Source organism: Impatiens glandulifera, chromosome 9, assembly GCF_907164915.1.
Source record: "Impatiens glandulifera chromosome 9, dImpGla2.1, whole genome shotgun sequence".
In the NCBI taxonomy this organism is placed as follows: Eukaryota; Viridiplantae; Streptophyta; class Magnoliopsida; order Ericales; family Balsaminaceae; genus Impatiens; species Impatiens glandulifera.
The window spans coordinates 22,671,985-22,727,680 of record NC_061870.1 but is presented as its reverse complement, the minus strand read 5'-3'; the positions used below and the strand labels follow the sequence as shown (position 1 = coordinate 22,727,680).

The 55,696-nt window shown below is 30.7% G+C and overlaps 4 non-coding genes and 3 pseudogenes across 4 annotated transcripts; all 7 read right to left on the bottom strand.

Annotated features, from left to right (window-relative positions):
* Positions 1-3,031: 3,031 nt before the first annotated feature.
* Positions 3,032-3,129, bottom strand: LOC124916849. Its single transcript, XR_007096937.1, has one exon. It is a non-coding gene; the product is annotated as a small nucleolar RNA snR60/Z15/Z230/Z193/J17 (small nucleolar RNA).
* A 474-nt stretch (positions 3,130-3,603) lies between these two features.
* LOC124916863 lies at positions 3,604-3,694 on the bottom strand. The gene has a single exon (XR_007096949.1). It is a non-coding gene; the product is annotated as a small nucleolar RNA Z43 (small nucleolar RNA).
* A 265-nt stretch (positions 3,695-3,959) lies between these two features.
* Positions 3,960-4,042, bottom strand: LOC124916876 (annotated as a pseudogene).
* A 36,749-nt stretch (positions 4,043-40,791) lies between these two features.
* LOC124916874 lies at positions 40,792-40,875 on the bottom strand (annotated as a pseudogene).
* A 250-nt stretch (positions 40,876-41,125) lies between these two features.
* On the bottom strand, positions 41,126-41,223 carry LOC124916848. The gene has a single exon (XR_007096936.1). It is a non-coding gene; the product is annotated as a small nucleolar RNA snR60/Z15/Z230/Z193/J17 (small nucleolar RNA).
* Positions 41,224-41,709: 486 nt separating this feature from the next.
* Positions 41,710-41,800, bottom strand: LOC124916861. Its single transcript, XR_007096948.1, has one exon. It is a non-coding gene; the product is annotated as a small nucleolar RNA Z43 (small nucleolar RNA).
* Positions 41,801-42,065: 265 nt separating this feature from the next.
* LOC124916877 lies at positions 42,066-42,148 on the bottom strand (annotated as a pseudogene).
* Between the last annotated feature and the right edge of the window lie 13,548 nt (positions 42,149-55,696).

Sequence of the window (55,696 nt, the reverse complement as noted above, 5' to 3'; positions counted from 1 at the left end):
TACTATTAACCAAATACAGACAAGATCAAAGAATATTTCATTCAATATACTAATCTGAACCTCAACCAATCAAGATCAAGATGAGATGTCATATGAAGCAAATATAGATGTTAAGTTGCTAATATGTTCGTTGACATATGCCTATTTAAGAGGACAGAACTCAACCTGTTTCAATACCTTACAACCTTTCAACCATTTTTTGACAACCTTTCGCAACCAACTTGAAGCTATTAATCATATCAAGCGTTAATTAGGCTTTCACGTGTGTTAGAGCTCCAAATTTATATTATAATACTAATTATTCTGAGTGAGTGGTGAGCATTATAAGTTAACAGAATTCGTTTCTGCTCAATAGAGTGAGTGTATTAGAAATCGAAAACAGGCAGTAATTAAGCCATGCTTGTTCGACTGTGGTTGCATACGTGTTGAAAACAGATTGAATATTCTAGTGAATATCATTCTCAAAGGTTTGAGAAGAAGGGATGACGTAGGAGTTTATACTCCGAACATCTATAAATTTTGTGTCTTGTGTTGTGTGTTTCTACTTATCTTATCATTTCTATTGATTATCTGTTGCTTTAAGCTTAAACAAACAGTTCCGCACTTGACTTTGTCAAGAGTTTATGACGGCTTGTGTAGAATAGAAACGAGATAATCAACCTCTAACCGGGTTATTATCGAACGGTGTGTGTGTAAGCGTTCAACGTTGCGAGACCCCTGTCTCCTTCCGCGATCTCAATCCTAACACCCTCACTCTTGGATTTTATGAAGAAATATGGGTTGTTCGAATCTTGAAATTATTTTAAGCTATAGATAGCGAGTCAATTAAGTTTTATTATAATAATCTTGCAGATATCACTATCGTAAAAAATCCAGTACATCATCAGTATAGAACTAAACACATCGAGGTAATTAGACACTTTTTATATGAGAAAATCAACATGAGATATTAGTTTTCACATTTTTTCAAAACATCAAATTGTGAGATATACAACCTAAAGTGTTACCAAAGATAATCGTTAAGTTTCATGAGAAGCAAATTAGAGATGTGCAACATATATATCCGTACTTGAAGGCAGTGAATATTATATAAATTACCATTTGTATTAATAGAGGCATTTAACTTTCAATTACTTTATTTATTAATTTAGTTAGTCCTAATAGAGGCATGTAACTCTCAATTATTTGTTTAATAATTTAGTTAGTGCTAGTAGAAGGATGTGACTGTCTATTATTTTATTTATTTATTTATTATATATAATGTAGATAAAAGATAATATTATTTTTTCTAATTATTCTCAAAATTACAGTTTTCTAATAACATTTTTTAATTAAAATGTTTTAATAAAATATTTTTAATGAAAATTCTGAGATATTGGGTTTGTAAAATTAGATTTTCATTGTCTCTTGAACTATATTCATTAATTTTTGTTTAATTTAAAACGATTTGATATTTTGTTAAGAATAGATACTATATTGAGACAATCATTATGTATAATCAAGGATTGAATTATGAGTATAATTTCATGTCAAGTGAAAAAAAGTTAAAAATTCTACATTTCAAAATTTAACAAATAAGAACTCCTCATATTAAGTAAATTTACTTGAATGATCTTAATGACTTCCAACAAAGAAAATAATAACTAATAAAATATAATTACTAAGAAAATGTAAAAAAAATATTTATATGAAAATTGAAATTAACAAAATTGTTAAAAGTGATGCATTTGAATATATATATATTGAAAAAATATGTAAAGTAAAATTACATATACTTACAAATGTTTCAATCTTGTTTTTAATAGTCATCTTCCATGGACACTCATCTCCATCGATTCAAAACCGGTGGTTACAAAACCATTAAAGCTTTATATCCTAAGTTAAGGACACTCATTACTTGAGTGAAGAAAAGTTCAAAAAACTTTTTTAATCAGTTGTGACTAGTGTAGTCACAACTGAACCAGACAAGCTCTAAATTATGTTACAAACATTTTTAAATCTATAAAGATATAAAAAAATCTTTAAATTCATTTCCCGCACATTGTCGTCAAATCATCTCCTTCTTTCATTTCTCTCTAATGAAAATCATCTCCGAACTCAAAAACCTAAATTTATTCAATCGATGAACTCAAATCTCTAAAAACTTTTTCAACAATAGTTAAACATAAAACCTTTTTATGGATAACAAACATTTTAAGATAATACAAAAACCTTAAAAGGTTCATTATCAATAAAAATGAATCTTAGGCATAACTATTGCTAAAAAAACTACGAAAGACTTGGAGTTCACACAATGAATATACAAGGTTTTGAAAGTATGGGTGATTTTCGTTGAAGAAAGATGAATGGAGGAGATAATTTGACAACAAAAGGCCGAAAATAAATTTAGAGATAATTGTGACAACTAGATTTGTGAATTTGTGACCTTGATCTTTTTTCCAAATCGTCCTATCATTTCTCTTAATATAATTGGTTCAAATATATATCAAAAGAATAAAAAAAAATATAAACTATGTGTAATAATGCAGAAAACAACCCAGGAGATACATAAAAGCAGAAAATAACCCAGATAGTCAGAAGAGTATTGTAGTAATCATGAAGTTCATACTAAAAATACTATTTTCATTCATCATAGGCAACAAAAACATAAACAGATCCTAAATGTCAATTAAAAGATTTAACCATTGACCAAATTGTAGAAAACAAAGAAGTCAAGATGAAAAACAAAGATTTATCATTTAGAGAGGATTTGAAAGGGGACTAAGTTTAGGCGAAGAAATTACAACAAACTAGACCAATTTAATCATCAGTCCCAACTTCATAAAATATCTACAAGCTTTCAAAGGATTAAGGATTAAGGATTTGAAAATGACCTTACTTATTCATCATGTGGATAGTGTGATAAGGTTTATCATGATTCCAAGATCATGGTTTTCCAGTTCTCTTCTCTAGAATTTGTGTTCTTGGGTAGTTGAAGTTCAATAGAAGAAAAAATGTTAAAAGAGACAAAGAACCAACTTTAAACAGAAGAATGGGTCATCAGATAGGAGCGAAAGACTATTTGAGATTAAATTAATCATAAAGATTTTTTCATCTGAACTATGCATTTACAATCATCATTTGACCCATCAACATAAATCTCTTTGAAACAGTAAAAAAATCAAATTTAAAATATAGAAATGTAATCCAGTTACATTGGAGCAGATCTCTATTGCTATATCAAGAGATTACTCAAGCAGAATGGAATCTTGCTATACGCACAAATAAAATCTTAAAAATCATTTTCCTGAGAATATCTTCAAGAAGAACTATGTGCAAAATCATCATCCAATCCCCAAGTAAAAATCCAAATGAAAACCAATAACAAAATTACAGAAAGCAGAAAACAACCAAGAGACTCAGAAGGAAGGCAGTATTGTAGTAATCATGAAGATCATACTGTAAATACTATTTTCATTCATCATAGGCAACAAAAACATAGATTTTACAGTTAAACCATAACAGGTAGCCTTTTTAATAAGATTGATCATTGCCCATACAGTAGAAAACAAAGAGAAATTAAGATAAAAACAAAGATTTGCCATTTAGAGACGATTCGAAATGGGACTCAGTTTATGGGTGGTGATATATCAGAATTGTCGTCAAGGCAAAGCCATTACGACGAACGAGACCAATTATGTAATCGTCATAGTCCCAACTTCATAAAAAATCTACAACCTTTCAAAGGATTAAAGGTAACAGCTTTAATTTAAAACAAATGGGGGAGATACCCTAATTAAAGATCAAAATTTATTGAATCAAGAAAAAAGATCGAAGAAATTATAAAATTGGCCTCATAGAGAAGATTAATGTATCAACAAATGTAAATTCAGACATATGCTTGTCAATTAAATAAATTTAATCATTGGCCATAGAATGAAAATGAATAAGGGACAAGAAATGGGAGAAGATGTGAGAAAGGACTCAGTAAACAGTAGATTTTCGTCAAGGAATATTAACCATTACGACGAACGAGACCTATTGTGATTAATCATCACAGTCCAATCTTCACGAGCATAAATAATACTTAGGCGAGAAGTGAGAAGATGATCTCTCTACTATTATCGATCGTGTATTTAGACATCAGGTATAGCGTGTTTATATAGGGAGTTCAAGATTAGGGTTTTCACCTTCTTTTTGCTAGGGTTTGTTTTCTTGGCTACTTGGGAATTTCCGGGTTTAACGGGCAAATAGATATGGCAAATTTTCGGGTTTAAAATTTCAACCGGATCCGAAATTGCCCAAAAAATCTGAAAAAGATGGGTACTTAATTTATCCGATTATTTTTACTCATTTAATTATTTTAATATATTTTTGAACATGTATTTTTTTAAGATGTTTTTATTAGTCGAACATAATTTAATCAATTTAATAAAATTTTAACTTTTTAACTTAATTTTAAAATATTTAATAATACATAAAAACACATCAATTTATATTAAATTTTAAAAATTATTTAATAAAATATTTAAATTATTATATTTATTAAAATAAAACAAACCGCCCTAAATTATAACCTATAAAAATAAATAATATTTATAAGAAAAACAAATATTAATATTAAAAATTAATATTTATAAAAAAAATAATGTTAATAATAAAAATTAATTCTCTGCTAATGGCTAATTATCTTTCTTTTACCTCTTCTTTTATTCCCTCTCATATCTCCATTTTTATTCAGTCATTTGATGGCATAGTTGAAGATAAAAAAAATTTAAAAATGTTGTATTACAAAAAAAATAATAATAAATGAAACTGAATCAAATGAAATCAATAATAAAAAAAAATAGAGACATTTAAAAAAAACGAATTGATTTTTTGGGTACCCGAAATCGAACCGTAACCAATCGGTTTCGACCCGAAATTACCCAAAACCGAAAAGCTAACAAATTACCCGAACCAATCGATTCGGTTCCTTCGAGTCCCCGACCCGTCGGGACTAAAATGACATGCTTATTCGCAAACCGCATAAATAGTCAAAGGAGAAATCTTCGTTATATCCACTTAATTTATTTATTTTATAATTAATATTTAAAAATCATTATAAATACTGAGATAAATACAAAATATAACTTCTTCATTCTTTTGTGCTTGTGCCGCAGTAAAACAAAAAATAAAAAGACGTCGTTTCAGCTACAAGAGAAGGACCTACAACGGTAGAGAATACATTTGGCTCTTGGAATTCAATCTATTAGTGGTTGGAACAACTTGAAAATTCAACCACTTCACCTACTTCACCTACTTCATTGTCCCAACCTTTTCTCGTATGTTTCATATTCTTTTATTGATTGGTTAATATGCCTAACAAGAAATAAGACTATAGTCTCATCTCTTAATTGTTAGATATCTTGTCTTGAAAAATAACAGAAATATATATATAAATTATGTTACAAATAGATGAAATAAATAAAATATATGAAAAACAATATCACCGAATAAATTATTGATTCGAGGCATGTGCTTAGCACATTTCCCTTAAAACAGTTCCACCGTCTCCCCATGTGCTAGAGCTTATCACAGATGGCTGTCTCCCAGGGTACAACGAATCTAGTAGTGATTCAGCACCGAAATCACTACACAACGAGCTTGATAAAGTACCTGAACTATCACCGGGTTTCAACGGAAAAATCGAACACAGAACTCGAAGAACACTCACAAAACAGGAAGAAGACTTTTGGAATTCTAGAGTGAGAAAGAATGAAAAATGAAGAGGTTGTTTTTGATTAGAGATGAGAGGTCTTATATTGTTGAAAGTTAAACCATTAAATAAAATCATCATTTGATCCAACGGTTGGCATTGTCTGCCTCTTCAATACCTTAACGTTTTTCTCTTCATTATAGAGTAATTGTTTGCCAAAACAATTAAGGCATTTACAATTCAATACTAACATTACATGGTTTTCCAATTTGTTAATAATAATATAAATTATCATAACAAATAATAATAATAATAACTAACTCATGTAAGTTACACTACAAATTAACAACATTTTGTTAATTGGTCATCAAGGCATTTTAGATCAATTAATTTAAATTAATTGATTTAAATTATACATTTGGATCAAATTTCACCCTTTAATTCACGTTTGAATTTCATGTGAATTTGATTTGATTTTATTATCCATATTCTAATTTCCATTCATTAATGGAATTTATAGAACTAGTTTAAAAATTCCAACAATCCCCCACATTAATGGAAATTGAAAGATTAACCCGGTGAAAAGTTCAACAGTTGAATTCTACATAGGATAGGTAGGTGTAACCCTTTGAACCTTCCCTTATGAAAGTATATAACTTTACTAGCCGATTAGTAGACTCGATGTCCTTGAACTATTCTGCCATTTGTGTAAACGATTACACACTTTCACATAAAATTCTCCCTGATACATGTCAAGCTCTCATGGTTGTGTCCATTTTGGCCATGGAACACGTGCCTGGTTCTGTGAGAGGGTCTAGAATTGAGCCGTGCAATTCTTTCGAAGCGGCCCCACTTCTCCCTCACATAGGTGATCTCTTTTCTCACAAAGAATCATTAAAAGCGATATGCTTATCCTCGTCAAAATATATATTGTTTCGTTATAGGATTAATCCTCAACAATAACTTTCCAAGTTAGTACAATTAGGTTGTCCCATTGAACCTAGTTCTTGGGATCTCCAGTCTGCATAGGTAGGGTTTTCCTTCATACCAACTTATAGTAGGCTGATGTCTCATAAGACTTCAAACTATCTCTCTATTCAATAATTTGATTAGTGGATCCACAGTGTTATCTTTGACTTACATAGTCAAATTTGATAACTCCATTAGAGAGTATAGTCTAATGACATTATGTCTAAGACGTGTATGTCTAGACTTGTCATTGACTCTAAGTTTATCTAATTTCAAATTATTATTACAATAATTAGAAATTTTTGATAATCTTGGAATCTTCTAATAAGAAGCATAGTCATTCGTACATGCTTACCATTTAAACATTTTTTTTTTATGAAAATATTGTTTACTTGGCTAACTAGTAGACAAAATGTCTTTGAACTATTCTGCCTTCGTGTAAACGATTATATATTTTACATAAAAATATTTTATTTTTCGACATAAGTCAAAAATATAGATTATAACGTTTAATCTATACATCATAAGTTTATTAGAAGATTTCCATACGTAGATTGCACTTCTAAGTGTAAACATATTCACTTTAAGACGTAAAGTCTTTCATTTAATAATATCAATATATCATTTGATAACAATATGATATTTCGTTTAGTGCAATTCATATCCTTTATGGATTTAACCATTTTTATCGTAATTTTTCAACGATAAAAATATCGTACAAAAGACACGTAATGAAATAATTTTCATTGTCTTCATGATATATATAATTGTCACATTCACTTTTTAATAAAAGTATGATCAAATTTTCATATCATTATTATAAAATTTGTTATAAGTCATATCAAGACTTTATAAACTTTCTTTTTCATTTATTTCATAAAATTCTTTTGAAGACATTGGTTCTTCAAAATTTTATGAAAATAATGTCAAAATATGACACGTTTCTTGATTTCAAAATCTAAAATATCGATTTGAACACCAACTCAGCAAATATAAACAAGACATTTTCTTGTTATTTTCTTTCTTTTTGTAAAGTTGCGCAACTTTATCTTTTATAGAGAACATATTTCTCTAACAATAAATTATCTTTTTATTTATCATAATATACACAATTATTTTTGTGTTATAATCAATAAAAATATTTGCCCCCACATTCGTGTTGGTACCCTTGTTTAAATCACACACTTATATGATTTAAATCAATGATTTTCTAATCAAGAAATTGTCACACAATTCTTTTACAAATTTCTTTTGTTATACTTATCATACAATGAATAAGATAACTATATCATAAATATTTAATTGAATAAAATATAATTTCTATACAAGAGATTAGAATATTTATTCATATATAAATCATTCTTCACATAATCTCTCCATAAGAAATTAAAATATTTAATCAATTAAAATATTTATTTCAACACTTAATTTCTATAAAAGAAATTAGAATATTTAATCAAATAAATATTCACCATATCACATAATTTCTACAAAAGAAATCAGAATATTTCAAGCATCTTTGACCGAAGTCGCTCAAATATTTATTTTCGGTTGCACGTTTGCATCCCATAATATCGGCACGTTTGCCACATTATTCTCAAATGAAACAAGACTTTCCTTGTAATTATTTGATTTCAAAATTATCAAATTAAATTAAGTAAGTCTTAATGATGCGTTGAACAATGTATATCAAATATATTATATTAAACCAAAATTAATATATCCATATATATGATATTGTATATTATTGCTTCATGAATTTTTGTCACCACAACAAAACAACTATAATATATATAGTCAATAACATAGAACGTAATCAAATAAATAATATGTCATATATTATTAAACAAATATATATACAATTTCATTTATCATTAAAAATACGTTTAAAAAATACATGATAATTAATTAGAATATTAATTATTACACTTAATTAGAATGTTGATCATTTATAATCGAATATAAAACTAACTAATTATAAAAATAAATATTCATGTCATCAATTATTCGTTTCTTAATTAATTAGATGACCTTTAACATTCTATAACAATTCTTTGTCAATCAAAGAACACAATTTGTGACAAATTTCAAAATTATCTATTAAAATAAAATAGATATACAATAATATTTATTCACGTGTGTATATAAATAACAAGTTAATCATACATATTATGAATTAACACAAATTATCATATTATTAACTAATATGCATGATATATATACAATTAATCACTTAGTAACGTAATCAAATAAAATATAATTATAAATATATTTCATATCTTAATTGAAGCACTTACATTGCCATATTTTGAACAATAATCGACGTGAAACGACTATGCATGCTCAAAAATAACTTTGGGTAAATTGTTCTCACCGAGACAATTTCGACTAACATAGTCGTGTCTTTTTAAATGCATGATTATAATAAGTTCCAACACAAATAACTTATTTAATCTCAAGAAATTTAAATGCCTCAAAATATAAATGACAAAGTCATTTTAGCAAATTAAATTTCTATATGAGAAATCGTTAAGTGCCCCATTTTATTTCATAATTTCTCCACAAGAAATTAGAATCATTCTAACATCCATGGTTAAAATCTTTTTGACAGATCAAATTTTATATAAGACATTGTTATGGGCACTCATTTATCTCATAATTTCTGCCTAAGAAATTGGAATATTTCAATTTCAACGACTATAGTCATTTTAACGAGTCTGATAAAGAAATCATTTCCTATAGTCATTTTAACAATTATTGACTATCTCATTATCTCATAATTTCTACAGAAGAAATTGGAATGGTTTCAACATCAATGACTAAAGTCATTTTAACTAGTCAGATTTCTACAAAGAAATCATTGATCATTCCATTCATCTCATAATTTCTATACAAGAAATTGGAATGGTTTCAACGTTAATGACTAATGTCATTTTATCAACGTCCGATTTCTACAAAAGAAATCAACGTAAATGACTACTGTCATTTTATCACGTCTGATTTCTACAAAAGAAATCATTTCATCAGCTAGATTTGAACAAGGGACCTCCTTTCCAACACACATCATTGTGTCTAAACTTTGAACCACTACACCAATGTGCCCTTTCATTATTGCATCACTTTTATGACTTTTTGTATCCTTTAATTAAAAGAATATATTTATTTCTTTGACTTAACTCTGTCAAAAAAAACAAATATTTACACACATTTTAAAATGATATCTTAATACCATAATAAAATATAGTACATAAAATAATGTATAAATAAATAGATTATCTCTCCTTATTTAATAATCATCATACCACATTCTTATTAATTATCAACTCTTAATTAATTTAAGAATCCATATATTATAATTAATTATTTTAAAACTGAAACAATATATTTCAATTATAATTAATTTTAATTACTATTATTAATTTATTTCTAGAAATTAAAAGCTAACTCTTTAGTTACTTTTATTTTCCATTTATTATTAATAATAATTTTAATAACCAACAAACATACATTCAAGTAAAAATAAAATAAATTATTGTTTTCTAATTTATTTTCTAGAAAATATTTATACAATGAATATACATCATTTTTATTTTTATTTTAGAATATATATCTACATCAACATATATTAGCTTATAAAAGTAATCTTTCATACAAATAATATTATATGTATACAATAAAGACTTATCTTTATTTGTAGATCCATCTTATTCCTTTACATTAACAACTTTCATATTGTCGAAATAAGTCATCATCTGTTTTATAACATCATAACTCGTATTCCTGAAACATCAAAGACAAAATTTCGATGGCACAAGCTACTAAATAACTTATCACACGAAACTGTTTTAAGATTGTTGATTCCTTAAGATGAATCTTTTTCATTTTTTCGAAATGAACATCATCTCTTCCGCAATACCGCGACTCGTATTTCGAATAAATTGTTAGATATCTTGTCTTGAAAAATAACAGAAATATATATATAAATTATGTTACAAATAGATGAAATAAATAAAATATATGAAAAATAATATCACCGAATAAATTGTTGATTCGAGGCATGTGCTTAGCACATTTCCCTTAAAACAGTTCCACCGTCTCCCCATGTGCTAGAGCTTATCACAGATGGCTGTCTCCCAGGGTACAACGAATCTAGTAGTGATTCAGCACCGAAATCACTACACAACGAGCTTGATAAAGTACCTGAACTATCACCGGGTTTCAACGGAAAAATCGAACACAGAACTCGAAGAACACTCACAAAACAGGAAGAAGACTTTTGGAATTCTAGAGTGAGAAAGAATGAAAAATGAAGAGGTTGTTTTTGATTAGAGATGAGAGGTCTTATATTGTTGAAAGTTAAACCATTAAATAAAATCATCATTTGATCCAACGGTTGGCATTGTCTGCCTCTTCAATACCTTAACGTTTTTCTCTTCATTATAGAGTAATTGTTTGCCAAAACAATTAAGGCATTTACAATTCAATACTAACATTACATGGTTTTCCAATTTGTTAATAATAATATAAATTATCATAACAAATAATAATAATAATAACTAACTCATGTAAGTTACACTACAAATTAACAACATTTTGTTAATTGGTCATCAAGGCATTTTAGATCAATTAATTTAAATTAATTGATTTAAATTATACATTTGGATCAAATTTCACCCTTTAATTCACGTTTGAATTTCATGTGAATTTGATTTGATTTTATTATCCATATTCTAATTTCCATTCATTAATGGAATTTATAGAACTAGTTTAAAAATTCCAACATTAATTACTTGATCAAGACGATGCAATCAATTGAAGACCAGACACTTAATGTCTTCTAGATTTAGATCGAGATTAAGCTCCAAGCCATGACGTCTGAAATAAGATCATCTGAATGCGACATCAAGGTCTTGTATGTAAATTTCTTAGCCAGACTTCATACATCTCTTCTCTTTAGGTTTCGAGTTGTTTTTGAACTTTTTAAGTTTAAAATTACTAAGCTAGTCAATCAACTATATAGCTGCTTTACTTTAAAACTGAGTTTTCTATCGGTTTTGCTAATGTGTCACTCCATGCAATGATTTTTTAACGTTATGGAAGTTCTTGGATTGTGTAAAATAAGAGTAGTACCAAAAGTAGCACTTAAAACTTTAATAATAAAAAATGGAAAATTGGTTATGGAGATTCTGCGTAGTGTGAAATTAATACAGTCACTAGATTCCTAATAGTAAGTTAAATCTTTGATCCTTCTCTCTAACTAATGCCATTCCAGAGATAGAACCGATCTTGGACTTAATATTATGTGGTATGCGGCCCTATTAGAAACAGAGTTAGCAGGACAAGAGAATGTAGGTTTGCTCAGATGTTTACTTCGCTATCCAAGCGGGATAAAACTTTGCTTTAGTTTCTAGATGAGCATCCATGACTATATATAGTATTAGTTTTTCGTTTCTTGTGGCGCAACGCCATTAAATGTTACAAACTACGCTGGTAGAGAAAATATAATACGAACATATGAAATGAAATGTCTTCGGGAAGAATCAGATCGGAAAGACAAAAGAATTAATGATTTAGAGTCTCATTTTTGTTTGTGTGAGTTCTAGCTACGCAAAGGATTGACATGTCAACTGGTAAAAAAGTATATGGTACCGAAGCGGGAGGCTCGTAGACGCTACTATTCCAATGATTAGTCTAATCTCTTTTATTTCTTCCTAAATAAATTAATGATTATGGGACTTCCGAAAGTGACTGTTCTAAGTCTTTCTTTTTACTTAAGACCTTATTTTTTATAGCCTATCTAAGGAAATATAGTGGATATGAATGTTTTGATTTTGGGCATTCGATAAGACTGAAATAAGGTTTGTGTCATTTTCCATATAGGTGGAACCCGCTATAAATTAACAATAACGAGTGACAAATAAGCAATTAAGCGTCAGCCTACTTCTTATTCTGTATTATAATAAGTATAGGCTTACAACCTAAGGTTATTCAATTGAATCTCTTTGCCAACAGACGTTCAACAAGCAGTCTCACGATGGGGCACTCATGCCCGGAAGTTATCACTATATACCAGAGCACGTCGGAAGGTGGCGGGGGAAGTAGGGAAACACTAGGTGAAATCTATTAGAAAAGAATTCCCATACAAATAAAGGCGCCTATAAAAAAGATACTCCGAAGGCTTCAGGATCGAGGTATCATTAGCCGAATCAGACCTTGACCAATTCATGGGGCATACTTGACGAAAGTCAGCGACGAAGACATCATAAATTGGTATGTGGGCGTAAGAAAGCTTTGCTTTTTCATATTCACTTGGGGCGGGTCACTCTCTTATATAAGTAGCTTGGTCATCATCTGACACAAGGCTTGTCTAAGCTCTTTTTATCAAAAAGTCAAGTGTATCGAGATTTTCATTTCATGAGTGAGATGATTTCGTTGCCTCAAGCCAGATCTACTCATTTATTCGAATGCTCACAAGTGGGAAGGGATTATATGAAACCTAGATAATGTACTCTTTTCGCAGGTTGAATTCCTTATTTAGAAGGCGCACAAATCGATGTCGAAGTTCTTTTATCTCTCTCGGTAAAGGCAACTTTATTCTTCAAAGGTCTAACCCGGAGCATCTCAAGTTTGAAAATCTCGACCAAAGTTTGAGGAAGGGAAGGCCCTTGATTGCCTCGGTCATGCTTTCAGTTTCTAGACCTTCCATAAAAGTCATTCAACTAATGCTTTTTCTTGCGCAAACTATTTAAAACAGTAATTTGAGTTTGAGATCTAGATCTGAATTCATCATTATCATTTGTTTTGAAGGAATGATTAATTTTGGGGACCTGTGGGGAGAGGTCTTGGGCCGTTTTTAGTCGACAATAGCTAAACTCATACTACAACTCCCAGTGCTAATCATCTTGCCTCGTAAGTGAACTATGAATGGAGCTAGCCCAAGGCATGTCCACATATTGACCTTAGAAAGTTATTTCTTATTGCACTAAACAAAGTAGCTCTAGTTGACCTTCCAATATATTCCTTTCGATCTTGTATTACCGCTCATCCGCCCTTAGCATTCGGGGCTCTTTTATGGCAATTACTACATACAAGACGACAATTGTACAATATAAAGATGTGCATTTGTCATGTTTGCATTATGCGGTCTAACCAACTCTCTCTTGTCTAGTAGGCCCACAAAAGTTTCTATTTAATGTATTGAAGTTGTCTCTGTCTGCTCTCTCTTATGTCATGGGATAAAATTAGATCTGTGTGACACTAAGTTAGATCGAATAGATTATAACTTAATAAGCCTTTTTGAAACAAGAAAACTCAATGCAAGAATACTTAGAGAGAGAAACAAAGCTTGAGAATAAAATTTTATTCAACATCAATTATTTACAAGGTGTGACTACATGTTTTTAAAGGAGATTGTGTAAATTACAAGTAAAGCATTAAATGCATTAATGATGGATAAGTTGAGTGTGGGCAAGGAGATAGATTGAGTGTGGTTTTGGTAATAGATGGAGTGTGGACAAGACATTAAGATTGAGTATGGTTTGGTTAAGTCTTGTTTGGTTGTTCATCCACTCTTCTCCCTTCTTGAATTGGGCCATGACTTTGATGGACCTCTACTCCTCTTGATTGGGCCCTCCCACAAATGGGCTGTGACATACTCCCCCACCTAAGTCGTGGCCGCCCTCGGCTCGACTTTGGACCGGTATTCTTCGATCTTCTGCTTGAATGGCCACAAATGGTCTTCTTTTTCCCAGCTATTCTCGGCATCGGGAAGATCTTTCCATCGTACAAAGTATTCAATGGAAGGGGGTACACACCTTCTTCTAATCACTTTATGAGATATAATTTCCGTGATATCCTTATCGAAGGATGTCGTGACGACCGTTGCCGCTCGATTGGATTGTCCCCTCTCTACATTCTCTGTATCCTCGTGAAATGGTTTAAGTTTACTTACGTGGAATACCGGATGGATCTTTAGTTTGGGTGGCAACTCCAATCGATATGCGACCTTTCCCACGCGCCCCTCGATTATAAATGGTCCTTCATATCTACGTACAAGCCCCTTGTGCACAGATCGTAGAGACTTGAATTGTTGTGGAAAAAAATTCACCATTACTTTGTTCCCCACATCGAATTCAACTGCACGCCTTTTTAGGTTCGCCCACTTCTTCATCTTCTTGGCGACCTTATCTAAAGACGCTCGAGCAAGATCTTCCTCCTCTCCTAAGGATTTGGCAAATGTATAGGCGGACGGGCTTTGACCTACATAACCTAGTTCGAACGTACTGCGCCCAGTTGATTCGCTTTTTTGAAAATTATATGAGAACTATGTCGTATTCAGAAGTCTGCGTTAGTCCTTTTGGTTGGCGCTCACATAGTGTCTTAGATATAATTATAGCAAGGCATTGACCTTTTTTGTCTATTCATCGGTTTGTGGATGGAAGCTGGTTGAGAATGCTAAATTGGTGCCCATCAACTTGAACAACTCCGACCAAAATTTCCTAGTGAAGCGATGATATCTATCGCTGACGATCGTCTTTGGTACTTCTCAATGTTTCACAATGTATTTCAAGAACAACTTGGTTGTATCGACAGCCGTGACGTCGGATGGTGCCGGAATAAAAGTTCCATACTTGAAAAAATGATCAACCACCGCTATGATCGACCCGTACCCATCGGACTTGGGTAGTGTTGTGATGTAATCCATCGAGATGCTTTCGAATGGATGTTCAGACACTAGTAATGGTTGGAGCAAACCGCCTGGTTGATGTTGTTTGATCTTGTCTTGTTGGCAAATAAGACAAGTCCGTACATAAGCTTCCACATCATCCCACATTTTGGGCCAATAATATGATTCCTCCATCAACGCCATGGTGTCGTGCATTCCTGGGTGACCCGCCCATTTTGAATAATGACTCTCCTTCAAGACGTCGTGACGCAAACTTCCCCAAGGGTACGAACACACGGTTTCCTTTAGTTAGGAGTAATTCGTCGTCGAGCCAAAATCTTTGAGTCTTGCCGCTTTGAGCAAACTCCATGAGTCTCAGCGCATTGGGGTCCTTCTCTAGGCCCTTCCGTATGCGTTCCCTTATGTTGGTCACTGGTTGACTAATGGCGGCCAACTCCGCCTTGCGGCTTAAAGCGTCGGCTACACGATTGGTAACTCCCGCCTTGTACTCCAATGTGTAATCAAACTCGGCTAAGAATTCTTGCCACTTATCTTGCTTAGGAGTTAGCTTCTTTTGCGTTTGGAAGTAGCTAGTGGCTACGTTGTTGGTATGTACCATGAATCTGCTTCCAAGCAAATAGTGCCTCCATGTACATAATAAATGCACAACTGTCGTCATATCTTTCTCATGGATCGTGTATCGTCGTTCCGTATCGTTTAACTTTCGGCTTTCGTATGCAATAGGGTGTCCCTCTTACATCAACACACCTCCAATGTCAAAGTCAGATGCATCGGTATGCACCTCGTACTCTTTGGTATGGTCTAGCAGTGCTAACACCGGTTGTTTGGTGACTTTGGCCTTGAGTCCCTCGAAGGCTTCCACACACTTTTCATCTCACCTCCATGATCGATCTTTCTTCAAAAGGTCGGTCAAGGGACCAGCTATTTTTTAGTACCCTGTGACGAACTTGCGATAGTAATTCACTAAACCAATGAATGAACGATGTTGAGGTACGGTTTTAGGCGCTTCCCATTCTTTAATGGCTTTGACCTTGACCTCATCCATCATAATGCACCCTGACTTCACTCGATGACAAAGAAACATCACTTGATCTTGGGCAAACAAGCACTTCTCCCATTTGGCGTATAACTCATTCTCTCGCAAGGCTTGGAGAACCAATCTCAAATAGTCCACATGCTCATGCAAGGTGGACGAGTATACGACAATATCGTCAAGGTAAACTATCACAACCTTATCTAAGTAAGGGTGGAAGACCTTGTTCATAAGGGTGTAGAATGTGGCTGGTGCATTCGTAAGACCAAAATGCATGACAAGAAATTCATAAGATCCACACCTCGTAACCATGGTGGTCTAAGTCTCATCCCCTTTTGCAATCCTCACTTGCCATTATCTGGACCGTAAGTCGATATTTGAGAACCACTTGACTCCTCCAAGTTGATCGAATAACTCACCAACAATCGGGATCGGATACTTGTTTCGAACGGTCAACTGGTTCAATGCCCGGTAATCTACACACATCCTCAATGACCCATCGTGCTTCTTTTGGATTAGCACCGGAGCACCGTAGGGCGATTTGGATGGCTAGATCATTCCCGCATCAAGAAACTATTTCAATTGTTTATGCAATTCCTTTAGCTCGGAAGGTGCCATTATATAGGGCGTGCGAGATGGTAGCAATGCGTCTGTCACTAACTCGATTTTATGGTCCACGTCCCGTTTTGGAGGTAATTTCCTTGGGAGTTCCATTAGGCATCGTGTCTTTGAACTCCTCCAACACTTCTTGGACTTCTTTGGACACTTCTACTCCCACCTTGGAATCGTCCTCATCTTTTATCACAGCAAAAGTGGAAAAAGTCTATTCACCTTGCTAGAGGCCTCGGCTAAATTGTATAGCCGATAACATTCCCATTCTGTCTAGTTCCCTTCTCACCGGTATGCCACTAGATTTTTCGTGATCCAAGATGACCAACAAATCAGAATAGGGAATTATACACGCACGTACTTGATCGAACCATCATAGTCCTAGTAATACATCGTAATCGTCAAGGGGGGTTACCGAAAATGAAACATTTCCGCTCTAGTCTCCGATCTGAATTTTCACTTCCTTAGCTTCACCAGCCACCGACTTGGCTTTCGTGTTCACGGACTTGATGGTCCCCCATCATTGATTGTTGTGGAGACCAAGCGCCTTAGTCACTCCTTCACGCATGAAGTTGTGGGTTGTCCTAGTGTCGACAAGGGCTTTCACGCGCTTTCCTTCGATCACCGCCTCAACAAACATTGAACCCTTTTTCGTTCCTTTAATTGGCTCAGCAACTCTAGCCTTAACAGCATTGAGAAACCTTAAAGATCCCAGTTGAGCCCCTTCTTCATCATCGGAAGACTCGGCTCATTGGACTGCCGCAACTTTCTTCCCTTTGAAAGGACACATGAACTTGAGTTGGTTGGTGGCACCACAAATATGACAAGTTCTAGGCTTACCTGTTTCGTCGACTTGCCTTTTAGGATTGTTGTTTGGTTGCCACTTCTTGGGTTGGAGGTCTCCCCCACCTTTCTCCTTGTTGTCCTTATTGAATTTTGGTCTATCCACAGACGTTTTAAGCTCAATCAGCCTTTCTGCAATTGTAATTGCCTCTGAGACGTTCTGCACTTTCGCCCTTTGTAGTTCTAACTGCGCCCACATCTTTAGGCCATTAACAAAGGTGAACATGGTCTCTTATTCGATGAGACTAGGTAACTCTATAATCAACTCTTGGAACTCCCTCACATACTCCTTTATGGATTGGGAGTGTGTGAGTTGGCTTAAACGCTTTCGAGCTTCGAAATCAGCATTTTTGGGAAAGAATTGACGTTTGAACTCGGTCTTGAAATCCACCCATGTTTCCATTCGTAACGCACCTCGTTCAATGTCGGCTTCACGTCTCCTCCACCACAACAACGCCATATCTATCAAGAAAAATGGCATCGTTTGCAACTTGATGCGATCCTTAAGTATGTTGGATGCCTTAAAATACCTCCCCATGTTCCATATGAAGTCATTCACTTCCCTTGCGCTCTTTGAGCCTTTGAATGAAGTTGGTTTGGGAACATCAATTTGATGAGTGTCGCACCTCAAAGTTCCTCTCCTCCATTCCACCCAATCCGTCCCTCCAAGCCTTCGATCCTTCCCATCATTTCCCTTCGGAAGGCATCAATCGTGCCTTGGACTTCTCCACGTATTGCTTCAAGTACCTCATTTCGGATATCATCAACATTCACTTGAACCAAAATAAAAGCAGTATGAAATCTAAGAACAAAAATAAAAAACAAACGAAAGTTGAAGATGAAGTGCATGATTGTGCACTTCTTTGCATGTGGAGCACGTTCAGACCATCGAGAGAAGCATAAGTGGCTTCCAACCAAGAAATAGAAAAGCGAAAGAAAAAGGGAAAACAAACTACTCAAATATTATTTGAGGTGAGAAGTTATCGTAAATAGAAGAATATATATGTAAAATATAATCACAATATTATAACATTGTGATAATATCATTATTATATTAGTTTCTTTAACATATATAATTCAATATAACATTCAATACCATCTCTTTATCTTTTAACAAATATGTTTGATAAAGAGATTGAGAATGTCACATTACTTGTTATTCATATTGATTTTCTAATAAATTGACTTGGATATGGAAAACACTAGCAGTTGAATTCAATAGTGTTGTCCGAATAGGATGAGGAGTAACACGAGTAATTAGATTCGTTGGGACTGTCTAAAGAGGAGAAGAAACAGGATGAGCGAGAATCAACGGTACTTTCTAAGGAGGAATACGAGTAGTTTAATTCGATAGGTCTGTCTGAGGAGGATGAAAAATAATAAGTAATGAGATTCGATATTGTTGTCCGAGAAGAAACATGGGTAGTTGGTTCGATGGGGTTGTCCTAGAAGAAGGAGGATAAACACAAAGAGCAAGATTCGATAGTGTTGTCCGAGATTTAACACGAACTATTTGATTCAATGGAGTAGTCCGAAGAGGATGAGGAATATTGTGGAAGTCATTTACCTTATATTATTTTATAAGGTAGTTTTGATTTAATGGATAGTGTTCCATAAATTAATAGGTTTTTTAAACTTCTAATTGAATAAAAAAAACAAATTTAATTTAACCAAAAAAAATATTTGAACTATAAATATTTAATTTGTAACTTATTTAAAACCAATATATAAATATTATGTCTAAAAACAAAATAAAAGAATATATACATATATTACATTAAGCAAACAAATTAAATTCAATATGCCCAATTAAAACAAGGTTCCTATATATTTAAAAATAAGATACAATTTTGATCCACACCTCACAAACTTAGTCAATTTTAACTTTGTTTATTTATTTCTTGTATATAAAGTAAACTAATATACATACAAGATAATATAATATTTTCATATTCTCAATATTATAGTTTCTTACAAAGTATCTAATTCATGTTCTCTTCTCCGATCACCTCACCGACCATTCTCTTTCAAACAATCGACTTCTATCTTTCCAATGACAAAATCGAAAGATATTCCGTCGTCTCTTCCTACTTCTTCTCCCACTACGCTAGTGTTATATGGTCCTCACGGCCATAACTCCTATGTTCTTCCTTCAAAAGAAGAATATAGTATTACTCCATACTCCACCGCTCATTCTCAAAAACCCATAAAATCAGTTGTGCAATTCATGGACGTCTAATGGATCATTCATAACCTGTTATAAACTGAATGGTAAGAATGACATGGCATGGGCGAATTCAATCCGAATTTTGATATATGGTAAATGAAATAAGCATTTAATTTAATACTTTGTTCTAACCCCCACGAACTCAAAGTTTGAGGCTTTGAATAAGGACAATCACCAAGTCATGTCTTTGATTTTCAACTCTATGAACACAAATATTGAAGAAAATTGCCTCAATCACACTTCTACTAAATCAATTTGTGACACGATTAAAAACCAATACTCTTGTGTTTTTAACATTTCTAAATTAATCCAAGTAGAATTAACTCTCTACCATCTAGAACAAGGTGATAATATACGCCATCAGAGTAGCCCGATAGAAAGATTCGACAAAAGACCAAAATGTCAGGAGTTCGATTCTCATTGGAAGTGCTCTATGTAAACGAAAGGTCATAGTTGTGGGGAGTTAAAGTGAATGAAATGGAAAGATAAGCAAATAGATTGATTTGAATGAAATTGAGAATGTAGAGAATAAGAGAGGATAAACTCTAAGGAGTTACAATATATGTACTAGTATTTATGTTAAGCCTTATCCTTGAATATTGATGATATGTTAAGCCTTTAATACCTTCCTAAAAGATAAAATAATTTATAATTTGAAACTAGTCTTTTGGTGATGATATTAACCAATTGATTATCAATAAATATGTATTTAATGATGAGAGATTTCAGGGAGACTAAGTAATGATTTGGGATGAATGTAGGGCCCATGGTTGACATTGAATTTTCAATAGATAATTATTTTCTCGATTTTAACCATGGGTAATGACTTTCTCGACTTTTACCACTAGTAATGATTTTCTCAACTTTTACAGTCGGTAATGATTTCTTGTTATACCTAAGATTTTCTCGGTTTACATGTAGATGAAACCAAGAGTCTTTTGAGAAAAACTCAAAAGTCTTTTGAGAGATGAGTGATTGATCTTTTCTTATCCTTGAATATTGATGATATATTAGCCTTTAATACCTTCCCTCAAAGACAAAATAATTTGAGTCAAGTCCTTTGGTGATGATATTAACCAATTGATTATTAATAAATATGTATTTGATGATGAGAGATTTCAAACCAATTGATTATTAATAAATATGTATTTGATGATGAGAGATTTCAGGGAGACTAAGTAAAGATTTAGGATGAATGTAGGGCCCATGGTTGACATCGAATTTTCAATTTTAACCATCGGTAATGACTTTCTCGAGTTTTACCTTCGGTAATGAATTTTTCAACTTTTACAGTTGGTAATGATTTTCTCGACTTTTAGAGTCGGTAATTATTTTATTGACTTTTAATAGTCGACATCGACTTTAACAATCAATAATGATTTTCTCGACTTTTAACAGTCGGCAACTTTTATAGTTGGACATATGTAGAAAATGCGAGATGACTAGAGAGGAAGAAGTTTGATGGTTGTCAAGATTAAGATGTTGAGAATGATGGGATTTAAAGAATATGTAATGGTGAAAGTGAAAATGATGAGAAAATGATGGTGAATGAGAGAAAATATAAGTGTATAAATAATTGAGAGAGAAATTTTATAATTTTAAAGATAAAGAGGGTGTAACAAAAGTAATGATAACATGTATGGTTGAGACATTTAGAGAAAGACATGTTGATGAGATGAGTTTATAGAATGACATCATCTCAAAATATAAAGACCTAAAGACATCAACAAGAAGAATGTAACACGTTTCTTTTAGGTGGTAAATCTTACATTCGACAACACCATTTTGTTTATTCGTACGTGAACACGATTCAATATAGAATCTAAAACTCATGTATGTTTCTCCTCAATCCGATTGAAAGAGTTTGGATTGAAAGAGTTTGATAGGATTGCAGGTGTTAATCTTAATGAATGCTCTGATGCCAATTTAAAGTAGTTAAAATAATTGAAATGGAAAGATAAATAGATAGAAAATTAAAATGAAATGGAGAATGTAGAGAATACAATAAGAGAGATGATAAACTCTAAGGAGTTACATTGTTATTGAATTGATATTAAAATTTACATGTTCTAGTATTTATAGTATAGAAGAATAGAAGATAGTAATGAAAGGTTACAAGTAACATTAATGATGACTCTTTGATTTAGATGTAGATGAAATCAAAAGTCTCTTGAGAAAAATTCAAAAGTTTTTGAGAGATGAGTGATATGATAATATGATATTAACGGGGAGACCGAGTAATGATTTGGAACGAATGTAGGGCCCATGATTGATATTGAATTTTCAATCGGTAATTATTTTCTCGACTTTAACCATCGGTAATGACTTTCTCGACTTTTACCATCGGTAATGATTCTCAACTTTTATAGTCGGCGTCGACTTTTATTGTCGGTAAACATCAACTTTTACCGTCGATAATTATTTTCTCGACTTTTACTTTCGTCATTAACTTTCACAGTTGGTAATGATTTTCTTGACTTTTAATAGTCGATATCGACTATAACAATCAGTAATGATTTTCTCGATTTTTAACTGTGTAAAAAAAATACATTGAAGTTGTGATCAACTCTTATAGTTGGACATATGTAGAAAATATGAGATGATAAGAGAGGAAGTAGTTTGATGGTGGTGAAGATTAAGATGTTTAGAATGATGGGATTTAAATAATATGTGATTGGTGAATGTGAAAATATTGAGAAAATGATGGTGGATGAGAGAAAATATAAGTGTAAATATAATTGAGAGAGAGATTTTATAATTTAAAAGATAAAGAGGGTGTAACAAAAGTAAAGATAACATGTATGGTTGAGACATTTAGAGAAAAACATGTTGATGAGATGAGGTTGTATAATGACATCATCTCAAAAGATAAAGACCTAAAGACATCAACAAGAAGAGTGAGACACATTTCTTTTAGGTGGTGGATCTTACATTCGACGACACCATTTTGTTTATTTGTACGTGAACACGATTCAATATAGAATCCAAAACTCATGTATGTTTCTCCTCAATTCTATTGAAAGAGGTTGATAGGATCATAGGTGTTAACCCTAATAAATGCTCTGATACCAAGTTAATGTAGTTAAAATAATTAAAATGGAAAGATAAATAGAGAGAAGAATAAAATAAATGGAGAAGATAGAGAATACAATAAGAGAGATGATAAACTCTAAGGAGTTACATTGTTATTGAATTAATATTAATATTTACATGTATTAGTATTTATAGTAAAGAAGATGGTAAATGAAATGTTACAAGTAACATTTAATTATGACTATTCGGTTTACATGTAGATGAAACTAAGAGTTTCTTGAGAAAAAACCAAAAAGTCTTTTGAGAGATAGTGATTGGTCTTCTCTTATCCTTGAACATTGATGATATTTTAGCCTTTAATAATGCCATGCTAGTTCTCCATAGTTCAAAAAATAAGGTGACAATATGGATGCAGAACAGTTCTTTAGTGTTCTTGACAAAAAGTGACAACTAGTTGATTACTATGAGGATAACAAATGGTGATGTCATGAAGACGTCGAACTACATAGAAAGAATACAAAATGGTGGTGCATCTACAAGTACTTGTTTGAATTAAATCCAAACTTTGAACTTGTTCGATCGCGAATTATGGTGATGAAACCCACGTCAAGCGTTGACAAAGTATTTTCTAAAATTCATCAACAAAAGATTTGTCTCCAATTTATGGTAAAGCTCAATGCCTCGATCGTCGTGGATGAACCAATCACTTTCATTTTTTAAAGCTTGGACAATTCTATTGCACTTGTGAGTAGAAGCCCTAGTTTCGATTCGAAACGAGAAAATTTCCATATTGTGATCATTGTTGAAAGTTTGGGAATCTCAAATATCGATACTAGATTCACCATGGAAAGTCCTCTAATTAGAAGGCGTAAAAAGGAATCGTAACATCATCTTTGTCTCCATCTAGAGAGATGGTATTTAGTCGCGAGCACATGGTTTAACTTAGAAAAATATTTGGGATTTATTTGTTTCCAACTCTCTGTCCACTAATGGCGCGTCTGATTTGACTATGTTCGGCACACGATCTAAGGAAGTAGCTCGTGAAACTGGTAAGGGACTATTTGGAAATTTCCTTAAATGTATGCAATTTAACATATTAAATAAAAATTTGGTAAATTGGATAATTGATCCAGGTGTTTATAATCACATGATTGGAAATAAATCTATTTTCTTAAATTATCGTCCATGTTATGATAATTTGGAGATTAAAACTGTCAATGCATCGTCAATTAAGATTGTTGGTATCAGATCAACTTATATTTTGGAGAAATTATTTCTCAAGACAATCCTTTATGTACCACACCTTGAGTGTAATCTCATATTAGTAAAAAGATTAACTTATGGATTTAAAGTGTCATGCTAATTTTTTACCAAATCATTCTGATTTTAGGTTACGGGTTCTAGACGACTATTGACAGTGCTAAACTATGTTTGAGTCTCTACATCATACATGGTGGTCCCTTTCACCTCCACCTTGTTTCTCTTCCATTGCTTTCAATTATTTTTCCGATCATAATATCAAAATCATATTATGACATTATAAATTAGGTCATCCTAAATTTATGTATCTAGCTAAACTCTTTCCCAAATTATTTATCAATGAAAAATCTAGCTTGTTTCAATGTAAAATTTGTGAGTATGATAAGCATTCCCACACTCATTTTCCTCGTTATCATACAAAGTTTCCAAACCTTTCACATTGTTTCATAGTGAGTTTAGGGGTCCATTGAGAGTTACGACAATAAACGTGAAACGTTGGTTTGTCACGTTTATTGATAATCACACTCATCTAACTTGGGTATTCCTCATGAAAGATACATTTGAAGTCAATGAAAACTTTCAACAATTTTATTCAATGATTCATACTCAATTTCAAAATCCAATTCTCACTATAAAGACAGACGATATAAAATTGTTATTTTATCATAATCTTTCCAAAAATTTCTCGAAGAAAGATGTCATTTATCATAGTTAATGTGTTGACACTCCACAAAAAAATGTAGTAGCTGAATGCAAGAACCGACACATTCTCAAAGTTACACGTTCCCTTCTTTTCCCTTCAAATGCTCTTAAATCTTTTTGGAGAGATGATGTGTCCACTCTCACATATCTAATAAATCACATGCCATAAAAAGTTCTTCAATTTTAATGTCTCATTCAACACATCTTAAAATCTTTTACATTTACTAAAGTTGTCTCCTCATATCTCCCTCTCAAAAATTTTGGTTGTTAATTGATTCGTTCATATTCACTCTCATGGTCGAAGTAAATTTGACCCAAAATCTATCAAATGTATTTTCATCGAATATTCACCCTTTAAAAAAGGATATCGATGTTACTCTCTCATCACTAAGAGAATATATACCAAGATGGATGTCATATTCTTCAAAAACCAGGCTTACTATTCTTGTTCGGATATATAGGGGGAGACATTTGAAGAATATCATTCATCTTTTTCATCTTCATCTACATCTCCCATCATCGATGTAATTAATTCTCATCCCACTCCAAATCAAACTTCACTTTACTCACCTCCAAAGTCAAGACAGGAATGGGAACAAATTGCTGAGAGGTAGAGAATTACATAGGCTGACGTAGAAGAATCTTGTCTACTAGGGTCAACCTCTAATGAAGATGTAAACGAGGATAGGCAAGACACAACAAACTCCAATCCCTTATTTGCGACTGGCAAAGGTCCTGCGTCTCCTCGTCAAATCGAGAATCCTAAAACGACCGATAATGAAATTCTTCCCCTAGAACAACCAATCATTGAAGGGGAAATTGAAGCTCTACATGCAAAGAAGCTGACATCTACTCAATCTAAATCGGGTAAGTCTTCTAAGTCTAAAGGAGTATCAGATCATAGTCATAAGAATAAGGATGAAAATATTGAAGAACCGGTCCGTCTGGAAATGTCTATCCAAGTTAGATCACATCACGCTCGACCTATTCAAGCCATCCCCAATGTATCCCATGTGTCAACTCGATCCGAATCTGAGGAAGTACTAGGCAAGACATCTGACATATTGTCTTGGAGGTGATTTCCCCGTAGAAAGCAATTCAAAATCGACTGGATCAAATGAAGAGAATGTATGTTAAGTCTTCAAATGAACAAAGCATATAACTAATAAGGTTAAGGTAGGAGTTGCGATAGGAACTAGGCAAAATCACTCATATGCTTAATCAATCTCTCACTGTTCAAACGGAGACCAATGTTTTGATTAAAGTCCTTACCTCTCAAGTCATGGAAATGGTTAGATCTTAAAATGTTGTTGATGCTGAGAAATTGAGAGAATATGAAGAAGCAACTCGATGAATTCAAGAGGAAAACACAAATGCTAAAGTTTCTAAATAAGCTGATGTTACTAAAAAATCTAAGGTTGTTAAACGAAAGAAGGATAAACAAACTGGGGTTGCGGAGGATGGAATGACGTTATCCGAATATACTACTCAAGTAGTAAACTCTCGGTCTCAACTGAAAGCACCTCAACCGGAAGTTCCATGTAGCGCTCAGTCTAATCATAGACTACGAAGAGGTAATGGTTATGCCGCTGATGGAGATCCTACTCCACCAAGGGAAAGGGATCGTGAAATTAATGTCCTGGGTCAACCGAGTTAGGGTTTCATGGAAAGATTCATAGACGATATGGAAAAACTGACACCAAAAGGGAGACGCTAAACTCCTCTATTTCTTTATTGTTTTTCTCTATTTACGCTTTCATCGTGAACATATTTCATTACTTTGGTTGAATGTTTGAGTTCTTTTTAACTAACTGCCTTCTATTGTTTTGGTTATTAGACAGGGTTATCAAATATTACATAGTAAAAATGCTTTTATGCATATTGGCTGGTTTTGATAATTTCAGGATAACAATCAAAAAGAGAGAAATTGCTAAAAATAGACAGCAAACTTTAATTTATTTTAAAAAATCAAATAAGGAGAAATTGTTAGATTAAATTAGTTAACCAACTTAAGAAAATTATCCAACAATTATAAAACTACTTGGTTTTGAATATTTATTCTAAATAATCAAAATAAGAGAAATTGATAAGTAAAAATAGTTAATTAAGTAGTAATATTAATTAACTATTTAAATAAAAATTTAATTGTGTCAAAATAATTATGTGCAGATTAAACTAGATCAGTATTTAAATTAAAGTCGGTTATGTCATAAATCGGCTTTTTGAGATATTGACATTTGGAGATATCGGCATTTGGACCAAATCGGCATTTAGAGATATCAGCATTTGGACCATATAGACTTTCGGTAAACATCGACTTTTGATGCATATCGGAGTTGGGTAGAAATCGTCTTTTGGAAATACCGGCATTCCAGATATCGGCTTTCTAGAAAGCGCGCGTCCGACTTTTCAGATATCGGCATCCCAACATATCGGCATTCCAGATATCGACTTTTTGGAAAGCGCACGTCCGACTTTTCAAATATCGGCATCCCAACATATCGGCATTCTAGATATCAGCTTTATAGAAAGCGTGGGTTCGGCTTTTCAGATATCGACATCCCAACATATCAGCATTCCACATATCGGCTTTCTAGAAAGCGCGCATCCAGCTTTTCAGATATCGGCATCCCAACATATTGGCACTCCAGATATTGGCTTTCTAGAAAGCGCACGTCCGAATTTTTAGATATCGACTTTCTGGAAAGCGTTTCCAGCTTCCGTTTTTAAAATTTCGGCATTCCATGAAGCGCATTCTGCATTTCACAAATCTTATGCTTTATCAACCTCGGGAACACATTTATGGACCCTTTTGGCAAGTTCAGACATCAGCTTTACACTTCCCAGATGAGAATTTCCATTTAAGTGCAAAGACTGATAAATATCTCCCTACAGTAGCAAAACCAGAATCAGAGAAAGGAAAGGACAAACAGTCTGAATCATACATTCCTTGGAGATTGAAATCACATAAATGTAAATTTGTCTTACTATTATCTAAATACAGACAAGATCAAAAAATATTTCATCCAATGTACTAATCTGGACCTCAACCAATCAAGATCAAGATGAGATGTCATATGAAACAGATATAGATGTTGAGCTGCAAATATGTTCGTTGACATATGCCTATTTAAGAGGACAGAGCTCAACCTGTTTCAATACATTACAACCTTTCAACCGTTTTTTGACAACATTTCGCAATCAACTTGAAGCTATTAATCCTATTAAGCACTCATTAGGCTTTCACGTGTGTTAGAGCTCCAAATTTGTATTACAATACTAGTTATTATGAGTGAGTGATGAGCATTGTAAGTTAACAAAATTCGTTTCTGCTCAATAGAGTGAGTGTATTGGAAGATCAAAAACAGACAGTAACTAAGCCCTGGTTGTTCGACTGTGGTTACATACGTGTTGAAAATAGATTGAATATTCTAGTGAATATCCTTCTCAAAAATTTGAGAGGAGGGGTGACGTAGAAGTTTATACTCCGAACATCCATAAATTTTGTGTCTTGTGTTGTGTGTTTCTCCTTATCTTATCATTTATATTAATCATCTGTTGCTTCAAGCTCAAATAAACAGTTTTGCACTTGACTTTGTCAAGAGTTTGTGACGGCTTATGTAAAATAGAAACGAGATAATCAACCTCTAACAGGGTTATTATCGAACGGTGTGTGTGTAAGCGTCAACGTTGCGAGACCCCGTCTCCTTCCGCGAGCTCAATCCTAACACCCTTACTACTGGATTTTGTGAAGAAATATGGGTTGTTCAAATCTTGAAATTATTTTGAGCTATAGATAGCGAGTCAATTAAATTTTATTATAATAATCTTGCAGATATCAGTATCGTCAAAAATCCAGTACATCATAAGTATAGAACTAAACCCATCGAGGTAATTAGACACTTTTTATATGAGAAAATCAACATTAAAGTGGTATTTTTCACATTTTTTCAAAACATCAAATTGTGAGATATACACACTAAAGTGTTACCAAAGACAATCGTTAAGCTTCATGAGGTGCTTCGAGTTAAAGTTTGAAAACTTTTGTAACAAAAATTAGAGATGTGCAACATGTATATCACTAATTGAAGGCAGTGAATATTATATAAATTACCGTTAGTATTAATAGAGGCATTTAACTTTCATTTACTTTGTTTATTAATTTAGTTAGTCCTAATAGAGACATGTAACTCTCAATTATCTATATCTATATATATCTAATGACGCTTAATTTTGAAATGTTGGAGGTGTACATCACGCTCTTTCCAAAATGATCTACATCATCATAGATATTTTTATGTGTTAGATATATATATTTCTCTCTCTTCATTTATCTTTATTAATTAATTTTTTTATTTCCTTTACCATATATATATTTTCTCACTAATAATATAAAATATATATTTTTTATCAATTCTATTAAATAAGTTTCATAATTATCTATCTCTGTTACTCTTTTATATATATATATATATATATATTAATATTTTTTATTAATTAAATTTAGCATTAATATTAATTATAAAAAATTGTAAAAATAATCAAAGTTTCAGTTATTATATTATATTCATTATAAAATTATTTTATTTATATTAATTCAGTTTAACATTAAATATTAAATATGAAAATATGTAAAAATAAAAAATTTCAGTTATTATATTATAATTAATGAAAATATGTAAAAATAAAAATTTCAGTTATCATATTATAATTAATGAAAATATGTAAAAATAAAAAATTTCAGTTATCATATTATAATTATCTATTAATTGAATTTAGCAATAAATATTGATTATATCAACTATCAATAAATATTGATTATATTAACGTATATAACTACAATTAAACCAATATATTACTCCATCCAAATATTTTATTCCTATAAAAAATCTTAGATTAACAAGGTTCAACTGGAGAGAGAAGAGTGATATTTGGTCGATCTCCTTTTGTCGTGTGCTATCTCTATTCATAATCTTCTCAATTTCTCTATCAATATCATGTTTTCAATAATTGAATTTGCATTATGTTATATTTCAACAATCCGTTTTCACTGATTTGTATTTTTTTCCATGAATTTGATCATTTCAGGCAGCTGAAAAAACATCCTCGGTCTCCTTTTGTAGTTTCTAACTCTACAATCATTCACAAAATTCAGGTAATTTCTCTTTCCTAATTTATTTATCTTACTTATTTTCTCTCTCATAATATAAGATCATCTCCAACCACCAGCAAACAACTCCATTATAGGTCACTCAACTGCATTTTAAGTTTTTCTACAAAATATTTCTCCCCCAAACCCAAATATGCAGTGACACTGTTCACATACTCAAAAGGTTTTTAAAACTTTCATTTCAGTCATTTTAGTTTGTTTTTAATTAATTTATATAACTTATTTATATTTTAATTTGTTTACATATTTTATTTATTTATATTTTAATTTATTTATATAATTTATTTATATGTTTAATTCATGATAATTTTAATAAGGTTTGTTTTGTTGTATTTTTTTTATTTGTGAGATGTAATTTGTGTTTATGTAATAATGTTTAATTTATTTTATGCAGTTGTATAAATAATTGAATGAGAATTTTAAAAGAATTACTAAGTTTAAGTTGTTGTAAAGTTATAGGTTCAATTTGTAATTTTAGATAAATATATAGATAATATTGAAAAAATTAAAATTTATTATAAAAATAAATATTCTGAGAATATTCTTTTGAGTTTGAGTTTTTGGGTTGGAGATAAATTACTAACATGTTTACTGCATTTTAAGTATGAGAATAGGTATTTGGGTTAGAGATGTATAAATTTCTTTCATAATATATATATTTCTCTTTTTTATTTAATTATTAAGTATTTTTTTCTACTTATTGTATAAATTTTTATATATTTCACACTAATAATATAAAATATTTTTTTTATTAATATTTTTACACAAAGATATATAATATTATATATATATATATATATATAATAACAATATATATAATAATGTTTAATAGATGAATATGAAGGTTTATACACAAATTATTAACTCTATAAATTACTCTACTTTTTAAATTAATTTCTTTATATATTTCACTCTTTTTCTTAATCTAATTATTAAGTATTTTTTTTTCATACTTTCACTATATAGATATTTATATTTTTTCACACTAATAATATAAAATATTTTTTATATTAAAATATATAATATTACCTAACATATTTATTTTTATATATAATAACAATATATATAATAATATATATATATATATGATAATTTTAACAAGGTTTGTTTTGTTGTATTTTTTTTGTTTGTGAGATGTAATTTGTGTTTATGTAATAATGTTTAATTTATTTTATGCAGTTGTATAAATAATTGAATGAGAATTTAAAAGTAATTAATAAGTTGTTATAAAGTTATGAGTTCAATTTGTAATTTTAGATAAATATATAGATAATATTGAAAAAATTAAAATTTATTATAAAAATGAATATTCTGAGAATATTCTTTTGAGTTTGAGTTTTTGGGTTGGGATAAATTAGTAAGATGTTTAATGCATTTTAAGTATGAGAATAAATATCTTTCATAATATATATATTTCTCTTTTTTAATCTAATTGTTAAGTATTTTTTTCTACTTACTATATAAATTTTTATATTTTTTCACATTAATAATATAAAATATTTTTTACATAAAGATATATAATATTACATAACATATTTATTTTTATATATATAATAACAATATATATAATAATGTTTAATAGATGAATACGAAGGTTTATACACAAATTATTTTTATCTCAATTCATAATTTCTCTCTTAATTAACTCTATAAATTACTCTACTTTTTAAATTATTTTTTTATATATATTTAACTATATATATCTAATGACACTTAATTTTGAAATGTTGGAGGTGTACATCACGCTCTTTCCAAAATGATCTACATCATCATAGATATTTTTATGTGTTAGATATATATATTTCTCTCTCTTCATTTATCTTTATTAATTAATTTTTTTATTTCCTTTACCATATATATATTTTCTCACTAATAATATAAAATATATATTTTTTATCAATTTTATTAAATAAATTTCATAATTATCTATCTCCGTTACTCTTTTATATATATATATATATATATATATATATATATATATATATATTAATATTTTTTATTAATTAAATTTAACATTAATATTAATTATAAAAAATTGCAAAAATAATAAGTGTTTCAGTTATTATATTATATTCATTATAAAATTATTTTATTTATATTAATTCAGTTTAACATTAAATATTAAATATGAAAATATGTAAAAATAAAAAATTTCAGTTATTATATTATAATTAATGAAAATATGTAAAAATAAAAATTTCAATTATCATATTATAATTAATGAAAATATGTAAAAATAAAAAATTTCAGTTATCATATTATAATTATCTATTAATTGAATTTAGCAATAAATATTGATTATATCAACTATTAATAAATATTGATTATATTAACGTATATAACTACAATTAAACCAATATATTACTCCATCCAAATATTTTATTCCTATAAAAAATCTTAGATTAACAAGGTTCAACTGGAGAGAGAAGAGTGATATTTGGTCGATCTCCTTTTGTCGTGTGCTATCTCTATTCATAATCTTCTCAATTTCTCTATCAATATCATGTTTTCAATAATTGAATTTGCATTATGTTATATTTCAACAATCCGTTTTCACTGATTTGTATTTTTTTCCATGAATTTGATCATTTCAGGCAGCTGAAAAAACATCCTCGGTCTCCTTTTGTAGTTTCTAACTCTACAATCATTCACAAAATTCAGGTAATTTCTCTTTCCTAATTTATTTATCTTACTTATTTTCTCTCTCATAATATAAGATCATCTCCAACCCACCAGCAAACAACTCCATTATAGGTCACTCAACTGCATTTTAAGTTTTTCTACAAAATATTTCTCCCCCAAACCCAAATATGCAGTGACACTGTTCACATACTCAAAAGGTTTTTAAAACTTTCATTTCAGTCATTTTAGTTTGTTTTTAATTAATTTATATAACTTATTTATATTTTAATTTGTTTACATATTTTATTTATTTATATTTTAATTTATTTATATAATTTATTTATATGTTTAATTCATAATAATTTTAATAAGGTTTGTTTTGTTGTATTTTTTTTATTTGTGAGATGTAATTTGTGTTTATGTAATAATGTTTAATTTATTTTATGTAGTTGTATAAATAATTGAATGAGAATTTTAAAAGAATTACTAAGTTGTTGTAAAGTTATGGGTTCAATTTGTAATTTTAGATAAATATATAGATAATATTGAAAAAATTAAAATTTATTATAAAAATAAATATTCTGAGAATATTCTTTTGAGTTTGAGTTTTTGGGTTGGAGATAAATTACTAACATGTTTACTGCATTTTAAGTATGAGAATAGGTATTTGGGTTAGAGATGTATAAATTTCTTTCATAATATATATATTTCTCTTTTTTATTTAATTATTAAGTATTTTTTTCTACTTATTGTATAAATTTTTATATATTTCACACTAATAATATAAAATATTTTTTTTATTAATATTTTTACACAAAGATATATAATATTATATATATATATATAATAACAATATATATAATAATGTTTAATAGATGAATATGAAGGTTTATACACAAATTATTAACTCTATAAATTACTCTACTTTTTAAATTAATTTCTTTATATATTTCACTCTTTTTCTTAATCTAATTATTAAGTATTTTTTTTTTCATACTTTCACTATATAGATATTTATATTTTTTCACACTAATAATATAAAATATTTTTTATATTAAAATATATAATATTACCTAACATATTTATTTTTATATATAATAACAATATATATAATAATATATATATATATGATAATTTTAACAAGGTTTGTTTTGTTGTATTTTTTTTGTTTGTGAGATGTAATTTGTGTTTATGTAATAATGTTTAATTTATTTTATGCAGTTGTATAAATAATTGAATGAGAATTTAAAAGTAATTAATAAGTTGTTATAAAGTTATGAGTTCAATTTGTAATTTTAGATAAATATATAGATAATATTGAAAAAATTAAAATTTATTATAAAAATGAATATTCTGAGAATATTCTTTTGAGTTTGAGTTTTTGGGTTGGGATAAATTAGTAAGATGTTTAATGCATTTTAAGTATGAGAATAAATATCTTTCATAATATATATATTTCTCTTTTTTAATCTAATTGTTAAGTATTTTTTTCTACTTACTATATAAATTTTTATATTTTTTCACATTAATAATATAAAATATTTTTTACATAAAGATATATAATATTACATAACATATTTATTTTTATATATATAATAACAATATATATAATAATGTTTAATAGATGAATACGAAGGTTTATACACAAATTATTTTTATCTCAATTCATAATTTCTCTCTTAATTAACTCTATAAATTACTCTACTTTTTAAATTATTTTTTTATATATATTTAACTATTTTTCTTAATCTAATTATTAAGTATTTTTTTTCTTACTCTTACTATATAGGTATTTATATTTTTTCACACTAATAATATAAAAAAAAAATTATATTAAAATATATAGTATTACATAACATATTTATTTATATATATATAATAACAATATATAATAATGTTTAATAGATGAATATGAAGGTTTATACACAAATTCATTATTATTTTTATCTCAATTCATTATTTTATATTCAAGAATTTTTTCATTTCATAATTTATCTTTCTAATTAATTCCTAATATTACTCTTTTTTTTAATTAAATTTTTTTCCACTTTCTACTTATCATAATATATAAAAATTTAAAATTATATATATATATTAGGTAAGTTAAGACTATTTATTTTAAATAGGTGGTTATATATAAATAAATATTTTAAATAACAATATTAAATATTTCTCTCAAATAAATCTATATATATATTAATTTCGTACCTATTTTTTTTTTTATCTCTAATCTTTATTTTCTTTATTTATATATATATATATATTGCTTAAGAGAATTTTTTTAATTTGGTTGTTCAAGAAATCATTTATGTGTGGACAATATTATTTTTTATATCACAGTTTTTATTATTTGGTAATTTTCTGCCTTTTTCTTAAATGTTATGGTGATCACTCTACTAAATTGTGGTTTCATCTCTAAAATGACTGTGATGTAAACTTTTTAACAAAGTTCTGTCTTTAAAATATTCTTATTTTTATCTTGACTCTTGTATATCTACACTATCTCACTTTATTAAAAATACAAAGGTCTAAAGAGAATTTGATTGAGCCAACTTATTTTTTTTAAATAATATTATTATTTTAGTTTGAATTGTTTTAAGAGAATTTTTTTAATTTGGTTGTTCAAGAAACTATTTATTTGGAACAATATTTTTTTTTGTATCACAAATTTTATTATTTAGTAATTTTCTGCATTTTTTTAATGTTATTAATACCTGTAATCACTTTACTATACTACTATAGTGGTTTCATCTCCACAATGACCGAGTGTGATTTAAACTTTCAAACAAAGTTCTATCTCTAAAATATTCTTTTTTTTGTCCTGACTCTTATATATCAATACTATCTCACTTTATAAAAAAAATACAAAGGTCTCAAAAAAATTTGATTGAGCCAACTTATTTTCTCTTTAAATAATACTATTTTTTTAGTTTGAATTTTTTTAAGAGAATTTTTTTAATTTGGTTGTTCAAGAAACTATTTATTTGTGGACAATATATTTTTATTATTTGATAATTTTTCTGCATTTTTCTTGTACTACAGTGTAGTTTCATCTTCACAGTGACCGAGTGTGATCTATCTCTAAAATATATATATATATTTTTTGTCTTTACTCTTGTATATCTACACCTTCTAACTTTATGAAAAATACAAAGGTCTCAATCATTCTTTTACTAAATTTATTGAAACTCATTGCAAAAAGTCAACCTTAAGAACTAAAAATAATTAATATACATATGATCGAAACATATTTTATATTATATAAACATATATCTTACTTTTAAGTTAATATTATTATTACAATTAAGTTACTATTAGTAATGATATATTTTTTATTGAATAAAATATATTAATACTTACTTAATCTTTGATTATAAATATAGAATTTGTATCATTTGGTTAATCTTCTTTTTTACAATATACTATTTAAGAGAATTTTTTTATAATTTAGTAAAGGAGTTTTATTAATCTAAATTTTCCATGACCTACTTTCAAATTTTTTGGACTAGGTTGGTCTTAGAAAGAAAAAAAATTTTTGAAAATTGGTTATAAATACTTATTTAAATGCTGAACTATAATATCAAACTATATCAATTATAGGTAAAATGTGTTATATACTATTATATCATTCATCCCGTATGAGTTTATCCCCTCTTTTATCTTCGGATAAATTACTTCGTTTCTTTTGTGATGAAAAATTTTCTAACAAAAATTAACCTTCTAGAAAAAATAAGATTCTAATTTTGTAATTACATTTAGAAATATATAAAAATAAAAAATATATTTAATAAAATAGTTTAGAAGTCTAATAACAATCCTCTTTTTTCAAACATCATTCAAAAGATAAATTAAGTTTTAAGCCAATATAATTTATTTATATTTATTCATTTTTTAAGTTAAAATCGGGTATTGACTATTGAATTATGTTAGTTTTTATAAAATAGAATATTTTTTAAAAAACAATCAACAAAATTATATAAAAATTCAAAGGATTCGCATAGCACTTTGACACAAGAAATTAAGACGAAAAAAAAATAACTAAAAATTAGAGTCAATAATCTAATCTTTAAGAATTAAGAACCATCCAGTAAATCTACAAATGTCTATAAATTAAATTAGAGTTGAGAGATTTAATTTAATATAAGAAAAATAATAATATATACTTTATTTACCCTACATAAAAAAAAATTAATTATTTTTTTAGAGTGAGATTTAATTTTTATGTTTTTTTTAATAGTACGTTTTTATATGGGTATAATAATTTTTACAATTAAAATTACAAATTTATATAATGTAAAAAAATAATATGAAATGATATAACCTTTATTTATATAATAATAATAATGTAATTTTAAATTTTATCTTTCTTCTTCAATCAAATTTTCTCAATTTTTATTTTAAGTTTAAATAACTTAAATAAAAATAAATTATTTTTAAAATTATAGTTATAAACTCATAATATTATTTATTTAATTAATTATATATATTAAATTTAAATGTTATTATCTCATATAAAATAATATTTAATAAAAAAAAATCAAAAAATTTATATGATTTTAAAAAAATGACATAAGATAATATAACTTTTATTTGATTATATCTAAATTAAGTTTAAATATTTTCAAACATTTATTATATAATAATAATAATAATAATAATAATAATGTAATTTTAAATTTGATGTACCAAATTTATATTTTTTTTATTTTTATCAAAATTTTTTAAATATTATTTTAAGTTTAATTTATTTTTTTATTCACATTTTGTTTTCTATCTTATAATTTAGTTATATTTTTTGATTGATTATGTATATGAATTATATTTTTTTCTTTTATTATTTTTCTTGAATTTGGAATTGAATAATAAATAGGTAGATAATGAATCTAAAATAAATATCATATCATTAAAAGTTAATTAGAAAATTACATTAATTTTGAAATTTTTATAACTTTATTTTATTTTTCTAAAAATATTTAGATTAACCTTTTAAAAGAATTTATTTTTTTTCAAATAGTATGATAATGTAGTTTGTATTTTGTAAGCAAAACTTATTAGTTAATTTTTATTGTTTTATTTTTTTTATATAAAAAAGTGCCTAAAGATCATATTTTTTTATAACTATGATATTTTTTATATTATAATCTTTGATTTAAGATATTTAAAAATATTTTTTTATTTTTTTTATAATAAAAACAATGCAAATATTTTCACATTTTATAGTTCGACAAATTATTCTAAGGATAAGAAGTATTGTGAAGCTAAATTGTACCACCTAAAAGTTGAGTAATATAATATAATGGTGTTATTTAATTTTTTTATTATTATTTTTTATTAATTCAAAAATTTGTTTGATAAATTTATTTATTTATTATAATATGTCAAATTATAATATTTTTAGGTCAATAATAAAGTTTTTATATCTGAAATTGATCCTGATAATGAGGTGGGCCCAAGAGAGAAAAGGCAGGAAAAGCTCGAATATATTCTTATGAATTACAGTAGGAACTGGACCAATCTATCTTGAAAAGCTCTCATGTCCCGCTAACTTTCTAAAATGTAAGGTCATAAAAACAGCTCATAGATAGTAAAAGTTGGGTCTCACATCACCGGAGCGATTCCAGTAATTGTTATTTGTTTATTTTATTTATAAGATTTTTTTTATTATATTGTTAAAAAATTTTGATTATTTTATTAATGATTAATTTCAGTTAAATTTTTTGTTAAATATTTTTTATATCTATAATTTGTCATATTTAAAGGTATTATATGAGTCTTCTCTTAAAAGTTTAAAATAAGATTTATTTATCTTTTAAAGTACTTAATATTATAAAAATGAGAAGAAAAATTTTTAAAATATAATTTATTAGTATAAAAATATGTCATTTTTTTTAAACTCACTCAATTTTGTTAATAATATTCATGAATGGTGGTGTGATTTATATAATATTATAATTTACACTTATCTTTTATCTTATTCTAAATTGTAATCAACAATATTTATCTTTAAAAAATTGTTTATCACGTGTAAAATGACCCTACAACATAAGGAAATAACTCTAGTTTGTTTAATAATTTAGTTAGTGCGAGTAGAAGGATGTGACTGTCCATTATTTTATTTATTTATTTATTATATATAATGTAAATAAAAGATAATATTTTTTTTTTTAAATTACAGTTTTCTAATAACATTTTTTAATTAAAATGTTTTTAATAAAATATTTTTAATGAAAATCGATCATGATATTATTGAGTTTATAAAGTTAGATTTTCATTGTCACTTTACTATATTCTTTAATTTTTGTTTAATTTAAAACTATTTGATATTTGGGTAAAACTAGTTTGTGGAACAATTGTTATTTTTTATCAGAAAAATATTAATTTTATTAATTTAGAAAAGAAAAAATAATATATAAGAGGGCAAAATAAAAATTAAAAAGATCCCAATATTAAATTTGTAACTTATAAAAAATAAAATTACAAGAAAATAATTAAGATTAGATAAAAATATTATTTAAAAAATGATATTTTGTTAAGAATAAATACTATATTAAGAGACAATCATTATGTATAATCAAGGATTGAATTACGAGTCTATTAAGTGAAAAAAGTTGAAAATTCTACATTTCAAAATTTAACAAATAAGAACTACTCATATTAACTAAATTTACTCGAATGATATTAATGACTTCTAACAAAGAAAATAATTACTAATAAGATGTAAAAAAAAATTATATGAAAATTGAAATTAACAAGATTGTTAAAAGTGATGAATTTGAATATATATATATATTCAAAAAATATGTAAAGTAAAATTGCATATACTTAAAAATATTTCAATCTTGTTTTTAATAGTCATCTTCCATGAGTTTCTCGACACTCAACAATTCAAAACCGGTGGTTACAAAACCATTAAACTTTATATCCTAAGTTAAGGACATTTTTAAATCTACAGAGATATAAAAAATCTCTAAATTCATTTCCCGCACATTTTCGTCAAATCATCTCCTTCTTTCATTTCTCTCTAATGAAAATCGTCTCCAAACTCAAAAACCTAAATTTATTCAATCGATGAACTCAAATCTCTATAAACTTTTTCAACGATAGTTAAACATAAAACTTTTTTATTGTTCATTATCAATCAAAAAAATCTTAATCATAACTATTGCTAAAAAAACTACGAAAGACTTGGAGTTCACACAATAAATATATATAAGGTTTTGAAAGTATGGGTGATTTTCGTCAAAGAAAAATGAATGGAGGAGATAATTTGACAACAATGGGCCGAAAATAAATTTGAAGATAATTGTGACAACTAGATTCGTGACCTTATCTTTTTTTCCAAATCATTGTCCTATCATTTCTCTTAATATAATTGGTTCAAATATATAGTAAAAGAATAAAAAAATATATAAATAAAATAAAGTTACATTGGAGCAACTCTCTATTGATGGATATTGATGGAGAAGAGATTACTCAAAAGCATTTTCCTGAAAATAAACTTTGTAATAATGCAGAAAACAAACCAGGACGATACATAAAGCAGAAAACAACCCAGATAGTCAGAAGAGTATTGTAGTAATCATGAAGTTCATACTGAAAATACTATTTTCATTCATCATGGATAACAAAAACATAAACCCAACTTCATAAAAAATCTACAAGTTTCAAAGGAAGGATTAATGGGTACACCTTTAATTTAAAGCAAAGGTGGAAGATACTCTAATTTCAGAATCGATAAAGCTTGTTCAGACTATTTAAATAAAAATTCTAAAGCTCAAGATCAAAATTCATTGAATCATGGAGATACATTGAAGAAATTAGGAAATTGGCCTCAAAGAGAAAATTAATCTATCAACATGTGTAAATTCAGACATATGCTTGTCAATTAAATGAAATTTATCATAGGCCATAATATCTTCAACAATGAGAAAACAATAAAAATATTAGACAATGTGAAATAGGACTCAGTTAATAGAAGAAATTTCGTCAAGGCAAATTTGCCATTACGACGAACGAGACCTATATTGTGTATTCATCACAGTCCCACCTTCACAAAAATAGTAAATTCATAAAATAATCTAACCATAAAACATCACAATAGGCTAACATTGTAAAAAAAAACACTTTAGTAATCAAATGGTAGGCAAAATCAGAAAATGACCTTACTTATTCATCACGTGGATAGTGTGATAAGGTTTATCATGATTCCAAGATCATGGTTTTCCAGTTCTCTTCTCTAGAATTTGTGTTCTTGGGTAGTTGAAAGAGACAAAGAACCAACTTTAAAAAGAAGAATGGGTCATCAGATAGGAGCGAAAGACTATTTGAGATTAAATTAATCATAAAGATTTTTTCATCTGAACTATGCATTTACAATCATCATTTGACCCATCAACATAAATCTCTTTTTAACAGTAAAAAAATCAAATTTAAAATATAGAAATGTAATCCAGTTACATTGGAGCAGATCTCTATTGCTGTATCAAGAGATTACTCAAGCAGAAAGGAATCTTGCTATACGCACAAATAAAATCTTAAAAATCATTTTCCTGAGAATAAACTCAAGAATGTCTTCAAGAAGAACTATGTGCACAATCATCATCCAATCCCCAAGTAACAATCCAAATGAAAACCAATAACAAAATTACAGAAAGTAGAAAACAACCAAGAGACTCAGAAGGAAGGCAGTATTGTAGTAATCATGAAGTTCATACTGTAAATACTATTTTCATTCATCATAGGCAACAAAAACATAGATTTAACAGTTAAACCATAACAGGTAGCCTTTTTAATAAGATTGATCATTGCCCATACAGTAGAAAACAAAGAAAAATTAAGATAAAAACAAAGATTTGTCATTTAGAGACAATTCGAAATGGGACTCAGTTTATGGGTGGTGATATATCAGAATTGTCGTCAAGGCAAAGCCATTACGACGAACGAGACCAATTATGTAATCGTCATAGTCCCAACTTCATAAAAAATCTACAACCTTTCAAAGGATTAAAGGTGACAGCTTTAATTTAAAACAAAGGGGGGAGATACCCTAATTAAAGATCAAAATTTATTGAATCAAGCAGAAAGATTGAAGAAATTATAAAATTGGCCTCATAGAGAAGATTAATGTATCAACAAATGAAAATTCAGACATATGCTTGTCAATTAAATAAATTTAATCATTGGCCATAGAATGAAAATGAATAAGGGGCAAGAAATGGGAGAAGATGTGAGAAAGGACTCAGTAAACAGTAGATTTTCGTCAAGGAATATTAACCATTACGACGAACGAGACCTATTGTGATTAATCATCACAGTCCAATCTTCACAAGCATAAATAATACTTACAAATTAGACAAAGAACTCATCTTAAACGTAGGCGAGAAGTGAGAAGATGATCTCTCTACTATTATCGATCGTGCGTATTTGGAGATCAGGTATAGCGTGATTATATAGGGAGCTCAAAATTAGGTTTTCACCTTCTTTTTGCTAGGGTTTGTTTTCTTGGCTACTTGGGAATTTGCCGGGTTTAACGGGCAAATAGATATGGCAAATTTCCGGGTTTAAAATTTCAACCGGATCCGAAATTGCCCAAAAAATCGAGAAAAAATGGACACTTAATTTATCCGATTATTTTTACTCATTTAATTACTTTAATATATTTTTGAACATTTATTTTTTTTAAGATGTTTTTATTAGTTGAACATAATTTAATCAATTTAATAAAATTTTAACTTTTTAACTTAATTTTAAAATATTTAATAATACATAAAAACAAATCAATTTATATTAAATTTTAAAAATTATTTAATAAAAAATTTAAAATATTATATTTATTAAAATAAAATAAACCGTCCTAAATTATAACATATAAAAATAAATAATATTTATAAGAAAAACAAATATTAATATTAAAAATTAATATTTATAAAAAAATTAATGTTAATAATAAAAATTAATTCTCTGTCTAATGGCTAATTATCTTTCTTTTACCTCTTCTTTTATTCCCTCTCATATCTCCATTTTGGTTCAGTCATTTTATTGCATAATTGAAGATAAAAAAAATTAAAAATGTTGTATTATAAAAAAAAATTAATAATAAATGAAACTGAATCAAATGAAATCAATAATAAAAAAAAAGAGAGACATTTAAAAAAATATTTAAAAAAAACGAATTGTTTTTTCGGGTACCCGAAATCGAACCGGAACCAATCGGTTTCGACCCGAAATTACCCAAAACCGAAAAGCTAACAAATTACCTGAACCAATCGGTTCGGTTCCTTCGAGTCCCCGACCCGTCGGGACTAAAATGACATGCTTATTCGCAAACCGCATAAATAGTCAAAGGAGAAATCTTCGTTATATCCACTTAATTTATTTATTTTATAATTAATATTTAAAAATCATTATAAATACTGAGATAAATACAAAATATAACTTCTTATTCTTTTGTGCCGCAATAAAACAAAAAATAAAAAGACGTCGTTTTAGCTACAATAGAAGGACCTACAACGGTAGAGAATACATTTGGCTCTTGGAATTCAATCTATTTGTGGTTGGAACAACTTGAAAATTCAACCACTTCACATACTTCATTGTCCTAACCTTTTCTCGTATGTTTCATATTCTTTTATTGATTGGTTAATATGCCTAACAAGAAATATGACTATAGTCTCATCTCTTAATTACTTGATCAAGACATCAATTGAAGACCGGACACTTAATGTCTAAATTTAGATCGAGATTAAGCTCCAAGCCATGACGTCTGAAATAAGATCCTGTGAATGCGACATCAAGGTCTTGTATGTAAATTTCTTAGCCAGACTTCATACATCTCTTCTCTTTAGGTTTCGAGTTGTTTTTGAACTATTTAAGTTTAAAATTACTAAGCTAGTCAATCAACTATATAGCTGCTTTACTTTAAAACTGAGTTTTCTATCGGTTTTGCTAATGTGTCACTCCATGCAATGATTTTTTAACGTTATGGAAGTTCTTGGATTGTGTAAAATAAGAGTAGTACCAAAAGTAGCACCTAAAACTTTAATAATAAAAAATGGAAAATTGGTTATTGAGATTCTGCGCAGTATGAAATTAATACAGACACTAGATTCCTAATAGTAAGTTTGATCTTTGATCCTTCTCTCTAGCTAATGCCATTCCAGAGATAAAATCGATCTTGGACTTAATATTATGTGGTATGCGGCCCTATTAGAAACAGAGTTAGCAGGACAAGAGAATGTAGGTTTGCTCAGGTGTTTACTTCGCTATCCAAGCGGGATGAAACTTTGCTTTAGTTTCTAGATGAGCATCCATGACTATATATAGTATTAGTTTTTCGTTTCTTGTGGCGCAACGCCATTGAATGTTACAAACTACGCTGGTAGAGAAAATATGATACGAACATATGAAATGAAATGTCTTCGGGAAGAATTAGATCGGAAAGACAAAAGAATTAATGATTTAGAGTCTCATTTTTGTTTGTGTGAGTTCTAGCTACGCAAAGGATTGACATGTCAACTGGTAAAAAAGTATATGGTACCGAAGCGGGAGGCTCGTAGACGCTACTATTCCAATGATTAGTCTATTCTCTTTTCTTTCTTCCTAAATAAATTAATGATTATGGGACTTTCGAAAGTGACTGTTCTAAGTCTTTCTTTTTACTTAAGACCTTATTTTTTATAGCCTATCTAAGGAAATATAGTGGATATGAATGTTCTGATTTTGGGCATTCGATAAGATTGAAATAAGGTTTGTGTCATTTTCCATATAGGTGGAACCCGCTATAAATTAACAATAACGAGTGACAAATAAGCAATAAAGCGTCAACCTACTTCTTATTCTGTATTATAATGAGTATAGGCTTACAACCTAAGGTTATTCAATTGAATCTCTTTGCCAACAGACGTTCAACAAACAGTCTCACGATGGGGCACTCATGCCCGGAAGTTATCACTATATACCAGAGCACGTCGGAAGGTGGCGGGGGAAGTAGGGGAACACTAAGTGAAATCTATTAGAAAAGAATTCCCATACAAATAAATGCGCCTATAAAAAAGATACTCCGAAGGCTTCAGGATCGAGGTATCATTAGCCGAATCAGATCTTGGCCAATTCATGGGGCCTACTTGACGAAAGTTAGCAACGAAGACATCATAAATTGGTCTGTGGGCGTAAGAAAACTTTGTTTTTTCATATTCACTTGGGGCGGGTCACTCTCTTATATAAGTAGCTTGGTCATCATCTGGCACAAGGCTTGTCTAAGCTCTTTTTATCAAAAAGTCAAGTGTATCAAGATTTTCATTTCATGAGTGAGATGATTTCGTTGCCTCAAGCCAGATCTACTCATTTATTCGAATGCTCACAAGTGGGAAGGGATTGTATGAAACCCAGATAATGTACTCTTTTCGCAGGTTGAATTCCTTATTTAGAAGGCGCACAAATCAATGTCGGAGTTCTTTTATCTCTCTCGGTAAAGGCAACTTTATTCTTCAAAGGTCTAACCTGGAGCATCTCAAGTTTGAAAATCTCAACCAAAGTTTGAGGAAGGGAAGGCCCTTGATTGCCTCGGTCATGCTTTCAGTTTCTAGACCTTCCATAAAAGTCGTTCAACTAATGATTTTTCTTGCGCAAACTATTTAAAACAGTAATTTGAGTTTTAGATCTAGATCTAGATCTGAATTCATCATTATCATTTGTTTTGAAGGAATGATTAATTTTGGGGGCCTGTGGGGAGAGGTCTTGGGCCGTTTTTAATCGACAATAGCTAAACTCATACTACAGCTCCCGGTGTTAATCATATTGCCTCGTAGGTGAACTATGAATGGAGCTAGCCCAAGGCATGTCCACATATTGACCTTAGAAAATTATTTCCTATTGCACTAAACAAAGTAGCTCTGGTTGACCTTCCAATACATTCCTTTCGATCTTGTATTACCGCTCATCCGCCCTTAGCATTCGGGGCTCTTTTATGGTAATTACTACATACAAGACGACAATTGTACAATATAAAGATGTGCATTTGTCATGTTTGCATTATGCGGTCTAACCAACTCTCTCTTGTCTAGTAGGCCCACAAAAGTTTCTATTTAATGTATTGAAGTTGTCTCTGTCTGCTTTCTCTTATGTCATGGGATAAAATTAGATCTATGTGGCACTAAGTTAGATCGAATAGATTATAACTTAGTAAGACTTTTTGAAACAAGAAAATTCAATGTAAGAATACTTAGAGAGAGAAACAAAGCTTGAGAATAAGATTCTATTCAACATCAACTATTTACAAGGTATGACTACATGTATTTAAAGGAGATTGTGTAAATTACAAGTAAAGCATTAAATGCATTAATGACGGATAGGTTGAGTGTGGGCAAGGAGATAGATTGAATGTGGTTTTGGTAATAGATGGAATGTGGACAAGACATTAAGATTGAGTATGGTTTGGTTAAGTCTTGTTTGGTTGTTCCTCCACTCTTCTCCCTTCTTGGATTGGGCCATGACTTTGATGGACCTCTACTCCTCTTGATTGGGCCCTCCCACAAATGGGCTGTGACATACTCCCCCACCTAAGTTGTGGCCGCCCTCGGCTCGACTTTGGACCGGTATTCTTCGATCTTCTGCTTGAATGGCCACAAATGGTCTTCTTTTTCCTAGCTATTCTCGGCATCGGGAAGGTCTTTCCATCGTACAAAGTATTCGACGGAAGGGGGTACACCCCTTCTTCTAATCACTCTATGAGATATAATTTCCGTGATATCCTTATCGAAGGATGTCGTGACGACCGTTGCCGCTCGATTGGATTGTCCCCTCTCTACATTCTCTGTATCCTCGTGAAATAGTTTAAGTTTACTTACGTGGAATACCGGATGGATCTTTAGTTTGGGTGGCAACTCCAATCGATATGCGACCTTTCCCACGCGCCCCTCGATTATAAATGGTCCTTCATATCTACGTACAAGCCCCTTGTGCACAGATCGTAGAGACTTGAATTGTTGTGGAAAAAACTTCACCATTACTTTGTTCCCACATCGAATTCAACTGCACGCCTTTTTAGGTTCGCCCACTTCTTCATCTTCTTGGCGGCCTTATTTAAAGACGCTCGAGCAAGATCTTTCTCCTCTCCTAAGGATTTGGCAAATGTATAGGCGGACGGGCTTTGATCTACATAACTGGTCGCCAAACTTTGCGGAGTCGTTGGTTGCCTCCCTGTCGCTAGTTCGAACGGACTGCGCCCAGTTGATTCGTTTTTTTGAAAATTATATGAGAACTATGTCGTATTCAGAAGTCTGCGCTAGTCCTTTTGGTTGGCGCTCACGTAGTGTCTTAGATATAATTATAGCAAGGCATTGACCTTTTCTGTCTATCCATCGGTTTGTGGATGGACGCTGGTTGAGAATTCTAAATTAGTGCCCATCAACTTGAACAACTCCGACCAAAATTTCCTAGTGAAGCGATGATATCTATCGTTGACGATCGTCTTTGGTACTCCCCAATGCTTCACAATGTGTTTCAAGAACAACTTGGTTGTATCGACAGCCATGATGTCGGATGGTGCCGGAATAAAAGTTCCATACTTGGAAAAATGATCAACCACCACTATGATCGACCCGTACCCATCGGACTTGGGTAGTGTTGTGATGTAATCCATCGAGATTCTTTCGAATGGATGTTCCGACACTGATAATGGTTGGAGCAAACCGCCTGGTTGATGTTGTTTGATCTTGTCTTGTTGGCAATTAAGACAAGTCCGTACATAAGCTTCCACATCATCCCACATTTTGGGCCAATAATATGATTCCTCCATCAACGCCATGGTGCCGTGCATTTCTGGGTGACCCGCCCATTTTGAATCATGACTCTCCTTCAAGACGTCGTGACGCAAACATCCCCACTTGGGTACGAACACACGGTTTCCTTTAGTTAGGAGTAATTCGTCGTCGACCCAAAATCTTTGAGTCTTTCCGCTTTGAGAAAACTCCATGAGTCTTAGCGCATTGGGGTCCTTCTCTAGGCCATTCCGTATGCGTTCCCTTATGTTGGTCTCTGGTTGACTAATGGCGGCCAACTCCGCCTTACGGCTTAAAGCGTCGGCTACACGATTGGTAACTCCCGCCTTGTACTCCAATGTGTAATCAAACTCGGCTAAGAATTCTTGCCACTTATCTTGCTTAGGAGTTAACTTCTTTTGCATTTGGAAGTAGCTAGTGGCTACGTTGTCGGTATGTACCATGAATCTTCTTCCAAGCAAATAGTGCCTCCATGTACGTAAGCAATGCACAACTGTCGTCATATCTTTCTCATGGACCGTGTATTGTCGTTCCGTATCGTTTAACTTTCGGCTTTCGTATGCAATAGGGTGCCCCTCTTACATCAACACACCTCCAATGTCAAAGTCAGATGCATCGGTCTGCACCTCGTACTCTCTGGTATGGTCCAGCAGTGCTAACACCGGTTGTTTGGTGACTTTGGCCTTGAGTCCCTCGAAGGCTTCCACACACTTTTCATCCCACCTCCATGATTGATCTTTCTTCAAAAGGTCGGTCAAGGGACCGACTATTTTTGAGTACCCTATGACGAACTTGCGGTAGTAATTCACTAAACCAAGGAATGAACGAAGTTGAGGTACGGTTTTAGGCGCTTCCCATTCTTTAATGGCTTTGACCTTGACCTCATCCATCATAATACACCCTGACTTCACTCGATGACAAAAAAACATCACTTGATCTTGGGCAAACAAGCACTTCTCCCATTTGGCGTATAACTCATTCTCTCGCAAGGTTTGGAGAACCAATCTCAAATACTCCACATGCTCATGCAAGGTGGACGAGTATACGACAATATCGTCAAGGTAAACTATCACAAACTTATCTAAGTAAGGGTGGAAGACCTTGTTCATAAGGGTGTAGAATGTGGCTGGTGCATTTGTTAGACCAAAAGGCATGACAAGAAATTCATAAGATCCACACCTCGTAACCATGGTGGACTAAGTCTCATCCCCTTTTACAATCCTCACTTGCCAATATCTGGACTGTAAGTCGATCTTTGAGAACCACTTGACTCCTCCAAGTTGATCGAATAACTCACCAACAATCGGGATCGGATACTTGTTTCGAACGGTCAACTTGTTCAATGCCCGGTAATCTACACACATCCTCAATGACCCATCGTGCTTCTTTTGGATTAGCACCGGAGCACCGTAGGGCGATTTGGATGGCTGGATCATTCCCGCATCAAGCAACTATTTCAATTGTTTATGCAACTCCTTTAGCTCGAAAGGTGCCATTATATAGGGCGTGCGAGATGGTGGCAATGCGTCTGTCACTAACTCAATTTTATGGTCCACGTCCCGTTTTGGAGGTAATTTCCTTGGGAGTTCATTAGGCATCGTGTCTTTGAACTCCTCCAACACTTCTTGGACTTCTTTGGACACTTCTACTCCCACCTTGGAATCGTCCTCATCTTTTATCATAGCGAAAGCGGCAAAAGTCTATTCACCTTGTTGGAGGCCTCGGTTAAATTGTATAGCCGATAACATTCCCATTCTGTCTAGTTCCCTTCTCACCGGTATGCCACTAGATTTTTCGTGATCCAAGATGACCAACAAATAAGAATAGGGAATTATACACGCACGTACTTGATCGAACCATCATAGTCCTAGTAATACATCGTAATCGTCAAGGGGGGTTACCGAAAATGAAACCTTTCCGCTCTAGTCTCCGATCTGGATTTTCACTTCCTTAGCTTCACCGGCCACCGACTTGGCTTTCGTGTTCACGGACTTGATGGTCCCCCGTCATTGGTTGTTGTGGAGACCAAGCTCCTTAGCCACTCCTTCACGCATGAAGTTGTGGGTTGCCTTAGTGTCGACAAGGGCTTTCACGCGCTTTCCTTCGATCATCGCCTCAACAAACATTGAACCCCTTTTCGTTCCTTTAATTCGCTCAACAACGCTAGCCTTAACAGCATTGAGAAACCTTAAAGATCCCAGTTGAGCCCCTTCTTCATCATCGGAAGACTCGGCTCATTGGACTGCCGCAACTTTTTTCCCTTTGAAATGACACATGAACTTGAGTTGGTTGGTGGCACCACAAATATGACAAGTTCTAGGCTTACCCGTTTCGTCGGCTTGCCTTCTAGGATTTCTGTTTGGTTGCCACTTCTTGGGTTGGAGGTCTCCCCCACCTTTCTCCTTGTTGTCCTTATTGAACTTTAGTCTATCCACAGACGTTTTAAGCGCAATCAGCCTTTCTGCAATTGCAATTGCCTCCGAGACGTTCTGCACTTTCGCCCTTTGTAGTTCTAACTGCGCCCACATATTTAGGCCATTAACAAAGGTGAACATGGCCTCTTATTCGATGAGACTAGGTAACTCTAGAATCAACTCTTGGAACTCCCTCACATACTCCTTTATGGATTGGGAGTGTGTGAGTTGGCTTAAACGCTTTCAGGCTTCGAAATCAGCGTTATTGGGGAAGAATTGACGTTTGAACTCGGTCTTGAAATCCACCCATGTTTCCATTCGTAACGTACCTCGTTCAATGTCGGCTTCACGTCTCCTCCACCACAACAACGCCATATCTATCAAGAAAAATGGCATCGTTTGTAACTTGATGCGATCCTCAAGTATGTTGGATGCCTTAAAATACCTCTCCATGTTCCATATGAAGTCATTCACTTCCCTTGCGCTCTTTGAGCCTTTGAATGAAGTTGGTTTGGGAACATCAATTCGATGAGTGTCGCGCCTCAAAGTTCCTCTCCTCCATTCCACCCAATCCGCCACTCCAAGCCTTCGATCCTTCCCATCATTTCCCTTTAGAAGGCATCGATCGTTCCTTGGACTTCTCCACGGATTGCTTTAAGTACCTCATTTCGGATATCATCAACATTTACTCGAAACATCCCAAGCACTTCGTCTCGAATGCTATGCTTCGAGTTGTTGATGATTCCTATGATTTCGTTCTCTAGCTTTTCACCTTCTTCTTTAAGTACCTTCACTCTATCGGCCACTATGCTAAACACTTTGAGAGCTTCTTGGTGCTCGCTCATGCCTTCCTCAAGCCGGGTCACCCGAGCTTCCATGGCAGCACTCATCTCGACGGACTTGCCCCTCCTAGGCACTTTGTCCACTTGTTCGATGATCAGAACCTTCATGACGTTGGCACTCGAATCCATCTCTTGCAACTTGAGTAAGGAAGCACAACCTTGCTCTGATACCACTTGTCACGGGCTAAAATTAGATCTGTGTGGCACTAAGTTAGATCAAAGAGATTCTAACTTAGTAAACCTTTTTGAAACAAAAAAACTCAATGCAAGAATACTTAGAGAGAGAAACAAAGCTTGAGAATAAGATTGTATTCAACATCAACTCTTTACAAGGTGTGACTACATGTATTTAAAGGAGATTGTGTAAATTACAAGTAGAGCATTAAATGCATTAATGATGGATAGGTTGAGTGTGGGCAAGGAGATAGATTGAGTGTGGTTTTGGTAATAGATGGAGTGTGGACAAGACATTAAGATTGAGTGTGGTTTTGGTTAAGTCTTGTTTGGTTGTTCCTCCACTTTTCTCCCTTCTTGGATTGGGCCATGACTTTGATGGACCTCTACTCCTCTTGATTGGGCCCTCCCACAAATGGTCCGTGACACTTAGCTTTCTTCTTGGCCTCACTCTTACTTTGCAAAGATGGGTCATAGTCTAGGACTGACTGAGAGTCCTAGATATTCAATATCCTGGCTCTTTAAGACCTATCTTACTCAGCTAAAGACCCCTTAAACCCTATTCATATATTACTGAAGATGGAATACTTGATGCTATTGAAATACTAGCCAACAATTAAAATGATAAATAAATCAAATTAAAAATGACAAATAAACCAAAATAAAACCAGTATGAAATCTAAGAACAAAAATAAAAAACAAACGAAAGTTGAAGATGAAGTGCATGATTGTGCACTTCTTTGCATGTGGAGCACGTTCAGACCATCGAGAGAAGCATAAGTGGCTTCCAACCAAGAAATAGAAAAGCGAAAGAAAAAGGGAAAACAAACTACTCAAATATTATTTGAGGTGAGAAGTTATCGTAAATAGAAGAATATATATGTAAAATATAATCACAATATTATAACATTGTGATAATATCATTATTATATTAATTTCTTTAACATATATAATTCAATATAACATTCAATACCATCTCTTTATCTTTTAACAAATATGTTTGATAAAGAGATTGAGAATGCCACATTACTTGTTATTCATATTGATTTTCTAATAAATTGACTTGGATATGGAAAACACTAGCAGTTGAATTCAATAGTGTTGTCCGAATAGGATGAGGAGTAACACGAGTAATTAGATTCGTTGGGACTGTCTGAAGAGGAGAAGAAACACGATGAGCGAGAATCAACGGTACTTTCTAAGGAGGAATACGAGTAGTTTAATTCGATAGGTCTGTCTGAGGAGGATGAAAAATAATAAGTAATGAGATTCGATATTGTTGTCCGAGAAGAAACATGGGTAGTTGGTTCGATGGGGTTGTCCTAGAAGAAGGAGGATAAACACAAAGAGCAAGATTCGATAGTGTTGTCCGAGATTTAACATGAGCTATTTGATTCAATGGAGTAGTCCGAAGAGGATGAGGAATATTGTGGCAGCCGTTTACCTTATATTATTTTATAAGGTAGTTTTGATTTAATGGATAGTGTTCCATAAATTAATAGGTTTTTTAAACTTCTAATTGAATAAAAATAAACAAATTTGATTTAACCAAAAAAAATATTTGAACTATAAATATTTAATTTGTAACTTATTTAAAACCAATATATAAATATTATGTCTAAAAACAAAATAAAAGAATATATACATATATTACATTAAGCAAACAAATTAAATTCAATATGCCCAATTAAAACAAGGTTCCTATATATTTAAAAATAAGATACAATTTTGATCCACACCTCACAAACTTAGTCAATTTTAACTTTGTTTATTTATTTCTTGTATATAAAGTAAACTAATATACATACAAGATAATATAATATTTTCATATTCTCAATATTATAGTTTCTTACAAAGTATCTGATTCATATTCTCTTCTCCGATCACCTCACCGACCATTCTCTTTCAAACAATCGACTTCTATCTTTCCAATGACAAAATCGAAAGATGTTTCGTCGTCTCTTCCTACTTCTTCTCCCACTACGCTAGTGTTATATGGTCCTCACGGCCATAACTCCTATGTTCTTCCTTCAAAAGAAGAATATAATATTACTCCATACTCCACCGCTCATTCTCAAAAACCCATAAAATCAGTTGTGCAATTCATGGACGTCTAATCCGAATTTTGATATATGGTAAATGAAATAAGTATTTAATTTAATACTTTGTTCTAACCCCCACGAACTCAAAGTTTGAGGCTTTGAACAAGGACAATCACCAAGTCATGTCTTTAATTTTCAATTCTATGAACACAAATATTGAAGAAAATTGCCTCAATCACATTTCTACTAAATTAATTTGTGACACGATTAAAAACCAATACTCTTGTATTTTTAACATTTCTAAATTAATCCAAGTAGAATTAACTCTCTACCATCTAGAACAAGGTGATAATATACCCCATCAGAGTAGCCCGATAGAAAGAGTCGACAAAAGACCAAAATGTCACGAGTTCAATTCTCATTGGAAGTGCTCTATGTAAACGAAAAGTCATAGTTGTGGGGAGTTAAAGTGAATGAAATGGAAAGATAAGCAAAAAGATTGATTTGAATGAAATTGAGAATGTAGAGAATAAGAGAGAGGATAAACTCTAAGGAGTTACATTATTGAATTGATATTAACATTTATATGTACTAGTATTTACAGTAAAGAAGATAGTAAATGAAAGGTTATAAGTAATATTTTATCCAAAAGTCTTTTGAGAAAAACTCAAAAGTCTTTTGAGAGATGAGTGATTGATCTTCTCTTATCCTTGAATATTGATGATATGTTAAGTCTTTAATACCTTCCCTAAAAGATAAAATAATTTATAATTTGAAACTAGTGATGATATTAACCAATTGATTATCAATAAATATGTATTTAATGATGAGAGATTTCAGGGAGACTAACTAAGTAATGATTTGGGATGAATGTAGGGCCCATGGTTGACATTGAATTTTCAATAGGTAATTATTTTCTCGATTTTAACCATGGGTAATGACTTTCTCTCGACTTTTACCACCAGTAATGATTTTCTCTAACTTTTATAGTCGGTATTATATTAGCCTTTAATACCTTCCCTCAAAGACAAAATAATTTGAGTCAAGTCCTTTGGTGATGATATTAACCAATTGATTATTAATAAATATGTATTTGATGATGAGAGATTTCAGGGAGACTAAGTAAAGATTTAGGATGAATGTAGGGCCCATGGTTGACATCGAATTTTCAATTTTAACCATCGGTAATGACTTTCTCGAGTTTTTCCTTCGGTAATGAATTTCTCAACTTTTACAGTTGGTAATGATTTTCTCGACTTTTAATAATCGGCATCGACTTTAACAATCAATAATGATTTTCTCAACTTTTAACAGTCGGCAACTTTTATAGTTGGACATATGTAGAAAATGCGAGATGACAAGAGAGGAAGAAGTTTGATGGTTGTCAAGATTAAGATGTTGAGAATGATGGGATTTAAAGAATATGTAATGGTGAAAGTGAAAATGATGAGAAAATGATGGTGAATGAGAGAAAATATAAGTGTATAAATAATTGAGAGAGAAATTTTATAATTTTAAAGATAAAGAGGGTGTAACAAAAGTAATGATAACATATATGGTTGAGACATTTAGAGAAAGACATATTGATGAGATGAGTTTATAGAATGACATCATCTCAAAATATAAAGACCTAAAGACATCAACAAGAAGAATGTAACACGTTTCTTTTAGGTGGTAAATCTTACATTCGACAACACCATTTTGTTTATTCGTACGTGAACACGATTCAATATAGAATCTAAAACTCATGTATGTTTCTCCTCAATCCGATTGAAAGAGTTTGGTAGGATTGCAGGTGTTAATCTTAATGAATGCTCTGATGCCAAGTTAAAGTAGTTAAAATAATTGAAATGGAAAGATAAATAGATAGAAAATTAAAATGAAATGGAGAATGTAGAGAATACAATAAGAGAGATGATAAACTCTAAGGAGTTACATTGTTATTGAATTGATATTAAAATTTACATGTTCTAGTATTTATAGTATAGAAGAATAGAAGATAGTAATGAAAGGTTACAAGTAATTAACATTAATGATGATTCTTTGATTTAGATGTAGATGAAACCAAAAGTCTCTTGAGAAAAATTCAAAAGTCTTTTGAGAGATGAGTGATATGTCTTCTCGTGAGTTTAGGGCGTAATAAGACAAAATAATTTGAGCCAAGTCCTTTGGTGATGATATTAACCAATTGATTATCAATAAATATGTATTTAATGATAAAAGATTTTGGGGAGACCGAGTAATGATTTAGAACGAATGTAGGGCCCATGATTGACATTGAATTTTCAATCGGTAATTATTTTCTCGACTTTAACCATCGATAATGACTTTCTCTACTTTTACCATCGGTAATGATTCTCAACTTTTATAGTCGGGGTCGACTTTTATTGTCGGTAAGCATCAACTTTTACCGTCATTAACTTTTACAATTGGTAATAATTTTCTTGACTTTTAATAGTCGATATCGACTATAACAATCAGTAATGATTTTCTCGATTTTTAACTGTGTAAAAAAATACATTGAAGTTGTGATCAACTCTTATAGTTGGACATATGTAGAAAATATGAGATGATAATAGAGGAAGTAGTTTGATGGTGGTGAAGATTAAGATATTG